This window comes from Poromitra crassiceps (genome assembly GCF_964638095.1).
Source record: "Poromitra crassiceps genome assembly, chromosome: 6".
Taxonomy (NCBI): domain Eukaryota; kingdom Metazoa; phylum Chordata; class Actinopteri; order Beryciformes; family Melamphaidae; genus Poromitra; species Poromitra crassiceps.
Genome location: NC_139627.1, coordinates 53,733,953 through 53,806,041, shown reverse-complemented (window position 1 = coordinate 53,806,041; position 72,089 = coordinate 53,733,953). Strand labels below are relative to the sequence as shown.

The 72,089-nt window shown below is 44.0% G+C and overlaps 1 protein-coding gene across 3 annotated transcripts; it reads right to left on the bottom strand.

Annotated features, from left to right (window-relative positions):
* Positions 1–13,907: 13,907 nt before the first annotated feature.
* LOC310778422 (poly(rC)-binding protein 3) lies at positions 13,908–46,172 on the bottom strand (the record flags this gene model as incomplete). 3 transcript variants are annotated; one of them, XM_083638844.1, is made up of 12 exons in its annotated part: positions 13,908–13,944; positions 18,297–18,466; positions 19,250–19,302; positions 24,237–24,312; positions 27,754–27,795; positions 31,514–31,660; positions 40,049–40,177; positions 43,141–43,272; positions 43,703–43,819; positions 44,868–44,900; positions 45,011–45,034; positions 46,098–46,172. In XM_083638844.1, the coding sequence occupies 12 exons, from the start codon at positions 46,170–46,172 to the stop codon at positions 13,908–13,910; spliced, it is 1,035 nt and encodes a 344-aa protein (XP_083494970.1). The 3 variants fall into 3 exon arrangements, with proteins under 3 accessions (XP_083494970.1, XP_083494971.1, XP_083494972.1); XM_083638845.1 differs by having other exon boundaries at positions 24,237–24,315; positions 31,586–31,660; XM_083638846.1 differs by having other exon boundaries at positions 31,586–31,660.
* Positions 46,173–72,089: the final 25,917 nt, after the last annotated feature.

Here is a 72,089-nt window from a genome sequence, read left to right as displayed (position 1 = left end):
ACGTGCTGTGTCAGAAGTGGCCGCGAGGTCATCGGAGGCGCAGTCCCGGAGGCGTGAGGGAGCTGACGGGCGCCACTACGTTGAATGTAAGTCGCCCGAAAGTAAGCTGAAGCGCAGGGGTCACGACCCAGGATTGAGGCATAAGGAGAGCATGGTGGCAAGGATTGTCCCTTTGGTCAATGCCCATTTTCTCCCCATATTGTACTTGGCCAATTTCCCCCTGCTGTCCCGGTTGCTGCTCCACCCTCTGCCAATCTGCGGAGAGCCGTAGACTAGCACCATGCTTCCTCCGACACATGCGCAGTTGCCAGCCGCTTCTTTTCACCTGACAGCGGGGAGATTCACCGGCAGGACGGATCAAGCTATTCCCACCAGTTCCCTTCCTAATCCTCCCCAAACAGGCGCCCTGACCAACCAGAGGAGGCGCTAGTGCAGCGACCAGGACACATACCCCTAATCTGGCTTCCCACCCGCAGACACAGCCAATCGTGCCTGTATGCCCGACCAAGCCGGAAGCAACGCGGGGGCGCGAACCTGCGACCCTCGTGTTGGTAGGCAGGGAATCTACCGCTACACTACCCTTTGGTCAACTGGTTAATGTGTTCCTCCGTGAAATGATAGACCAGGTTTGTTACAATGTGTTTCTGCACATAATTACCAAGAAGACAATTTCCTTTACATTAGTTGTGCTTGACTCGCAATTATGACTGTGATTATCCTGACATTTTGGTCATTGCATTCAGAAGTGAAGTGGAGAAAGATAGACAGGCAGCTTGTCTTCTGACTGCAACAATCCTAAAATTACCTAGGCAGGCAGGTGGTGCCTGTCTGTCTGTCAGTCACGTTCATGACGTCGGCCGGGCCAAAGGCCGATACCACACCACCCCCAGAGATACCCCCCCCACATTAACCCCCGAGGCACCAGCTCATACGACATTAACCCCCGAGGCACCAGCTCATACGACATTAACCCCCGAGGCACCAGCTCATACGACATTAACCCCCGAGGCACCAGCTCATACGACATTAACCCCCGAGGCACCAGCTCATACGACATTAACCCCCGAGGCACCAGCTCATACCACATTAACCCCCGAGGCACCAGCTGATATGACATTAACCCCCGAGGCACCAGCTTATACGACATTAACCCCCGAGGCACCAGCTTATGCGACATTAACCCCCGAGGCACCAGCTTATACGACATTAACCCCCGAGGCACCAGCTTAACTTTTAAAACACTTCTTAAAACCCACTTATTTATACAGACATTTTATTAATCCCACTTATTTGATGTACCTTTGTTTGCTGGATTGCCTGCACTTTATGGCCGATGCGCCTCATGCCTTCTTATTACTTTATTTTAATTTGTGCTTGTTGATGCTGTCTCTTGCATTGTGTTTATTTGCCTATTTGTTTATTGTAATTTGTTTGATCCTGCTGCCTGTTTTTATTGTGAAGCACTTTGTGATCTCTGGATTTGAAAGGTGCTATATAAATAAAGCATTACTTACTTACTTTGACGACATTAACCCCCGAGGCACCAGCTTATGCAACATTAACCCCCGAGGCACCAGCTTATACGACATTAACCCCCGAGGCACCAGCTTATGCGACATTAACCCCCGAGGCACCAGCTCATACGACATTAACCCCCGAGGCACCAGCTTATGCAACATTAACCCCCGAGGCACCAGCTTATGCAACATTAACCCCCGAGGCACCAGCTTATGCAACATTAACCCCCGAGGCACCAGCTTATACGACATTAACCCCCGAGGCACCAGCTTATACGACATTAACCCCCGAGGCACCAGCTTATACGACATTAACCCCCGAGGCACCAGCTTATAAGACATTAACCCCCGAGGCACCAGCTTATGCAACATTAACCCCCGAGGCGCCAGCTCAAACGACATTAATCCAAAATGCAGAGAAAATTTATTTTTTTAAGGTAAATAGATAGCCGGAACTACTTTCTAAACATGGCCGTGTACAGTGAAAGCTCTGTGTACAGGCAGACAAGGAAGTAATTCGGTTGGGGATTTACTACAAAAGTGACGTTTCACCTAACTATATTTCATCTCGTGGTGAGTACCCGAGTACATGTACATAGAGCTTTTTGGCACTGTTAGAAATGTGTGTTTTTGGTGACTTTGAACTGGCTGTACGGTTTCGTCCAATACTAACTAACTGGAGGAGTGTAGCTCGCTGTATACTGTATGGAGAATGACGGTAAAGGTATTGTGTATCTTGATTATGTGTGGGCGATATGGCAAATGGGCTAAACTCCCAAGAAGTTGGCGTATCCCTTGAAGTACTTGCATTCCTTACCCAAACTCTCTATCTGAACCCAAGGGTGGATTCACTTATACAGTACCCAGCATGCCTTGCTCTCTCGTCTACTCTGAGGGCTGTGTGCATTTGGAGGGACAGCAGGCCTATAATAGCCAGAAGCAAGAACATGTTTCAAGTAATTCTCCCTTCATGAAAGATGAAATTGTGTCGGGTGGACCACGGGATCTATCAAATTGACTGGCTAATCTCTCCTTATCTGTGTCGACTCTAGCTGTCATCTTATTGACACTGCCGCCACCATCAGCGGCTTGAAGGCCTCTTAAGGAGAGCCCGGGGACATTGATTGACTTTAAATTATAAACGGGTCGAAAGCGTTCCTCAAAAGATGTCTGCCCGTCATGGATTTGCAGGATTGGACCCAAATGCAGACACGGGCAAGACAGGATGCCAGGAACAACAAAAGTCTTCACTGAAGTGTCTCAATCAAAACGTAGACCAGGTCCATATACAAGCAGGAACAAACGACAGGTAACCGCTGACACAATAATAGCCTACCATAGACAATGACGCGACAAGGGGCTACGAGCAGACGGAGACAATGTCGGCACAGGTAAACTAATGAGACATGAGGGACAGCTGTGAGACAGGGACAGAGGGGAGAAACGGGGGAGACGTGATTGGTCAGGGGATCATCATGACTAACGAGGGATCATATTAGAGGGCAGGTGTGGGAGGAAAAGGCACAGCAGGAAAGACAACACTGAGCTAGAGTTCATGTCAAATGTCAAGGTGAAGATTGGTTGCCATGTTCAAATGAGAGCAGCATCACTGCTTATATCACATGTAGGTCTCCATAGGTTGTTGCTTTTGGAAAGCTATTTACTTTTTTCCTCCTTTGAAGGCCGTCTGATATTGATAGCGTTACATTAATAGTGATTAAATGATACAAAAGAAAGCTAAGGAAGTTCTGAAATGGAGGGAGTCTAAGAAACCTTAGTAAACTGCCAAGGAATCCTTTAAAGAGAAGGTCCACGGTGAAGAACCATTATCTTCTGTTAAGGAAGGGGGGTGTTTTAAAATGATTGATGTTAGCTCACCAGCTGTGCAAACACAATTTCACCCCATCTTTAGCATCAGAGGCCTTTTTTTTTAGCTTGTTCTTTTTCCAGGTCTGACTGAGTGCTGACGAACTGAATAAGGTAGTGGGGAGGACAGGCGATCACTATCAGGCCAGATAATGAACTGAATAAGGTAGTGGGGAGGACAGGCAATCACCATGAGGCCAGATAATGAACTGAATAAGGTAGTGGGGAGAACAGGCGATCACTATCAGGCCAGATAATGAACTGAATAAGGTAGTGGGGAGAACAGGCGATCACTATCAGGCCAGATAATGAACTGAATAAGGTAGTGGGGAGAACAGGCGATCACTATCAGGCCAGATAATGAACTGAATAAGGTAGTGGGGAGGACAGGCGATCACTATCAGGCCAGATAATGAACTGAATAAGGTAGTGGGGAGGACAGGCGATCACCATGAGGCCAGATAATGAACTGAATAAGGTAGTGGGGAGGACAGGCGATCACCATGAGGCCAGATAATGAACTGAATAAGGTAGTGGGGAGGACAGGCGATCACCATGAGGCCAGATAATGAACTGAATAAGGTAGTGGGGAGGACAGGCGATCACTATCAGGCCAGATAATGAACTGAATAAGGTAGTGGGGAGGACAGGCGATCACTATCAGGCCAGATAATGAACTGAATAAGGTAGTGGGGAGGACAGGCGATCACCATGAGGCCAGATAATGAACTGAATAAGGTAGTGGGGAGGACAGGCGATCACTATCAGGCCAGATAATGAACTGAATAAGGTAGTGGGGAGGACAGGCGATCACCATGAGGCCAGATAATGAACTGAATAAGGTAGTGGGGAGGACAGGCGATCACCATGAGGCCAGATAATGAACTGAATAAGGTAGTGGGGAGGACAGGCGATCACCATGAGGCCAGATAATGAACTGAATAAGGTAGTGGGGAGGACAGGCGATCACTATCAGGCCAGATAATGAACTGAATAAGGTAGTGGGGAGGACAGGCGATCACCATGAGGCCAGATAATGAACTGAATAAGGTAGTGGGGAGGACAGGCGATCACTATCAGGCCAGATAATGAACTGAATAAGGTAGTGGGGAGGACAGGCGATCACTATCAGGCCAGATAATGAACTGAATAAGGTAGTGGGGAGGACAGGCGATCACTATCAGGCCAGATAATGAACTGAATAAGGTAGTGGGGAGGACAGGCGATCACCATGAGGCCAGATAATGAACTGAATAAGGTAGTGGGGAGGACAGGCGATCACCATGAGGCCAGATAATGAACTGAATAAGGTAGTGGGGAGGACAGGCGATCACTATCAGGCCAGATAATGAACTGAATAAGGTAGTGGGGAGAACAGGCGATCACTATCAGGCCAGATAATGAACTGAATAAGGTAGTGGGGAGGACAGGCGATCACTATCAGGCCAGATAATGAACTGAATAAGGTAGTGGGGAGGACAGGCGATCACTATCAGGCCAGATAATGAACTGAATAAGGTAGTGGGGAGGACAGGCGATCACCATGAGGCCAGATAATGAACTGAATAAGGTAGTGGGGAGGACAGGTGATCACCATGAGGCCAGATAATGAACTGAATAAGGTAGTGGGGAGGACAGGCGATCACCATGAGGCCAGATAATGAACTGAATAAGGTAGTGGGGAGGACAGGCGATCACCATGAGGCCAGATAATGAACTGAATAAGGTAGTGGGGAGGACAGGCGATCACTATCAGGCCAGATAATGAACTGAATAAGGTAGTGGGGAGGACAGGCGATCACTATCAGGCCAGATAATGAACTGAATAAGGTAGTGGGGAGGACAGGCGATCACCATGAGGCCAGATAATGAACTGAATAAGGTAGTGGGGAGGACAGGCGATCACCATGAGGCCAGATAATGAACTGAATAAGGTAGTGGGGAGGACAGGCGATCACTATCAGGCCAGATAATGAACTGATAAGGTAGTGGGGAGAACAGGCGATCACTATCAGGCCAGATAATGAACTGAATAAGGTAGTGGGGAGGACAGGCGATCACTATCAGGCCAGATAATGAACTGAATAAGGTAGTGGGGAGGACAGGCGATCACTATCAGGCCAGATAATGAACTGAATAAGGTAGTGGGGAGGACAGGCGATCACCATGAGGCCAGATAATGAACTGAATAAGGTAGTGGGGAGGACAGGTGATCACCATGAGGCCAGATAATGAACTGAATAAGGTAGTGGGGAGGACAGGCGATCACCATGAGGCCAGATAATGAACTGAATAAGGTAGTGGGGAGGACAGGCGATCACCATGAGGCCAGATAATGAACTGAATAAGGTAGTGGGGAGGACAGGCGATCACCATGAGGCCAGATAATGAACTGAATAAGGTAGTGGGGAGGACAGGCGATCACTATCAGGCCAGATAATGAACTGAATAAGGTAGTGGGGAGGACAGGCGATCACTATCAGGCCAGATAATGGACTGAATAAGGTAGTGGGGAGGACAGGCGATCACTATCAGGCCAGATAATGAACTGAATAAGGTAGTGGGGAGGACAGGCGATCACCATGAGGCCAGATAATGAACTGAATAAGGTAGTGGGGAGGACAGGCGATCACCATGAGGCCAGATAATGAACTGAATAAGGTAGTGGGGAGGACAGGCGATCACTATCAGGCCAGATAATGAACTGAATAAGGTAGTGGGGAGGACAGGCGATCACTATCAGGCCAGATAATGAACTGAATAAGGTAGTGTGGAGGACAGGCGATCACCATGAGGCCAGATAATGAACTGAATAAGGTAGTGGGGAGGACAGGCGATCACCATGAGGCCAGATAATGAACTGAATAAGGTAGTGGGGAGGACAGGCGATCACTATCAGGCCAGATAATGAACTGAATAAGGTAGTGGGGAGGACAGGCGATCACCATGAGGCCAGATAATGAACTGAATAAGGTAGTGGGGAGGACAGGCGATCACCATGAGGCCAGATAATGAACTGAATAAGGTAGTGGGGAGGACAGGCGATCACCATGAGGCCAGATAATGAACTGAATAAGGTAGTGGGGAGGACAGGCGATCACTATCAGGCCAGATAATGAACTGAATAAGGTAGTGGGGAGGACAGGCGATCACCATGAGGCCAGATAATGAACTGAATAAGGTAGTGGGGAGGACAGGCGATCACCATGAGGCCAGATAATGAACTGAATAAGGTAGTGAGGAGGACAGGCGATCACTATCAGGCCAGATAATGAACTGAATAAGGTAGTGGGGAGGACAGGCGATCACTATCAGGCCAGATAATGGACTGAATAAGGTAGTGGGGAGGACAGGCGATCACCATGAGGCCAGATAATGGAGACGAGAATAAAGGGAACCAGTGGATCCAGAAATCCCACTGGCATAATGAGGCTTGACACTATATCGCCACCGCCAGATGAAAACCTTCAAAAAGTAATTGTTTCAAGAATTTATTCAGATTGACGTGTGTTTTTGAAAATTCTGTCATATAATAGTTTAGGGTAGGCTTCATGTAGCCTGCTAAAGCATCCGGTCACTTGAACTCACATTTGTGTTTCTTTCTGCGAGACAGTCTGGCCTCCGGCGTTTTCAGAATCCAGAATGTGGTAGGCCCAATCATGGACCTGCCTCGTAGTTGACATCGTAACCAAAACAGTAATGGCTGCCTCCATGGCTCTCCGCCTCGAGCAGTAACGTCAACGTTTGTCGAATTTACAGAGGTAATAAGTGCAGTTATTGCAGAAATAGACTATTAAACAAGAACAGGAGTATGCATCGGCAGAGTTTCTCGGCAAAAAATACATTTTCGCCGTTCTTCCAAGTGGATTTGGATTTGATTGGCACTGATTGGCTAAAGGACTGGCTACTTCCACCCACTGAAATGATTGTGTGTCAGGTGAAAAGAAGCGGCTGGCGACTGCACATTTGTCGGAGGAAACATGTGCTAGTCTACAGCTCTCCCCAGACCAGGAGTGGGGGTGGAGCAACAACTGGGACAGCATAGGGGGGACTCGCCAAGTAGGGAGACAAACCAGGGGGGGGTGGGGGGACTACTTGATCAATAAATAATAACGGTAACACTATGAAGCCCATGTCTCTAATGCATTATAAGTATACTTATAATTCCTTGTGTTTATAATGCTGTATAACTATAGACGGTTTTCACGGAATTGTGTTGCTATGGGAACAGTTTGAACCCTAGCTTATTTCCTGTCAGCTATTGTATTAGCAAACATTGCAACAGGAAGTAAGCTAGGGGCAATTTTGAATGTGTATGTTGTCAAATTAAAAGCGTCTATAGTTATAAGCACTCATAATGTTTTATTATTTTACATTATAAGGCATTATAACTATGCTTATAATGCGTTATAGACATGGGCTTCATAGAAAGTGTTACCATAATAACAATAATATAATTAGTATGATTGTATTATCATTGTTATTGTTGTTGTTGTATTTGTTGTATGTGATTTACAGCTTACCTGAAATGTCTTGATGCAATGAACTCAAGAGAGGACACTGCAAGCATCTCTGACCATTGTATGGATTTAACGCCAAATTCATGTATGTAATTTGGAGCTAGCTGTTTTCCTGACGAGGTTGCCAGCTGTCTCGCACAAGGATTATAATTATGTCTCCGTAGTTAGACTCTGCCTCTAATTGCATTCGGGGACTTTGGGAGAGCGATCAGGAGCAGCTTTAAATTGGGTACATTTCCAGGCGTGAAAGACATCGTGAGGACTGATGGGAGAGCTGTATACAAGGTGACCTCGTGTTGTCGCCCCACACGGGTGTGAGGTACGTTAATTGACTTGGCCCCTTGTGCGCACAATCCACTCCAATGTCAGATTACAATATAGTCATTTCCAATTAACGGCCGTGACTCTTTCAGATGGAATTAAGAGTGCTATAGACGCTGTATAAGTCCCCCTTTTTATGCTGCAGTAGTATGGTGGCGAATTAATTAATACAAACTAAAAATGCAATTATTGTAACACAAAAGCTATAATGTCTCTCCACCAGAACTATCCACCCCTGGGCAAGCCCTTAACAACTACCATCAGCACAACGCCGTTCTAATGGTGCCGTGACCTGGATGCCCAGTGGGTGTGGAGTGACTTTAGGGGGGTGAGTGTAACCCAATGAATGTTGAGTCCTCGTGCGTCCCGAGTGGTAGCGAGTAGGTTGGTTAAACTCACTCCCCCAGTATGAAGGCCCATTAATCCGCCCCGCCAGGGCAGCTAGCTCTCTTGGTGTAGTGGTTAGCGTGTGCGCTTTGGAAGCCGGAGGTCGGCGGTTCGAATCCAGTGGGTGTGTGTGTGTGTGTGTGTGTATATACATACATATACGTGTGTGTGTGTGTGTGTGTGTGTGTGTGTGTGTGTGTGTGTGTGTGTGTGTGTGTGACTGTGTGTAGAGATTTCCAACAACAAAGATGACATGGTCAAGGGGGGGAAACAAACTTTATTCTCTCCCGTTTACAAAACATTTCAGAGTCAACCTCAATAAAGTAAAACTAATACAGAGCTGCGAGCAGCAAGTGATCAACGTCAACATGATCCAGACTTATTTTCTCAAACAGCGTCATACATCACCTCAACACCAACCTCTTTTTTTTTCCTTTTTTTTTGCTGCTGATGCTCTAGCACAATAACAAAAACAAAAAAGTGTTCATGTATGGACACAAGGACAAATGCAACGCCAAACGTCTGTCGTGCTCAAAAACCAGAGGTGATTCTGAGTCCCGCAGCACTGTGTGACTGGGATGATCATCATGCAGCACTGTGTGACTGGGATGATCATGAGCGATGCTGTGAATTTGAAGAACAGCGATATGAAACGGAATCAAAAAGACAACCGAGATGGTTCCGAGTCGGTTGTACTTTGAAGTACTAAATAACAGGACTGCAGCATCTCTGTTGGTCTGCCACCAGCGGTGAGCCACCCGGCGGACGCTTTGAACCTACAAACACGACCATTAAGGAGCTCCGTGTGGGCAGGAGGAACCACACCGCTGAAGGTCATTAGCATGCTTTCCATAATACTGTACCGCAGTCTATTGTTGGTTTTGCACGTTGAAAGACATTCTAGTATTGGTAAGAATGATACTAATGATGATCATACTGAGTAAGTTTATAAACCATGAGGCCATCATGATTTCTGTCAGTCAATGTGCCTCAGCAGAAAGGCTCGTCTCTCAGCGGGGGGGCTTCTTAGCATTACATTTCAAACACATACTGTACCCACCTGAAATAACACACACCACTTGTTTGTGTTAAAGGTTAAGTTCACCCAAAAATGAAAATCCTGTCATTATCTACTCACCCCCATGCGGTGGACGGTCGGGTGATGTTTTTTTTTTAGTCCACAAAACATTTGTGGATTTTTCCAGGAAAACGGAGTTAGGCTACAGCATTCTCATAAACAATTGACGTGAATGAACCATCAAATGCCTCTGGCATAATCCAAGTCTCCCAAAGCCCCCAGAGATGCCAAGTTGACTTGAAAAGGCGTCATTTAGTTGAAGGTTCCGTTTTCACTTGAACTTGTAGCTCACGGCTACAATAAAGATCTCAGCTAAAAACAGAGCGTATGAGTGTGGAGCAGGCAGTATGTTTTTAACATTTGAATGTCTCTCACCATTCACTTCAGTTGTTTAGGAGAATGCTGTAGCTTAACTCTGTTTCCCTGTAAAAGTCTGCGAATGTTTTGTGGACTAAAAACACCGGTCCTTCCATCGGCATGGGGGCGAGGAGAGAGGGACGAACCTATCCTTTAACAGCACTGTATGCATACAGAGCCTAAGTCACGTCCACTTCCTGCTTCAGCGTACGAACCAGCGTCTGAAAAAATGAGTGGTGGTGAACGGCGAAAGACAATCATTTTTTGATTCCGTTTGAATTGTGCCATAGGCTACACATGTATGATGTTTGTCAATTTAAAAGATAATTTGCAACCCAAGGAACTCGCAGTTTGTCATAAAACCGAAATGTACAGTTTAGTTTTGTATGAAACCGCTCAATCAACTACATCTCGCACAATATACGTCACACCAACACCACCAAACATGGCTGGTCGGGGGAGAAAGTTACGCCCTCACTTACGCGACTGCTTGTGTGTAGTTTTACGACAAACTGCGACTTTCTTGACTTGCAAAGTTATCTTTTAAGTTGACAAACCTTATTATGTGTACTTCATTACACAATTCAAACAGGATCAAAAAAGTATTGTCTCTCACCGTTCTCCATTACTCGTACTTTTCGCGATGCTGATTCGTATAGGGCCCTACCGGAAAGGGGCGTGGCTTTGGCTCTCTATCGAGTCCCAAGAAGAGATCCTCTGAACCGCTGACACACACAATGCCAGTTCACTAAAGCCCTAAATCAACCCCTGACATACACAACGCCAGTTCACTAAAGCCCTAAATCACTACAAGGATGCACATCAGATTCTGTACACAATGCCAAGTGCATGAATTACACCCGAAGAAAGGTGTGCTCAATCAGCTATTATTAGAAGAGAATATTCACATTTGTACAAATGTAAATTTGATATAAAGCAGCATTGTTTACCAAAAAACGATTACTTTATTGACAATTACATAATAACCTAGAATCAATTCTAGTGAAAATTAACTAAGTACCTGAGCCTATAAGCTGCAAAATAAGATTCCCCCAAAGTCCAAATATACAAAACAAATGTACACTGTGTAACTGTAATTAGATTTAGGTCGTCTGAAGAAGTAACTGTTATCAGTTCAAACACAGCCATCGGAGTAAAGATGCATGAAGGGAAGATACTTGTTGGGTTACTCAGCCGTGTTTGATTACTGGAAGATTGATTTGACTGTGTGACATCAGCTCATAGATATAATGTAAATGGATAAACTAGATCATTTGACACCTCTTGAAATAATGGTTGATGATACTAATAAGTAGTCTATTGTTACTTTTAAAGTTACAGAAAAGCATTGATTTGTTTATCAGTTTTGGTAGGAAAGAAATCCAAAAGTAATGGAAAGCAATCAAATGACATAACAGAGTTTGAGGAATCTACTGCAAATATACTACTGAAGGTTACTGTAACCTACCCTTCCACGTACACTTAAAATCTTCCAATAAGTAATCAAGTTCCAACAATAATCTTCTGTACTCATTCACAGGCATAATTTATGTTGGCAGTAAAAAGAAATGTGGACGTACATCCAGCTTTAGTTTCAGTGTCAGGGCCAGGAGAGACGAGCTAACAGCTCAACCTAGTGGGAGCAGGGAGAAGTCAGGTGGCGGGGGCGGGGCTACTGCAGTGCAGATGGTTATTTCTAGGTCCATAAAATCAGGCAAATATGATGAGACTTGTTAATAGATCAGTTGACCTTGCCAGTGAACCCAACCGTTGGTTCAATAAGGATACTGATCTAAAGAGGAACCCAACATCTTACGTAATGGTGAGGCTGACACTGGAAACGTACTGCATGTGGTGGATTTGGAATGGTCTGCGATCAGTCTCTAACAGACGATCAGTCTCTAACAGACTAATAGGCTTCTGCGGGGGGTTCGCTGAAAATTCACGAATGTTCCGCAAACAATTTGGCTCCTCAGGAGCTTTTCAGCCCTTTGCTGCACTCCTGAAAACTTCAATACGCATTCTCAGAATAGTACTCAACAAGTCGAGCGATAACCTGTCACAGATTAATAGGTATTATATGTATATGTATGTTATTTTATGGACTGCATTCAAACCTCCCCGTTTACACGCCTACATGCGAGCGCAAATGTACACGTTTCATTTGTCAAAGGCTCACTATGTGGTCTGTGCCGCTCAAAGGCAGATGCTAATGGTGATAGCATAAAGAACACAGTGATGTTTGCAGTAGGTGAACACTGTAGCATGGGATTGATTCATAGCATGCATTTGGGTTTCCCTCTTAGATGCAGCCATTTTCACGACTTATTTTCATTTCTCCAAGGAACCTATGTGACGGCTCTCAAATGAAACTAGGAAAGACAGATATTCTTTGCACGGGAGGGGATGTTTACTGGCCTAGTACCGTTGGTGCTGTTTCAGATTAGACCCAAGGCGACGCAGCCACGTCATCAATACAATGTTCACTGTTTCATTCTGCTCGTTTTGGCTATTCCATCGGAGTTTGACCCTTTAAACTGGAAAATGAGTTTGAAATGCAGTGGTGACTGCTAGGGGTGCTCCAAAAAATCGATTCTGAAAGGATCGCGATTCTTAATGCCACGATTCCTGGATCGATTCCAAACTCCCAAGAATCGATTATTCTTTGTATTGTTAATTTTTTTTTTTTTTTTTTTTTTTACAGTGCACCTGAAGGTAACATGCAAGATACCGGCTGAATAAGTGTCCAAATGTTCATGTCATTTGTGTAGTGTACTGCCACGGTGCCACCACCTCTTGCACTTAAGAACGCTGGTTAATGTATTCCCCCCAAAATCTATAAATCCTTCTCAAAGTCTACAGATCCCCCCCAGCCTATAAATCCATCTTATCCGAAGAACATAAGGGGAATTCCCCCCTAGTTTGCAAAATGAATTTAGGCCCTGATTGTAATACTTCAGAAGTTGAATTTGAAGTTCAGCATTAATACATTTGTCATTTTTTGTCTTAGATTTACCTTTGTGTGTTATTTGCAATATAAAACTACATCATTTAGAATCGATTCTAGATTCTGGAATCGAGAATCGTTGGAATCGAGAATCGTTGGAATCGAGAATCGATTCTGGAATCGGATCGTGACCCCAGGAATCGGAATCGGATCGGATCGTGGCTTAGCTGGATCGGAGCACCCCTAGTGACTGCCGAGTGCTGTGCGTCATGCAGGACGAACTATACTGTACATACATACAGTGCATTCAAAAAGGCAGGCAAATGTAATGTGTACCAAAGCAAAACACTTATTTTATGCATCATGAAATGAGTGTGAAATAGACCAGAATAAAAATATCTGGTTGAACGGATCTGGTTGAACTTTTTCATTTAGTATTCCATTGACACACAAGTGATAGACTATTATGGAATGTATCATGTATCATGTGAGAGAAAAAATATTATTTATTTACGCTATGTTGGGTGAATGAGGTTGCAACCTACAGGTAGTTAAAATTGTCTAAAACCACTTTCAGGTGAGAATAAAAAATAAAAGTAGAAAATAGAAAAATCCAGTAATGCATTAAAAGGTAAAACAAAGTCATCGTTGGGGTGCATGCGATGCCATGACAGGTAGGCTACTAGACGTGTCGAAAAAGTAAAGTGTCCTTTCAAAACCGAAACAGCAGGGTTTCCGATAGGTGAGGGAGAATCCTAGTGTAGCGCAGGTGTGCATGGTTACAGTATCAGAACTGATCAAAGCTGAAGTCACTTCAAGTCAGGACAGTCAAACACAGAAAGAAATAAACTATAGGTGCAATGCCATTAATGCCCAAGGGTCATGTGATGCAGTGAGGGAAGGTGGGGGAGGAGTTAGAGTGTGCCCATTCCCGTGACTTCAGACGTCAGCCTACAACAGGTTGGGGAAGAGGGGGGGGGGGGGGGGCAGGGAGGGAGGAGACAGAGAAAATAAAACCACTGTGAAATAGAAACGTTCACATGAAAGTGAAGGATACGCAGCAATGGCTGCTCTTTGCGCTGGAGTGTTGTGCTGGTGCCTGTCTATCTCACAGGGTGGCCTTTCACTGTACCTCTACATGGAAAAGACCTACCGCCTTCCTTATAGAGAGCCAAAGTGAAACGTCACTTCCTGCTTCAGCACTGTACCAGAGATTTTCATCCGCCATTTATTTCCCCATAGATGCTTATAAGAATCGTTTTAATTTGGTCAAACCAAACGGTTCAGATATAATATATCTGAACCGTTTGGTTTGACCAAATTAAAACGATTCTAAATATTATTTAGAAACAGGCGAGACCGCATAACATTTCACTCGGACCAAAACGTTTAAAAAAACGGCGGATTTATAGAAAATATGTTTTCAATGTTTTTTTTTAGTTTTGGTCCGAGTGAAATGTTCTATGGTCTCTCCCGATTCGAAATATATCTGAACCATTTGGTTTGACCAAGTAAAACTATAAGCATTTTTTTTAACGAAATGTCTATGGGGAAATAGAGGAAAATCTCTGGTACAGTGCTGAAGCAGGAAGTGACGTTCACTTTGCCTCTCTATAGCCATGCTGTGGACAGAATGGAAAAGAGTGATGGTGTGGTGAAAGACGTGACGCTGTGGACTGACAGGACAGCGCCATCACACCACTCCTCCCCTCTAACATAGACGTGACGCTGTGGACTGACAGGACAGCACCATCACACCACTCCTCCCCTCTAACAGCATTTGCTCAGTGGCAGTCAGGTGGCCGGGGGGTTTTTCTTTGCCCTTTTTGTTTCTTTTCACAATTTTCCACTTTTTATATATTTCTTCTTTCCGGACACAACAGGACTAAATAGGCTAATTCATCTAAGCTAGCAGTGAGCAAAAGAAGTACAACCACATCCTTGGAATTAAGCATGCTTTAAATAATTAAAGGAACACTCCGCCCATTTTCAACCAGCTTTGTATCATTAGAACATCAGTAGTATATCAGAAAACTGTAAACTGTTTTGAAGTCTGTCATTTAATTTGACAGTTATTGAGTGTTAAAGTGTGGACCAGTGACATCACTGGTCCACACTAACTCAAATTAATAACTCATTAACTCAAATCAACTCTCAAACTGTAAAGGGTTTTGAAGTCATTCATCTATAGTTTGACAGTTATTGAGAGTTGATTTGAGTTAACGAGTTATTAATTTGAGTTAGTGTGGACCAGTGACGTCACTGGTCCACACTTTAACACTCAATAACTGTCCAATTAAATGACAGACTTCAAAACCGTTTACAGTTTTCTGATATACTACTGATGTTCTAATGATACAAAGCTGGTTGAAAATGGGCAGAGTGTTCCTTTAACTATACACCGGCTACTGTACATGATGAACCTAAAGCAAACTCTGCCTTTGTTAGCTTGATTTTAACTAATCGGTCTCCTTGGGTCTAAACGCTAAAGGCTTGCAGCGAGGCGCTACTGACATCCAGTGGGGGTCTAGGGGGGAAGTTCAGCAGGAGAGCACATAGGGGATCATTGTGAGGCGGTGGCTTTGATGTTAGCTTCTGACAACACAACCAGATTTGGGGGTGACTTCAGGACGTTGTCATGGATGAGGGGTCATTCCACATGGCGGCCACGTCCCTGAACCTGCCATTGGAATTGTGGGAAAGTAATTAGTATTCTCTCCAGCCTCCTTTGAAACCTCCTTTCAAAAGTCAAAAGACATGACAGAGTCCTCGATGCAAGTAGCCTATGTGGCTTCTCCTGGGATACCGCTGACAAACATTTGGCTTCGGCGTTCACGCAGCCTGTGGACATCCGAGGTTCCATTTTTAGATGATAACAAATTGTGTTTCTCTGTTGATAAGGAATTAGATGTTTCCATGGATAAGAGGGGGAATAAAGAAACAGACAAACAGGTGCAGCATAGCAGCAAAAGCATATTGGTATGTCTGGTATCTTACTACCATACCCAGGGCCCTGGTCATTCAGCCCTGGGGCTGCGGAGACATCAGCTTATCACCGCAGTCAGTTCCTCTCCGTTGAAAAAAACCTAAATGGTTCATGTGCCGAGACACTGAGGTTGGAGCTCAAGTAATACCTGCTATTAGAGCTGCTGATTCTATGCACTTTTCTGCATCATCTTCCAGATTCTAAGAGGCCATTTACACCTGGCATTAACATGCGTTTTCTGTCATCAGATTGCAATCAGATAGTGCTTGACCACATTAGCCTGATTTCATTTACACCTGGCGTTAGCATGTGTTTTTGGTGATCAGATGGCAATCTGATTGCAATTTGATCACCCAAAACGGGTGTCCTCTCAATCCGCATACAGTTGCTGCATGCAGATTGAGAGGACACATTGCATTTAAACTTGTGTTCAATGTGGTCACAATGCGTCCCTGACCACCTCCGGAGGGGGTTTGGCCGATCAGATTGCAATCCATCTTTAATCTGTTTTGGGGGCTTTTACACCTGTACTTTCAAGTGGTCAAGCACAATCTGATTGCAATCTGATGACAGAAAACGCATGTTAGTGCCAGGTGTATACGGCCTCTAAGATGTATGGTCTTGGACATTCCAAAATGAATGGTCTCAGGCAGATTGTATTTTGTATTTTGAGTGCAGTTGCTCCTGCATCGCTCAACTCAGAAGTTGACTTGTCCCATGGTTGTCATTGCGCCCATTTACCAATTATTTGCAAAGCTGTGTGTCCAGTGAAACATTTTGCAGGGATAATCAACTTGCGGCCCGGGGGCCAGATGCGGCCCCCGATAGGGTGCAGAGTGGCCCCCTGACCATTTTCTAATTCACAATGAAAACTAATGTTAAATCAAGTTTGACTGAGCTCCAGCTAAATTGTCAAGTATTGCGGCCTGCTTGCTACCGAGGTACTTATATGTTACTTAATTTATATGATATAAATTTATCCAAACAGGTCGACTTTGTGCACACAGGATAAGTAGGTAAATTTTCTTTTGGAGAGAGATCCTTTATTGATTTGTTTGGGAAGAGGGTTTAGCCTACTCTGAACAAATTTGAGAACTGAACTGTTGATGAAACTGAATTTCTACCTTTTGTTGTACAGTACCTCCTTGAGAATGCAAACCCAATATCCAGTGTATACTGGATATTGGGTTTGCATTCTCACTCTGATTATTGCTTGTTAACATTCTCCTTGGTGGTTCAAAAAGTGTCCCCTGGGCAAAGCAAGTAGAGTATCCCTGCTTTAATGTTTGTTCTTGGGTGGAAATAAGAAATGAGGAAAAAAAATGGAGAAGGAGCACAACATGAAGCAGCCAGCCCATAATACCAATAAAGGCCAAGATTAGCCACCCTCAATGACTCATCTGAATTCTGCTTGTCAGACATTCAAATCCGATTATCTGTCCCTTGTCCAAATGTGACAGTGATATGAGTCCCATGGTGACTCAAAGTGTCAGTGTCACGAGTGACAAAACTAACCTAGCAAAGATCTCTTTATTTTTTAAGACGGCGCTTTTCTCGGAAGCTCACTGTGAACATGCTCATGCAAGCCTTTCTTTTCTCTTTCTCTGGGTTTGTGCTCAGGCCCAGTTAGCGCTAAAGGTTACCTGGCATTGAGATACTGTGCGAGACTGATGTTAGCAGGGGTCTGTTAGGACTAAAGGTTACCTGCCATTGAGATACTGTGTGAGGCTGATGTTAGCAGGGGTCTGTTAGGACTAAAGGTTACCTGCCATTGATGAGATGCTGTGTGAGGCTGATGTTAGCGTGGGGCTGTTAGGACTAAAGGTTACCTGCCATTGAGATACTGTGCGAGGCTGATGTTAGCGTGGGGCTGTTAGGACTAAAGGTTACCTGCCATTGAGATACTGTGTGAGGCTGATGTTAGCGGGGGTCTGTTAGGACTAAAGGTTACCTGGCATTGAGATACTGTGCGAGGCTGATGTTAGCAGGGGGCTGTTAGGACTAAAGGTTACCTGCCATTGAGATACTGTGCGAGGCTGATGTTAGCAGGGGTCTGTTAGGACTAAAGGTTACCTGCCATTGAGATACTGTGTGAGGCTGATGTTAGCAGGGGTCTGTTAGGACTAAAGGTTACCTGCCATTGAGATACTGTGCGAGGCTGATGTTAGCAGGGGTCTGTTAGGACTAAAGGTTACCTGGCATTGAGATACTGTGCGAGGCTGATGTTAGCGGGGGTCTGTTAGGACTAAAGGTTACCTGCCATTGAGATACTGTGTGAGGCTGATGTTAGCGGGGGTCTGTTAGGACTAAAGGTTACCTGGCATTGATGAGGTACTGTGCGAGGCTGATGTTAGCGGGGGTCCCTGTGATGGTGATCTGGCGCTCTGACGAGCCCTCCATGGCGTTGGCAATTTTGATCTGCGCCCCAGACATCTGTCGAATCTCGTTTATTTTCGTTCCCTGGCGTCCGATTATGCAGCCTATTAGCTGGGAAAAGAGAGCAGAGGTATACCGGTACCTCAACAGGAAGCAGCGGAATCTGTGGGTTGTGTTAATACATTTGAGCCGTGACTGTCTCATATATATATGTGTGTGTGTGTGTGTGTGTGTGTGTGTGTGTGTGTGGAGAGAGAGAAAGATGGGGGGGGGATGGGGTGGACTGGGTTATGAAATAGTCTGGGATATTCATTTGAATCCCATCATTTGGGTAAAGTAAGTATGATTAATAATGATAGCTTGGTCAGTTGCACCTTCTGCTGTGGGATGAGCAACACACTGAGAATTGACATGAAGTCTTTGGGTTATTGCTGGCTGTGTTGTCTATCCAATCGTTCGTCCATAAAACAAAAATAATTCTGAGGAAAAGATGATCTGGGTAACACTACAATAAGGGTCACTAAATTAATGCTTAATAACCATTAATAAGCATTAACTAGACACATTCGTTAACTGTCTGTTATATAAGGGTTTGTTCATGCCAATGCTTATTAAGCATGACCTAACCCTTAATTTAGTGACCCTTGTTGTAAAGTGTTACCATCATCTCAATGTACCATTTGTCATTTCTCTGTTGTTGTTTTTACAATATGATGAATTAAACATTCAATTTGCCAGACATATTTGTCAGTCGAATAGTTACAGTCTAACACACACTTTTGACACACAATTTGAAGATTAGAAAAATGTGATGCTAATAGGCTCAATTAACAATCCATAACATCAAGAAAAGCTTTCAAGAAATCTTGACTTTGTCTTTCTGACTTTACTCACATCATTGGGAATGGTGAGCTCATGGGTGCTGGCTGGGGGACTGGCATCCAAACCTGAAGATGCACATAGATGCACAAATGATAGATGATACAGTAAGAGATCTTACCTATTCTGAAACAAATTACTTGTTTAAACTTTACAAAAAAGACCCAAAGAAGAGGAAATCTTGGGACATTCTCCCAGGAACGTACATTATCTGTCCTGGAATTGTTTGGTGAATAAAACTTGTATAATGCCCTACAAAAAATTCAAAATGACTAGATGGTTGATTTTCTGTGAGTTGTTCTGTAAAGGAATATGCCATTCATTAGGTTCTCAGGTTCTCAGATGTTAGTTTTTTCTTTATTACAAATCCTGAAAAATGGCGTCCTCAGGCAAATCCGGCCTACATTTTGTTATGCTAAGAATGGTTATTAAAAATACACACCATTAATAACAAGTTTAAGTTGTTATCGTTCACATCAATTGATTGAAAACACAAAATTATCTGTAAATTCTACCAACAAAAATCTGTCATTGGAATTTTTTGCATGTTTTTTAGTAGAGCCCGACCGATATTTTGGTCGGCCGATATTATCGGCCGATATGTCCGATATTTTATTTATTTATTTATTTATTTATCTATTTTACTGTAAGTTATAGACAGCATGTTAACTTTATATATTTGTTCTATTTGTGTTTTTGTATTTCTAGTTATTTATAATTATTAAATTCCCAGTGAAGTTTACAGTTTCAGAGCACTGATATCATTTTGGACAATAAAGTGTATTGTTAAACTGTAATATCGTAATATCGTGCCTACATTACATATCTCAAGTCACGTCAAGTCATATCTTTGTCAAGTGTTTGATATTTGAGGGATCATTGCAAAAATGGTGTAATATAATGTGTGTATATAAAATATAAAAATATCGGCCGCTATATCGATATCGTTATTTTCTTACTCCCTTATATCGGTATCGGCCCCAAAAATCCAGTATCGGTCGGGGCTCTATTTTTTAGTAGGACGTGGGGTAGACCCTGTCATGCTAAAATATCCCAGAAAAGTACAACCAAAACTAAAAAGATTACTATATAATCTCTGTCATGGTTGTGACTTTTGCCTGCGTTCAGTGTCTGGGTTTTGTATTTCTTTGTGTTGTGGTTCTCTGTCTAGTCCTTGTAGTTCTGTGTGCCATGTTCTCTGTTTGGCCCCAGCTGTGTATCAGGCCTGTACATGTCCTCAGTCATTTGGCTCATTGGAGAGGACTTCTGGCTTGCCTGGAAAGCAGCCGAGCTTGTTCAGGCGAGGCATGAACAAGCCGAACACCACCGACTGCACACTCACTGCTCATTTTCTTCTTCTACACTTTTGTTTAAAGGTCCCAATTCGTGCAGCTGTAACCTCTTAAAAACGTGTGTCTCTGGTCCATAAAACATGTTTCTGGATTAATTTGTCGAAAATATAGCAACCCCGTTTGTTGTGACGGAGTTCTCACTTCCTCATCTCGTCGCTTCCCAAGAACGGTCTGTTTCTATAATATATTCAAAACTAACAGTTCCCATTGGCCGCTGAGGGAGAGCCCGCCCCAGGCTCCCAGCGACCAATCAGATTAGCGTCTGTGGACCAGCACGCTAGGTTGCGAGTTATCGTTAACTTAATGGTTACTACGCTAAAGAGGACATCTCAAAATGCCTAGACTTACCGAATGCACCTCTGCAGTTGCTGGATCACGTACAGTTGGCGTCGCTCCAGCTAGAAGTGTTAATTTTGTGGCTATAGACAAAATGGTGCAGGTAGCTTGTGTGAGAGAGACCCGCGCAGTATGCGTGAGGAAGCTTGTGACGTCCCAAATCCCCTCTGGGCAAACAAGCGTTTGGGGTGTGGCTTGGAGGAGACTGCAGGGGGAAGCTGGATAAGGACAAATCCAACTGTGGCAGTTCTGAGCTTGTGACAACTCATTACAGGGAGGAATGACAGCAGTATATATGCATTTACAAGTAAAAACAGCTTTTGCACGGAATGGGACCTTTAACAGCGAGTAGGCTAAACAGGTGTGTGGTCGCTACACCTGTGTTGAGCCGACGAGCGCTCGGCTCGAGGCGTTTCCCATCATCCTGGGAGGTGCAGGCGGGCGCAGGCGGTGGAGAGAGAGAACGCAGCGCGTCCCGTGGCTCATGCAGGCGGGGGCAAGTCGGGCAACTTTTCTAACCATCATGCAACGGGCCAAGCAGGTCGCTGGACGAAACGGCGCAGGACTTGCTCGTCTCAAACAAGCCTATAGTCTTGTCGGCTCATTGCTCCTGTCATGTGTGTTCCTGGTGCATGTCAAGAGCTCATCGTTAAAGGAACACTCCGCCCATTTTCAACCAGCTTTGTATCATTAGAACATCAGTAGTATCTCAGAAAACTGTAAACGGTTTTGAAGTCTGTCATTTCATTTGACAGTTATTGAGTGTTAAAGTGTGGACCAGTGACATCACTGGTCCACACTAACTCAAATTAATAACTCATTAACTCAAATCAACTCTCAGTAACTGTCAAACTAGATGAATGACTTCAAAACCGTTTACAGTTTGAGAGTTGATTTGAGTTAATGAGTTATTAATTTGAGTTAGTGTGGACCAGTGATGTCACTGGTCCACACTTTAACACTCAATAACTGTCAAATTAAATGACAGACTTCAAAACCGTTTACAGTTTTCTGATATACTACTGATGTTCTAATGATACAAAGCTGGTTGAAAATGGGCGGAGTGTTCCTTTAATGCAAAATAGGTATTGAATAAATAACCAGTCTTGGGGTTTGTTCACAAGCTGCCTTGCTGTCCTGCTTTTGGGTCCTCACCACACCTTCCTTGCATGATAACAGTTTTGATGCTATAGCGTGCAGACCAGTTGAGCAACGGCAGTTCAAACAATGGCCGACCGTCAAGCCCTGTCACAGCCCTGTGTGATGAAAGAGCCTGACAGCTCTGTGCCATGGGCCTTACAAATGCATGTATTTACATGCCATAGTAAAACATGATTTGAATAAATACACATTACACTGCTATTGTGCATATCAGTCCCTCCAGGAAATTATGATTTTGAGATCGCAATAATCAATGCGAATTCAACCACTCTCCACAATATTTGCAGGAGCTTGCGATTTTTGAAAATTCCCACAATTTCTCTGCAAAAACGGCAAAACAGGTTCCTCAACTTGCAATTTTTTGCCAGTTCCCACAATTTTACCGCAAAAAATCACATAGTGTAAAAGCTCGCAGAGTGCCTCACAATTTTTGAGAAAATCCGCGGCAAAATCAAGCATTTTGATCGCAACAATTCTGGAGGGACTGACTACTAAACTGGGTGCCGTGCATCACCCTATCACACATCACCCTATCACACATCACCCAGGTGGGTGCTACACATTCCCTCCCCCTCCCTCCCCTGATATGCGAAGCGCTTTGAGTGTCTTGAAAGGCACGATATAAATCCAATCAATTATTATTATTATTATTGTGCTCACCTGGTAGCACGCACACCACGGAGGCTCAGTACTTTGCGCGGCCAACGCCGGTTCGAATCCGACCCGAGGTTCTTTGCCGCATGCCATCCCCTCTCTCTCTCTCTCTCCCAACCTTTCCTGTCTGCCTACTGTCCTGTCCAATCTAATAAAGGCTAAAAGTGGAAAAAAAAGAACATTACTACTACTATCTCTCTGCATACTTGCACTTTGTATTGTGTTTACATTTTAAATATGTTTTTGTTGCACTATGTATACTTTTTACCCCTCAGGACTCTAAGCCTGTATCATCTGGCAGGGGGACTAACAATGGAAATCAGTCTTGTGACTGCAATTGTCGTGCATTTACATTTTTTTAAATGTCCATTAATGTACACCTGTCCCCTATCGAACAAATAAAATGAATTGAATTGAATTGAATTGAACTACTACTACTAAAATATGGGGTGAAATGCATATAAAAATGTCTTCCCTGAGATGGCACAATATGTTGTTCTCATACACTAGTTAACATGCCCTGCATATGACTCAATATTCCGATTCAAGAATAATATATATTTTCCCCCAAGAATTTTAGAAGTGGAGTGGAAATGTTTCTGGTAGAATGTCCCTTTTCCTGATTTTGTTTTGTTTGTTTTTCTGCTGGTAAGCTAACGGTTTTCGTTTTGAACTCTGAATCCATCCAAACTGTGCTTTTGTCTTCATTGAATCACGTGTTTGTGCTTTGAAGGATCTTTGGGGGGGAGAGCAAGGCTGAAACATGTCAAAGACGACACATTTGCCGAAGGACCCACTTATACCTGCTTGTTGATTTAATAAATCACTCCCGGCACGTTTAAAATGGTAATCGTCGCATGGCCGTGGGTGAATGAGGAACCCAGCATAACTGTCTTTATTCATGAGACCTTCGCTGGGTCTTTCACAAAATGCACATGCGGCACATAATCCAGGCAGAATAACTAGGCTGTCACACGGAGAGGTCCAAAGCAAACAGTCCAATTCAGATGCTGCTGCGTAGTGCTAGCCCGGGTAAACCCAGCCTTCAACGTGACGTCACAGGCTATGCCTGTAGTGTAAGCTTCGTGACTGATAGCACAGAGAGGTCACGTGGAGGCTGGGTTTACCCAGGCTAGCGTAGTGCATGTTGCCGTCACATTTCACCGCTGCTTTTCATCTTTCATGGAAAGTCAAAGAACGTAAAAATGGGTTGGAGCAAGGATGCATCATGTTCATGAATCGCAATATAATTTGGAATAGGCTGTTTTAAAATGAAGTCCGATGTTTGTTTATGCCTTCCACTGGCACAATATCATACAGAGCTGGGAGGAAAGATGTATACAACATAAGAAAAGCAAGGTTTTCAGAGGAGCGATAGCAGGACCATGTCATGCTGCGGCAAAACCAAGATAAGGTGCAGGGGGGGGGGGGGGGGGGGGGGCGGAGGTTCCACGCATGCAAAGATAAGGAATTGTCTAAAGGCCATGGTGGGTACGTACCAGGGAAAGCAGGGGTGGTCTGTCCAAGAGGGGGAAAGGGTGTTTGCTGCATAGCCAACTGGTGGAGCTTGGTCAACTGCTGAAGGGGTTAGGAGGGAGAGTAGAGCTAAGAGGTTATTGTTATCTACTGAAGGTCACACCAAGAAAGAAAGCCAACCAAAACTAGTGGTGAAGAAACGGTGAGGAGAAGGCGGCCATGAACACAAAGGAACAGAAAGGAGAAACTAAGAGAGAAAGAAAAAGGGAGATTGTCCAATAGAAAGAAATTGCCAGATGATATGATTCCCCCTCCCCCTTTTTGTTGTTGTTGCGGGTTGCTCTTGATTTGCAGCTCGTTCATGTGCTTTTTCTTCTGGATTTTATAGTCAAGCTGCACAAAATGAGAAAACAAATGAAAACTGGCTTCGTGGCTAGTTTCTGTTTTGTCTGCCAAGCTGACGTGTATGACAAATAGTGTTGGGCAAGTTACTTTCAAAATGTAATATACCACATATTACTAGTTACTTTCATTGTAAAGTAATAAGTTACTTTACAATATTACTGTCTGTGTAGAGTAAATCATTACTTATTACACTACTTTTGCATTACTTTCACCAAAATAACTGCAGTAGCAGAATGACACCGGCGCCCCGGAACCATCCCGAAAAAGAATTTAAACCGTCTTGAAGTCAGTGCAAGCCATCCAAAATTCTAAATGTTATCCTTTTCCTTTGTTATTGTCATCTATAGTGGTTATTTGCATAAAAACACAGTTTGATTAGGAAATGATTTAAATATGTGTTTTGATTAAAAAAACAAAGTAACTGGTATAATATTACTGAAATCCTATAAGTAATGTTATATTACTGAGTTACTGCTAAAAGTAATATATTACATGTAATATGTTACTTTTGTAATTAGTTACCCCCAACACTGATGACAAATATGTCTTAACGCAGTGATCCTCACTATTGTTTCCATGAGAGCCGCACTGGCAGGACAAGGTCAGGAGGAGAGACACTTTTACCGCAAAACACCTGAATTCTGTGTTTTACTGTTTGCGTTATTTTTTAATAATCAGAGTGTCTAATGATGTGATGAATGAACAAATAAATAAACAATAAGATCTAACAGTATATTTATAATAGTGCAACACAACATTGCACTATTTTTTTTATCAAATGCTTCAGTCAAAACAAATACATGAAAAACAATACAGCCACAAATTCCCGAATAAATTCTTCAGGTCTTGAAACGGTTGATGAACTGCACTAATGGTCGTGTAGCCTCAGCTATTGTCATTTAATTTATTGAGTTGCCTCCCATCTGAAGGCTCGGAGTACAGAGAAGTGAACGCTTTTATTTTGAAGGTAGGAAAGGGAAATGGTACGTGTGAAGTGACAGCTGTTTGACGCGCTCAGACCTCTGGATTACAAAACAGCCATCAGCCATACCGTTTTATACCAATGTAAACCCAAATGCTTTGGGATTCAACGGTCAGAAAGTCGCCAGATAACTTTTGAGAAATAAAGTCGCTAGGAGGGCAATACTCATTTATAGGCACAGAGCCTACTTTCAATACTCATTTATAGGCACAGAGCCTACTTTAAATACTCATTTATAGGCACAGAGCCTACTTTAAATACTCATTTATAGGCACAGAGCCTACTTTCAATACTCATTTATAGGCACAGAGCCTACTTTCAATACTCATTTATAGGCACAGAGCCTACTTTCAATACTCATTTATAGGCACAGAGCCTACTTTCAATACTCATTTATAGGCACAGAGCCTACTTTCAATACTCATTTATAGGCACAGAGCCTACTTTCAATACTCATTTATAGGCACAGGGCCTACTTTCAATACTCATTTATAGGCACAGAGCCTACTTTAAATACTCATTTATAGGCACAGAGCCTACTATAAATACTAATTTATAGGCACAGAGCCTACTTTCAATACTAATTTATAGGCACAGAGCCTACTTTCAATACTCATTTATAGGCACAGAGTCTATTTTAAATACTCATTTATAGGCACAGAGCCTACTTTCAATACTCATTTATAGGCACAGAGCCTACTTTCAATACTCATTTATAGGCACAGAGCCTACTTTCAATACTCATTTATAGGCACAGAGCCTACTTTCAATACTCATTTATAGGCACAGGGCCTACTTTAAATACTCATTTATAGGCACAGGGCCTACTTTAAATACTCATTTATAGGCACAGAGCCTACTTTCAATACTCATTTATAGGCACAGAGTCTATTTTAAATACTCATTTATAGGCACAGAGCCTACTTTAAATACTCATTTATAGGCACAGAGCCTACTTTACATACTCATTTATAGGCACAGGGCCGACATGGCTGATAACACACTATGCAGGCAGCTCTGTGTTAAAGGCAAACCCATCATTCGCTCACTGATTCACAATCAGAAAAGAGACATTTTGGCGCATTCAGTAAAGAGATTATTTACGTACGAGATTTATTTATGTCAAAATAGCATCTTTCCAATTTTCACACATGCAAGCGGCTCCAAATAAAGCAGCAGAAAAAGAACAACCCATGGAAACACCGACGCTGAATAATGGCTGTGTCGACACGTCTAAAAGCCAGATGAAAAACCTGTCTGGACATGAGCCTTTATGCAAAACACAAAGTTGTGTGAGCGAGATAAGTGATTCAAGAGTTGCGCGTCGACTCGGCTATGCGTTAAATTATAGATCGCAAATGAGCAAGGACATAAACGATCACTTCTCGCCTCCAACACCCGTACAAAGAGCTGAGAACAGCCGGCAAAGATCCAGTCAATACTGTCAATATGAGTCAAGTAGCTGGAGCCGCTGCGTCATACAGTATTATCATCAAAGGCAAGAAGACAATCATCATTGATAACCGCTCCCAAATGACCAGGTTGCCCTCTGCTTGGCAGGGAGGATGGATAGAAGGTGGTCAGAGGATGTCTCTCCCCTGCTGTCTATCAGCTCCATCAGCATCGGGGCCCCCTCTTTTAAGAGGGGTTTTAATGACGAGGGCAGGAGAGGATGTTGAGCCTCAACGTGAGTGATTAGACCGTCAGCCGCCGCCTGCGTTGGCATCGATCACCGACTCACTTTGAACGAATGGATCCGACATACGTACGACGAGCTCCGGGGACGCTCTTACGACAAGGACAGATGAATCCAAGCTATTCAGGGAGAAGAGATGGTCCTCTAGGATTTAGGAACACGCATCAAGATTGGCATTAATGGCTTTGCCTTTATCATCAGCACCGGCGGCAATCATTGTGCTGCGCCCAACCAGATCTGCTGATAGAGACATGTTATATGGCTTGGACTGCTGTCCAGCTCAAACCGCAAGGACAATGATCAAGTTCAGGTTTTGTTAGTTTTGATTTATGACTTGACTTTTGAAATACCTCGGCGTGGCCATGTGACCAGTTGTCTGCAATTAACCACTGAATTAGAGTAATGATTTTTGTATTCAATTTTCTTTATTATCTTTAGGAACAGACTGGGAACTCACATCTGGGTGTGGTATGGCATACTGTCCCTGAATTGTGTAGGCCTGCAAGGATGAAAAGATCCAACAATTAGCAGATTTGACCGTTTCACATTATATTGCACATAATGAGAAAACAATGTCATAAAGTAATCAACTGTAACAAACTGCAAAATATGATTTTCAAAATAATTTTCAAAATGAGTAAGTGGTACTGCAAACGCAGTAAATATGATGTTATTTAAGTTAAGAGGAATGTGGAGTGCAGTGAGACCTTACATGCAAGTCGTAGTGATCATGTTTGAATATAACATCAATGTCATATAGACACTGCATGAAATAGGCCAAGCCCATCACGGGGGAAAGCTCTCCATTCACTTCCACACATCAGCATCATTTTTCTTGAATTAAACATAGCTAAAAGCTGTTGTGTGGTGGGCTGCGCAGACAACAAATGTAAAAAATCAACAATTTTTTTGTACTCCCGAGCAAAACAAGGACGCCATTGAGAATTGGCGAGAAGAAAAATGTGGATCTAGCTGTCAAGGAAGTAAGTTGGAGTGTTCATCTTCCGTATATGATCTTTGTGTCCAACACGCGACCCCCACACGACATAGAACGCCAGGATTGGCGGGGGGGGGAGTTTTTGTTTCCCCCGTTTTGGGGCGTGGTTTCTGAATGATGCTCTGCAGTGTCTCTATGCAAAGACGGCAGCTTCTATGATTGTGAAGCAAGATAATGCCTTTGACCAGCAACATGATATCAATACATTGGACGTGAGCATAATTTGGGAACGTCTGCAAAAATCTGCACCCTAAAACAAAATTCTAATTTCAATTCGAAATTCTAATTTCATCTCTATGAACAGGCACAAATGTTTCTCAATGTTTCCAAAGTTGTTTTGTTATTGTCATTGTCAAAAGAAGCAGCTACTGGACGGGGAACTTTCACTTTGTGTTGATTGTTGCAGCGCCTGTGGACAAAACCGGTACTGTTCTCCCACAACGGAAACTGCATTTCCTGAACACCGAGGCTCCTCCCACTGTCTCCACCGGGCTGTCTGAGCCGCAGTAAGTCAGGCAGGGTGAGCCTCTCCCCGCTGATTTTTACTGCATATGTTTGACGTCACTGCTTCATCCGCCAGCTGCAACAAAAGTTACAACCCATTTCACACAGACGTAACACGTGACGGACGCTATGCTATACCCTCACCAGAGGCATTTAGATACACTATACACCAGATCCTCACCAGAGGCATTTAGATACACTATACACCAGATCCTCACCAGAGGCATTTAGATACACTATACACCAGATCCTCACCAGAGGCATTTAGATACACTATACACCAGATCCTCACCAGAGGCATTTAGATACACTATACACCAGATCCTCACCAGAGGCATTTAGATACACTATACACCAGATCCTCACCAGAGGCATTTAGATACACTATACACCAGATCCTCACCAGAGGCATTTAGATACACTATACACCAGATCCTCACCAGAGGCATTTAGATACACTATACACCAGATCCTCACCAGAGGCATTTAGATACACTATACACCAGATCCTCACCAGAGGCATTTAGAGGCCATTTACACCTGGCATTAACATGCGTTTTCTGCCATCAGATTGCAATCCGATTGTATTTTATCACTTGAAAGTACAGGTGTAAACACCCCCAAAACGCATTGAAGAAGGATTGCAATCTGATCGGCCAAACCACCTCCGGAGGTGGTCAGGGACGCATTATGACAACATTTAACACAAGTGTAAATGCAATGCGTCCTCTCAAAACGCATTCAGCAACTACCATACGGAAATACATAATCTTCGGAAGTCGGTGACGGCGCGCACACGTGAACGCAATTCCCCGGCAGCACCGCACCGGTGTGTGCCCTCATCTCGCCGCTGTGCCAGATGCGCACACACACAGGCAGCCTGTCACCATGGACCGGCTAAAAATTATCTATCTCTCCCCCGCTCCGCTTTTGCACAACAATCGTAGCGTTGCTTCAAAGTTTTGCTGCGGAGGTTTTGCCACGGCTGTAACCACCTGTGTTGCATTCAGGTAACATCCTAAATTACAATGTTATACAATTGAGAGCATAATTTCTCTTTTATATCAACACTTCTCCTTTGGAAAAGGAGCGGAAAATGAAAGGAAAATGAGGGAGAAAGGGTTCGAACCCTTTCCCCCTCATTTTCCTTTCATATAAATGAGAAATTATGCTCTCAATTGTATAACAATGTAATTTAGGATGTTACCTGAACGCAACACAGGTGGTTACAGCTAATGACATGCACGGAAAACGTATGTATGTGTGTGTGTGTCTCGGACCCAGTGTCATTGTCAATAAACAGATAAAGAAATAGATGCAGTGCTGCGTGATCGGCCATCGTTTTGTCCAGGTGAAGGGGACGTTCACTGTGCATTTGAGCTTAACAATAACCTCTATTTCCCTGTGCATGTATGAAACATGCATGCACGTTCAGGGGGCGCGCGCGTGATGACGTTCGAGCTGGAGAGCAATCGGATTGCAATCTGTTCACCCAAAACGCATGTTAGTGCCAGGTGTAAATGGAATCAGGCTGAAGTGATAAAATACAATATGATTGCAATCTGATGGCAGAAAACGCATGTTAATGCCAGGTGTAAATGGCCTCTTAGATACACTATACACCAGATCCTCACCAGACGCATTTACAGTAGATACACTATATAGAAATCGTTGATCGACTTGCTGTCTGATGGTCTGATTTGCTGATGTAGGTCAGATGTCAGGTATCAATATTACATTTAGAATGTTTCATAACCATTTAAAAGGTCCCCGTAGCTGCTTTAAGATGACAAAGAACCATCATCTTCAGATGATTGACGTTTCCACATCTCATTGTCTATAGACAGTTTCTGTATGCGCACATCCACAGAGACTCAGAGCCTTAACGAGCCTTAATGACTCATACCAGGTGGCCGGGGCAGAGTTTCTGCAGGCAGACAAATGGATATTTCTCCATGTGGAAAACATATAGGGAAGGTAAGCACTGTCCATCTGCTTACCAAGATTATAATGAACGCCTCCATTTAAATTGTGTTTTAGGGTGGATTTTACTCTGGATTTTACTCTGTTTCCAGGCACTAGAACAGCCTTGAAACTGGAATCATTACTTGCAACATAAGCACCTATAGTGAAGTCTTTCTCATATTTTGTTGGACACATTTTCAAAACTAGGGGTGGAGACTCTGGAGATGATGCGCCACTTGTCCTCTTCTCCCTACTTATACTCCCACCACTACTCTGGAGATTCGTCTTCTTCTTCTGTGGTGTTTTATGGCAGTTGGCATCCTTTATGTTGCATTACCACCTCCTTCTGGATTTATCCATCCACTGTTTGCCTACCCCCTACTCTGGAGATGAGTCCTCTTAATATTCTAATATACCACTTATAAAGTGACATCACTGATGACATCATCACTGATGACATCACAATGGCTGCACACCAAGCCCACAGATACCACCCACTTAGCCAATTTTAAGTGGGACAGGTCTGCAAATTATTATCCATAATTAACTAGCATGAGGTGTGTTAGTATTTTGCTTTGCACTCTTGCAACATTGTCATTGCTGCTGAGTAAACCACCCGCCACTCCCACACCCCACCTCCCACCTCCGACCCCACCTCCCCTCCCACCCCACCCCCCAGAGGCCTGTACTTGTGGAGGGTTGGGACGACATGCAAGTGAAAGTGAAAGTAAGGAAACCTGGCTGCACTAACAGGCAGTGGCTGATGCTGCAGTGAAAGGCTGGGGGGGTTGGCTGCGGGCGCTGCCAGCGGCTCAGCTCTTACCTGGCCACCTGAGAAAATGACGGGAGTGGAGGCAGGCTTTGGGCGGTAAGGAATGGTGGCACCTTTTGGTGGGGACTATGGAGAAGGGGGAGAAGAGAGGAAGGCAGAGGACACTGTTAGTCCGAGGCAGGACATGTGGTTACTTCAGAAAGACAGACAGAGGACACTGTTAGTCCGAGGCAGGACATGTGGTTACTTCAGAAAGACAGACAGAGGACACTGTTAGTCCGAGGCAGGACATGTGGTTACTTCAGAAAGACAGACAGAGGACACTGTTAGTCCGAGGCAGGACATGTGGTTACTTCAGAAAGACAGACAGACATGTTTAAAATAGCATGCCTGTGCGCTTCCCTATGTGGGGAATAGTCTGAATATGAAGCAGCCATTGGTGAAAAGGAGCATGTTTGCTCAAATCCTTCTCAGGCTGAATAAAGTTAAAGAAAAGCAAAATCATTGATTAAACTGGAGCTGGTGGAACAACCACCTCCTCCTAAATGTGTCCAAAACGAGGGAGATGGTTGGGGACTTTGGGAGGACCCAGGACTCAGCCGAACCCTGTTTCCATCGGTTGGTGAGGAGATGGAGAGCGTGGACAGATACAAATACCTGGGCGTTCACCTGGACAAAAAACTGGACTGGAAACGCAACACCGAGGCTGTATACAAGAAGCAGCTGAGCAGACTCTCTGCATTGCTTTTTGAGGAAGCTCAGTGTGTGCAGCAAGATGTTGCTTTACCAGTCTGTTGTGGCAAGTGCAATCCTCTTTGCAGCCACCAGTTGGGGCAGCAGCATCAGCGAGCCGGTGACTCTAAGAAACTGAACAAACTGATAAAGAGAGCTGGCTCGGTGCTGGGAACCACTCTGGAGCCCCTGGAGGTGGTTGTGGAGAGAAGGATGTTGCACAAGCTGCTCAAAGTAATGGACGACATGAACCCTCTACCCCCCCCCCCCCCCCTCTCTCTTACACAACCTACTGGCTGAACAACAGAGTGTTTTCAGTCAGAGGCTCCATCAGCTCCCCTGCAGTAAAGACCATTACAGGAGCTATTTTGTGCCCACCACAATAACCATAATATAATAACTCCCATACATGCAGAGACCTCTCTCCTATAATGACACTATTAAACTGACATTGATAATGCACACTGTATAGACTTTTGTCCACATTGCACATTTTGTACTTACAGTGTAGTCATCGTAATAGTATATTATATTATAAAACGGCACTCTCAAATCAGGCAATCTGATTGGCTCACAGCTGTGGTATAATGAGCATATAATACCACCACGGCCTGTCATGATCCATTGATTGATTGATTGAATTGATTGATTGATTGATTGATTGATTTGATTGATTGATTGATTGAAGTGTTTATTTCGAATATGAAAGCAAAATAATAAATAAAAGCCATTTCAGAAACAAAGAAAAATAGAATATATACATATTCGAAAAGGAGTGGGAAGAAGTAAAACTTATTAACTCCCACCCCTTCTCCATAAATAATAAATAATAACAAGCTTCCTGGTCTAACCCTGTCTATATACTACTGTGTAATATTTACTAGTAATTCTGTTTCAGATTATATAATAATATGAAAATATAAATATAATATATACACATCATACAATAACATGTATACATATATACATATTAATATACACACACATTCATATATTTATCTAAATATATGACTACAATACTCATTATATACGCATATTTACACACTCACACACATGGAAAAGCAACAAGAAAATAACCCCCAAAAAATAAAAATAAAATAACCAGTACCCTTATAACACCTAGTGATACCCAACACCTCCCTCATCCCTATAACTTGTGAAGATTGTGTCTTTATACCTACTTTTAAACTGTTTTATGTTTGGACATTGTTTTAATTCCACAGTGCACCTGTTCCATAGTCTCACCCCGCTGACTGAAACACAAAAACTTTTCCTGGTTGTTCTAATAAGTTGAAAATTAAAATTAAATTTCCCTCTCAAATTATAAACCCCCTCGTGCATGCTGAATAATGATTGTATATTTACTGGTAATAGATTATTTTTAGCTTTGAACATGATTAGAGCTGTTTGGTGTTTGACAATGTCTGTAAATTTCAGTAGTTTTGACAGTAGAAATAATGCGTTTGTGTGTTCCTGGTAGCCAACGCTGTGAATGGTTCGTATTGCTCTTTTTTGTAAGATGATTAGTGGCTGTAGTGAAGTTGTGAAGTTGTTGCCCCAAACCTCAGCACAGTACTGTAAATAAGGTAAAACTAGTGCACAGTATAGCATGTGGAGTGATTTGTAATCCAAAACCTTCTTTGCTCTGTATAATATTGCAATGCTTCTTGAGACTTTAGTTTGTACATGTTTGATATGTGGTTTCCAGCTGATTCTGTCATCTATCTTTACCCCCAGAAATTGTATTTCATCAACTCTTTCTATTTCAATTCCATCTATTTTGATATTTACCTGTGTTTTCCTTTTACAATTACCAAAAACCATTAACTTTGTCTTGCTCAGATTTAATGAAAGCCTGTTTCTGTCAAACCACATTTTCAGTTTGTTCATCTCTGCAGTGATGTCCTCCTGTAATTGTTGCAAGTTATCCCCAGAGCAAAAGATATTCGTGTCATCAGCAAACAGCACCAAATGCAGTAACTTTGAAACTTTACATATATCATTAATGTACAGAATGAAGAACTTAGGGCCCAATACTGACCCCTGGGGGACACCACATGCAACATCCAAGCATGACGAAACACAGTCACCCAATTTCACAAACTGCTGTCTCCCCCTTAAATAACTTTTGACCCAATCCAGGACTATTCCCCTGATACCATATCTTTCAAGCCTTTTTATCAATATGTCATGGTCAATGGTGTCAAAAGCTTTTTTTAAATCAATAAATAATTGCTTAATTATATAATGTGCTGTACAGTGGTTGTGTAAATATGTATATATTTTTAAATGTATACGTTTTCACAGACACCTATTATACCTCTTTGTATGTTTTTGATATAAGTTATGTTGTTGTTGCTGTCATTGATGTTACTGCTGCTGTAACGCCAGAATTTCCCTCCGGGGGTAAATCAAGTACTGTATCTATCTATCCATTCATCTATCATCTATCCATCCATCTACATGTATCTATCCATCTATCTATCTATCTATCTTATACACTTTTAGATCATTACACTTCTCAAGGCATTTTACCGCATCGAGTCAGAACCCACCACCAGAAACGGTACAGACATGAGGCAGTACGGCAACGTGATGTTCTGTACCAATCTGCTTTGCTGTGCGGAATGTTTTCAGTCGCTCACACCTTCTGAAACGCTTGCCCCGTTTAGAAATGTATAAGGGGTCATGGAGCTCAACCGTCGATCCATGGAGACGAGATATAAAGACCTCGTATGTCTGAGACCTGATGAGCACTGATGATGACATGCATCTGCAAGCATGTGGAAAATATATGGGAGCAGAGAGCCACATTGACAAACAGTCTCTTCTAAGGCAGCAGGGAGGAAAACTCATGATAGTGGCACAAAGTTATTGATTCACACTGCGCCTCGCTTTGTAAAACTCACTATAGTGGCACAAAGTTATTGATTCACACTGTGCTGCAGCAACAAGCCTGCTAAACACAGTGGAGAAAGCTTCATCACATGTCAAGTCAAGTTTATTTATATAGCCCTAATTCACAAGCGAAGCATGTCCCAGAGGGCTTCACAGAGAATATGTCTAGCTAATTCTAGCTGACATAACAGTAGCAAATTACACAATAAAGATAACACATTGAACAATTGATAGAGAAATATAGAAATATAGGATAGAGCAGAGGAGAGAGCAGGAGAAGGCAGAGCAGGGGGAATGTGAGAGAGTGATGGGGTGGGGAGGGAATGGAGAAATGTTGGAGAGTATAGGAGGTGGGGAAGGAGCAGGGGAAGGGGGAAAGAGGAGAGAGGGGAGGGAGAGCGGGGGGGTGTGTGTGTGGGGGAGAAGAGAGCAGGGAGAGGGAGGAGGTGGGGAGAGAATGGGAAATGTGGGGCAGGAGAGGAAGGAAGGAATAAGGAGAGGTGGGGAAAGTAGCAGGGGAAGGGGGAAAGAAAGAGAATGCTTTAAAGTGGAATGGATGCCATGCTTTAGAAAAGTGGAGGGGGGGGGGAGTTCGGAAACGGGAGGAGGTGGGGAGGGAGAGCAGGGGGAGTATGAGAGACTATATGGAGAGAATACTGTAGACTGAGGAGTGTCCACTTAGGAACATGCTCCCAATACAAGATGTGGGCTGGTGTTGTTATGGTGAAGGTGTCCCGGCATCTACTGGGTTGGCTAATGCCTACCATACACTAGAAAACTTTGAAAAGACTCAGACAATACTTTGAAAAGACTAAAGTGTGACACACTCTCATATCAGCTCACATCTAAAGACAATGGGCCCTATCTTCGCAAAAGCGGTAATTTAGCGTTTGCGCTCGTTTAACGCCGTGCGCAATGAAAATTGGGGGCGGGCACAAGCGCATGCCTCTTATAATTGTACTGGGCATAGGCTGCCACATGCCAAAGCAGGCGTTTCAGCGCTAAAATGTGGGGATAGATGGCATTATCCTATCGTCAGCAGCGTGCAATTACTTTGCGCTAAGAGCTTTGAAAAGCACCTCTTACGCGCTAAATACCTCGCTGCGCTGGGAGCGCATCATAATCTCTGTGCTGCGCAGAGCAGTGCAAAGTAAAATTCCTTTTGGATGTCATTACACACAGCCTTGCCACTCCAGCACATCAAATTACGCTGCAAAAATTGGGTATTAGCAGATAATTCAGTGAGGCAATCAACTATAACTCACTCAGAAACGTTTATCACATCGCAAAGAAGGAAATGAATAGAGAAACTTGTTGGATAATGGACATAGGCTATTCACCTTCATAACCCGGAGGGTCGTTGGCACCACAGACGATCTGTCAATAAGCTCTCTCTGTCCTCGGCACGAGTGAGTCCACTATTATGCATGGAGAGAATTACAGCATATTGCATGCCTCGTGATTGCGAGACGGGAATCCGGTTTTTACAGCCACACCTGTGAATAATTCTGGTGCTTAAGACCGCTGAAATCCCGTTTGCGCAGGCATTTTGTGGGCGCAGATGATTTGGCACGGCTCTAATTTGCGCCGGCGACACGTGCCGTGAACGTTTCTGCATCCTCGCCGAGAATTGTATCCCCAAAATATTTTGATGCTGTTTTAACTTAGAAATCAGGGAGGTCACGTCTACCCAGACAATTCTATCACTTTTAAACAGTTACATTTCTTATAAATCATTACAATATGCTCCCGTGAGGTGGGGATGCGTTTAGCTGCTGCCGGGCGGGGGTGCAAAACACCTGAACAAATGCGCAAGGCAGACCGTTATCTTCCCTGCCTTAAGGCACGCGCAAACATGTGCGCAAGCGCAAATAGGGGATATCGCCTGTACCAAGATAGGGCCCACTGAGTCATAAGTCAAAGAGTTTTTAGTCACAAACTGTAAGATTTTGGAAAGACTGCCTACCACACTAGGAGATTTTGGAAAGACTGCCTACCACACTAGGATATTTTGGAAAGACAAATGTCCGACACCCTCTCATTAAAGTCACAGACGCCAAATGAACCACACTGTAAAAAAGAGAGACTTGCAGAGCTCAACAAGGATAACTGCATTTATTGATGTCCTGTTTTTGTACTGGAGAAAGAGCAACTACTGGTTGTTGGCAACGGAAAGTTCATGCCATTGAACTACAGCAGGGCTGCCAAGTTTCAGCCACAGTTAGGAGTGAGATTTGCCAGCCAGCGAAGCTGGCTGGCAAATGCTTTTTTAGGGTAGATTTAGAGGGATATCTCAATTTAAATTAACATTAGGATTACTGTTGTGATGTAATTATTCAGTCTTCACCCCCATGCCAGCTGCTCTCCCTGCACTGTCAGCCTCCTCGTGCTCTCTCTCTGTCTTTACTCTCTTCTACTCCCTCATCTCCTGTCTCCCCTGCAGTCTCATTCTCTGTCTCTTCCACTATTTCATCCTCTGTGTCTTCTGGAGTCTCATTTTCCTCCGCTCTGTCATTTTCTGTCAGATCCTCCACTGTTTCCTCTGACCTGGCAAGTTTGGCAGGGGGTGGTTGACCCTTCACTGCCCAGAATGACAGCAGATCTCTCTGCTGCTTCTTCTTCCCTGACATCTTTCAAACAGACAAAAATCCAAGTGTGCAGTTAATGTAAATCCCCTTAGCTCATAGTAAGTATCAATTAGCTCACACATGCGTGATGATTTTAATGAACACTGCCTGTCACGGTTGTTTGATGTTAAACCCACAGCAGCAATGTGCCACGCTGTTCACTTACCCCGTAGCCGGGCGCTTCTCGCTCATACTGAGCACATTAGCGCCCGGCGAACGTCACGCATTTCCCATCAAACACTCTGCCATTTTCACGGATATAACGCCAGCTCCTACCTGAGCCTTCACGTGAAGTGAAGACGTCGCTATCCGATACGCAACATCCTCGATACGGCTCTGGTTAGATGTAGGCAGGGGGGACTGATGATTGGTTAAAGTTAGGGTAAGAATATCGGTCAGCCAATCAGAGGCAGAATAGGGCGGGCTCACCCTGTGACAGACTCGAACTACGGCAAGCCGCAAGCAGCGAGTTATGGAAATATAAGAAGTGAGAGGGAAACATTTATGAGCGTGTGAAATAACAAGTGTGGCGTGTGCGCGTGTGAAGAGGTTAAATTGCGTGACTCTCACTCTCAATGGGTGAGACTTGGCAGCTCTGCTACAGTGTAGTTTGAATAATATAACATTAGTGTAGTTTGAATAATATAACATTACAAAATAAGAAATGGAGTGAAAGCGTTGCAATTAGTGCCTCCTGAGCAGATTTATTTTAACGTTTCATTTATTTTCATGATTTATTCTTAACAAAGACATTTCCCCTTTGGGATTAATAAAAGTACCTACCTACCTACCTAAATTTTCCCATTTTTACCCTTTCTCTCAAGTAGCCCCTGTAGTACCTCCACGTACCCCTAGGGGTACGCATACCCCAGTTTGGGAACCACTGAACTATTTGCATTAGCCAAGGCTAATACACGTTTAATTTTGTTGGAACGTCAAAACAAGAAGAAATTTCAAATATATGATCGTTTTGATTTGTTTAACACTTTTGTGTGTGTCAATGCATGACGTGTTATTGTCTTTATTATTCTAAAAATAACGAAAAATGGTGGTGTCTCCAAACTTTTGACTGGTAGTGTACATAATGTATAATTTTATGAGAAAGAGAGAGACAGACAGACAGACAGACAGACAGACAGACAGGGAAACACAGCATATTAGTATATCTGTCAACAACAAAGGAGGTACAGTTAGAGCAAATGTATTCCCCAAATTCAAAAGTTGAATCCCAAAAGCAAAAACAATTTAGCAGAAATAGGCTGTCACAGCAGTGCGGTTGAGTGACTTGCGGGAGGAAAACGTGCTGGAATCCCAACACGACCATAGTCGTGTTTCCATTACCATCAGAAATGCGCAAAATCTAAATATCGCAATAGAAAGTGGGTAATGGAAACACGTAAATTTCGAAAAACCTCCCAAATATCGCAAAAAGTTTTTGCGCTCTCATGAGGTGGTTTTTCAGACGTGTCGATATAGCAGTTTATCGCAAAACTGTAATGGAAACACACTTTTCCGCATTTGCACGTCATGTGACCCATTCTCCTTTGGAAAAGGAGCGAAAATGAAAGGAAAATGAGGGAGAAAGGGTTTGATAAGCCGTGGCAAAACCTCCGCAGCATCCTAGCAGAAAGACGAGTGTTGTGCAAAAGCGGAGCTGGGGAAAAAAAAACATGTTTAATGACAGAAATCGGTCCATGGTGACAGGCTGCCTGTCTGTGTGCGCGCAGTTGTAGGGTACCTTTTTTCCTCTGCCTCTCGCTCACTGCATTCACTGCAGCCCGCAACATGTTCTTTTGAATTGATAATCAGGCTCGTTTATATGCGTTGTAACTTCATGTTGTGATTTGCATTGACCATTGGTTGGATTTGAGCATGCAGGGGACGGGATATGGGGCAGATCCGCGTGCGTAATCACTGTGGCAGCTGCTGGTAACGGGAATTGCGAAACTCAACTTCAATGGAAACGCCTACAAGTCGCAATTGTACATTGTCGAAGTTGTAGAAATATCGCAATTATTTTGCGAAAAACTGTAATGGAAACACAGCTCATGACAGCCTCATACAGTACAGTACTAGACAGCAGGTGTAAGAAGTACTGGGTATGTGTCCGCTCTTGCATCATGCAGCTTATATAAAGAATGAATAATAATAATGGTATTATTTCCTGTTATTTCTCTAGTTGGAAGAATGTAAGAATCGTTCAGTTTGGGTATTCTATTCTACTAGAAGCAGTTTCTGAAATGCCGACATACTCTACCTCCAGCATGACCACACAGATCTGTTTGACACACTGGATGATGGCTTCTGGGGTCCCGGAGATGGTCACTGCACGCTCTGTGGAGTTGGCCAGCATGTCCCCTGCCACCTGCACCTGGGCCCCTGTGGACTGGAGTGGAGTAAGGGACTTTGAGGGTTGACAGGATTGAGTTAGTTGAAAGTGCACAGAAAGTTGCAGGTAGGCTACAGTATCACATTGTGAAATGCCTACATGTTGCATAAACAAATGAAAATAAACACAATATTTATATTAGGGCCTGTGTCCATCTAGCGTCTTTTCATCAGCTCCGGCGTCTTTTTTCAGTTGTTTCCAATGAGGAGTGAGCGTATGCGGGCGCACACGGACCTCTAGAGAAAGCGCGCTGCGTCCAGCGTCTATTTTCACAGCGCTCCGGCGTTTTTGTGCGCCCAACTCCCAGCGCTCCCAGCTGAAGATATTTTAACTTTTCAGAAAGACGCTGGTGTCGGGTGCTCCTTTTCTGGCAACTAATCATATGGAAAAACTATCGCAACAGAGACAGAAAGGCTCAATTGTGGGAGCAGATTGGCTAGACACTTAATATTTCTGGTGAGTGTTGAGCTAAATCACTGTATGTGTCTTGTTAGCTAATGTTAGCTGTCAGCTATCAAGCTAGCAACCGCACTGAACTAACGTTAGTTTCAGACTGCTTCCAGCTCAAATCAGGATTGCATCACTCACTGCTCTACTAACTGGACTGAATCTTGAAAAGGAAAACAAGAAAAATGCCTGACTTATTTGGTAACAGTGATTTTGTGTTATAGGCTATATAACAATGGTAGTATCTGGGTGCTGTGGCTTTGGCCCTTCTATGCTTACTTTTGGTTGCTTGAAATTTTGCAGTCCAGGAATATATGATTCATTCTTTCATGCTTTATAAGATGCTTTCATATACAACTAAAATGCAGACGTCTGACTTCAGAAACTATCTGAGTTGTTTCAGTCCATGGACTCGATTTAGACACGCATAGCGCACGTGCGTTTCGGGGTCGTGTCCAAGTCCACTTTTGCCAATTACACGACGCACAATCCGGGTGCAATTAGGCGCAAAGGGGTTGTATTAAGTTCCTTAATTATCCATAGGTGTGTTTTGGGCGTAACATGAACTCACCCATTCAGCCAAGTGTGCTTGCCTTGCACCTTGGTGCTTTGCTATTTAAAGGCCGGCTTTTCCGTGGGGGATATGAATATATATTAAATCTCACGCCCCTAAGGTTTTCGAATCCGTTGAAATTTTTGAAATTGGAGGTTTACTCACAGAGATATCAACCGAAATCCACTCTGTGTGTGGGGGGGGTGGGGGGACTCGAAATACTACATTTCCCACAATGCACTGGGCTCGCGTGGCCTTCGTTTTCATGCCCACCCCTCAGGCATTTGGCTGATATCAAACTCCAGTAGGTGGCGGTAATGCACATATATGTTTGCCAACCGCCATAAAACTCAAAGAAGAAGAAGAAGGCTTCGACAATAAAACATACAAAGAACAAGAAATACATCGAAAATAAAATTGCCTCCAAATTGCACCAAATTTAAACTGTAGTATATATGTCGGGAGATGTCTTCATAAAAAAAAATGCTGCCACTCCGAAAAAAAATTTCATGCATTTTAAGGCATTTTCGTAGGAGTTACGCGCATCTGATGTAACTATTTTCTGTAAAAATGTGTAAAAACGGGTACATTGCTCAGCGTTGATTTCGTTACTTCAACCCACCTACTACTAGATGTAAAATTTGACGGGCTTTCCAATGCCGCCAGTCCCGTGTCTATTAGTGCTTCCTTTCCCGAGATATGGTCTCTTTGCAAGGAACTATGGGAAGCTAATATTAGCTACAGCAGGCTAGGCGGTTGAAAAAGATGGCTGCCTTTTCGTTTTTGTTGAAGACCTCTGAAGGGGCGTGGAGGACCTCTAGAGGCGGGACCATGGCCAACAACAGTTGTAGTTCATAGGTGCACGACTTCCACAAGGCGGGGAATGTCGCTCTGACGCGTTTTGCGTCAGAGCGACATGGAAATAATGTGATAGATGCTTGATAGGCATCGCAGGGAATAACCTATTTCAAAAATTTCAACGGATTCGAAAACCTTAGGGGCGTGAGATTTAATATATATTCATATTCCCCACGGAAAACCCATCCTTTAAATGGCGAATTGGGAAAGTTGGAGAAACGGCTTTCTGCTCAGGAAACGGATCGGCTGGTTGCAATGGCGATGTGTGTATGTGTCAGGTTCAGATAAAATGCCTTTATTTTCATGACTGTTTGTTGGAGGTTGCGTATATTTTCAATGTGTGGTGATGCCCCTTGCTTATTTGGCACTGCATAATAGTGAGGGGGGAATTTAAATTTGAAATCTCAAAGCCAGCCTGTTACTGTAAAAAAATAAACCTAAATACTGATATTACAATGGTTAACAAGCCTATGCAGTGGATTTTACATGACACACAGTGTCAATGAGTTGCAGTGTTTGAAATTAAACCAGTCACTGTTCTGGCTACAGAGAAAATAGACCATAGTTTACATGTTGCCTGTGCATACTCTGTTTGGCAGGTGATAATTTAATTTGTGAACTAGTTCCTAGTTCCTACTTCCTAGTCCACTGTATGAGTGAACATGAGTGTGCCTTGCCTGTGCGTAAAGGCATATGGCCTCATCCCTGTTCCCAACCCTAGCACCATTTAAATAGCAGGGAAATTATACTGCACCAGACTTTTTAGGGGGTCATCCCTATGTTCCCCGGGTCCTATGTTCCCCGTTTTTAACACTCCCCGTAACATTTGGGGTGTCTATCCGCTATGCCGACCACCCGCAATGCCGACCTTAGGTTTAGGCGTGAGGGGTGGGAGAGGTTAGGTTTTGGGTTAGGGTCTGGGGGAGGTTAGGAAGGGTTTTATCTTCCCCGGTCCCACAAAAACGGGGAACATAGGACCCGGGGAATATAGGACCCGGGGAACATAGGTACGCTCCCAAAACCGGGCGCACAGATGAGCGCAAGTGCATTTGCTATTTAAACAACGTGGGTGCTGGGCGTGAAATTGACAACTGCGTCATACCTCTCTCATTTCTTTGATCTTGGAGCCTCCTTTTCCTATGAGAGAGCCACACTGGCTGGCTGGCACTACCAGCCTGAGGGTGACAGGGGGGTGGCTAGTTGCTGGGCTGTTGCTCATGGAATTGATGATGTCCTAGAAAATAAGAACATCATTTTCATTCATTCATCTGATGTGCGACCCAAATAATTCATGTCCATGAGTTTACAAAGTGAAAAGAGTAACTAAATGCCAAACCCAAATCTGTCTAAAGTCTAAATTCTGTATGTAGGAGACCCTCTGGACCATTATGTGACAGGGACTGGTGTTTTGGGTAGGCCAAGGTCATTTTCCGTTTTTTACAGATTATGAAAGTGGAGATTGTAAGCTTTCAAATGATGTGTCGTACATTGAAATCTGAAAATAGTTCAGTGCATTTTCTTCAACATCTAAATTTTGTGCAAGTTCAGTTGTCTACTATGTCTTTCACCAGGCCGTGTCACATCAGATATGATAATGATATGATAATGGTAATATTGAACATCATTTACACTATTCTGACCATCATATCACAATCCTACAGTACCTCCTCAAACTTGTAGGCAATCATGGCAAAAGCCTTGAAGATGGCGTCTGTGGGGCCGGTGATGGTAACAATCCTTTCTGGGCAGTTGCCCTCGGAAATATTGATCCGTGCTCCACTCTGGAAAAACAACGACGTCGAGGGAGTCATTACAGTAATGATGTCATCACATCACATCACATCGAGGGAGTCATTACAGTCGATGTCATCACATCACATCACATCACATCGAGGGAGTCATTACAGTCGATGTCATCACATCACATCACATCACATCGAGGGAGTCATTACAGTAATGATGTCATCACATCACATCGAGGGAGTCATTACAGTAATGATGTCATCACATCACATCACATCGAGGGAGTCATTACAGTAATGATGTCATCACAGCACATCGAGGGAGTCATTACAGTCGATGTCATCACATCACATCGAGGGAGTCATTACAGTCGATGTCAGACCTCTCGTATGAAGAAAAATATCTGCTGTTGTAGCTTAAGCCCTAGCCCTCGGAAAAACGGTCTAAAATAACAGCCAAAATCAATCATGAATAGCTCCTCAACCATAAGGACTACTGTAATCACCCAATATGCTCCAACACAGGGGTCAGCCAGTTACTTCCTATTGTGTTTACACTTCCTGTGACAGTACAGTACTAGTGAGCAGGTAAAACAGACACTGTTTTGAACAGGAAGTCCTAACACAACTGGGTCAAGTGGGCGGGGCTACATAAGGTGAATATGCATATCTCCGGTCTCATTTGATAGGTAAGCAGCTAAGGAATATGAATACAAGTAAATATATTTCTATTACCAGAACTTGATCAGAACTTTCTCTTACTGTATACAAAGTTGATATTTGTACTTATTTGTAACTTATTCTTAAAATACTTTGGACAAGTTTGGACAACATACAATTGTTTTACCAATTCTGAAAGCTGAACACCCCATGATTTCAAAACAGTATAACATTCATATATTCTATAAATAGACCATCTTCCATCGCAATTTTTCGTAACTACGCCACAGGGGTGGTCACGGTACTGCCCGTGCCCATCAGGTTTAACAGTTCAATTGATGTCGTAATTTGTTTTTCTGGAGCTTGCGAGGCCTAGTATATATACATGTATTATCATTAAAAAAGTACATATGAGACTGGAACCTACCTCTTCACGCATCTTTTTAACTGTTTCTCCTTTCTGGGGGAGGGGGGGGGAGCAAAACTATAATGAAAATACTAATAATCATTCAACACATGGTTTGATTTTTCTTGACAGTAATTATTTGTAATCTAATAAAAATGGCATACCTTTCCAATTATACTTCCAACCTCCTGCAATAAAAACAAACAAAAAACAGTGTGCATTAAAAATATATATATATCGTAAAATTGTCTTGGAAAAATCTTCTGGATAAACGCACTGTTTTTCCACGGTTGTTGTTTTTCTTGGTCAAGGTGCAAATGAAGGAGATGCAGAGGGTTTTGGGCTGCCCAGAGTGTGGGAGGCCAAACTTTCCATATGGATGCATGGGTGAGGCTGCTGTGACTCTAGAGGAGCTGGGCAGCGCTGACTGTCTCCCTGACCTCTGCTCGGCGACAGGGAGGCTCGTGTCTACTCTGGCGTGTGAGCTGCAGGTCAGGTGAGCCACAGCGCTATAGGTGCTTCCAGGTGCTTGCTGTCAGGTGTCAGGTGTCAGAGGGCACGCTATCTCATGCCTTCTGGTTCTGCCCTTCACTGACGGGGTTCTGGACCAAAATATTTGACTGGTACTCTAAGGCCTACAAATTAACCCTGCAACCGGAGGCAGAACTCGTCATCTTCGGCTGCTCAGAGTCCTCTCTGAACTTCCCTACAGCTGTGCAACAATCTCTGTCACTCGGGACAACTGTTGCCAAAAAACGTATTCTGAAGGAATGGAAGTCCTCCTTTCCCCCCTCTTTTCAGGTGTGGCTGATGGACATGATCTCTGTTATACAGATGGAGAGACTCAGGTCCTTGAGAGCCAACTCGCTTAAAAGGTTCTCGACTATTTGGGACCCTTTTTTGGCTACTTTGATGAGATTAAGAATGAATAGTGTCTGAGGCTCTCCTGTCTGGTTTCTTGTGGACCTCACGTTTCTCGCGTGGGACCCCATGCACAGTATCTATTACAGATAAAAGCACCTTATGCGGCTGGTAGCAACATGTTGTAATGTTGAACATTGATGATGTATGTTTTCTTTTCTTTTCTTTTCTTTCCTGTGTCTGAGCCTGTCTATTTGTCTTGTTTGTGTATTATTGTTGTTCTATAAAGATTGAAAATAAAATATTGAAAAATATATATAAAGCGCCTTTTATGAAAAACAAAAACAAAACAAAACCATGTGCCTGCTTACTGTGTGTGTGCCTGCTTACTTTTCCATGCATGAGCAGGCGGATGGTGAGGGTGACATTGAGGCCACCCTCTGACTGGACTTTGGTGGGCTCCATGCGGGGGGGCGTGGCTGGAGATGAGACCAGAGCACGGGGGGGCGTGGCTGGAGATGAGATCAGAGCACGGTCCTGGAATGGGAAGTCTGCAGATGGAGAAGGAATGGGATGGTATTCCAGCCAGCCAGTCACCTGCCAAGATCACACACACACACACACACACACACACACACACACACACACACACACACACACACACACACACACAATGGTTAGCTTATAAAGATTTCAACTCTTCGTTACTTTTTTCCACTTCATATAGAAAATACACCTCATACCAATTACAATAAGTGATTATTCTGAAGATTTTCCGAAATTCATGCATCGAGGACAACCTTAGAGTCCAACTGAACCCGTTCGTCGCGTGCATCGGAGTCCGTTTCAGACTTAAAACATAATTTGTCTGAGATGACAGGTTGAGAGGTGGGTCATAGTATCATGTCGATGGTTTTATTTGACAATTCTGGGGACTGGATTGTCTTATGTCAGGGTGCCCTAAAGCGACACCCTGATCAGTGTCTTATGTCAGGGTGCCCTGAAGCGACACCCTGATCAGTGTCTTATGTCAGGGTGCCCTGAAGCCACACCCTGATCAGTGTCTTATGTCAGGGTGCCCTGAAGCCACACCCTGATCAGTGTCTTATGTCAGGGTGCCCTGAAGCAACACCCTGATCAGTGTCTTATATCAGGCTGCCCTGAAGCCACACCCTGATCAGTGTCTTATATCAGGGTGCCCTGAAGCCACACCCTGATCAGTGTCTTATGTCAGGCTGCCCTGAAGCAACACCCTGATCAGTGTCTTATGTCAGGCTGCCCTGAAGCCACACCCTGATCAGTGTCTTATGTCAGGGTGCCCTGAAGCCACACCCTGATCAGTGTCTTATGTCAGGGTGCCCTGAAGCAACACCCTGATCAGTGTCTTATATCAGGCTGCCCTGAAGCCACACCCTGATCAGTGTCTTATGTCAGGGTGCCCTGAAGCAACACCCTGATCAGTGTCTTATGTCAGGGTGCCCTAAAGCGACACCCTGATCAGTGTCTTATGTCAGGGTGCCCTGAAGCGACACCCTGATCAGTGTCTTATGTCAGGGTGCCCTGAAGCGACACCCTGATCAGTGTCTTATGTCAGGGTGCCCTGAAGCCACACCCTGATCAGTGTCTTATGTCAGGGTGCCCTGAAGCCACACCCTGATCAGTGTCTTATGTCAGGGTGCCCTGAAGCCACACCCTGATCAGTGTCTTATGTCAGGGTGCCCTGAAGCAACACCCTGATCAGTGTCTTATATCAGGGTGCCCTGAAGCAACACTCTGATCAGTGTCTTATATCAGGGTGCCCTGAAGCGACGTCAGGGTGCCCTGAAGCGACACCCTGATCAGTGTCTTATATCAGGCTGCCCTGAAGATACACCCTGATCAGTGTCTTATGTCAGGGTGCCCTGAAGCCACACCCTGATCAGTGTCTTATATCAGGGTGCCCTGAAGCAACACCCTGATCAGTGGCCCACAGATGGAAGCTCCCACGGGTGAGTCTGTGTGAGTGTATGAATGTAATGGCCACTGCTGAAAAAGAGCATGGTAAAGTAGCCTATGGGTTTTTGAATGAAAGCAAATTAAACTTCCATCATCTCTTTCTTTTTCCCCATGTTAGTGAAGGCCAAAGCAATACCCAACAGATTGTGTTGGATGAAGCCTTTTGTTTATGTAGGATGTATAAACAGAGGCACCCCTATACATTTAATTTAGAAAGGATATTCATTCCTGGAATCATTTTTCATTTTAAGTTTCATTCTGTTCAGTTGTTTATTGTTCAGTAGCTCTGTTTATCTAGAAATGTGGTATAGAACAGTTGTGTGTGGAGACCAGCAGGTGGCAGTATAATCACCGTTTCTGGCCTTAATTCGCTTGGTCAGATGAGGCAGTGGGGACGTCCGCTTCCTGTTTTATACTGAATCACCGTGTCACAGTAAAAGTGTATAAACCATATTTTCCAGGTGAGCTACTTCGGGAAACAGGGTAAAACTGGGTACATAACTAAGTTAGGAGTGTGCACGGACTATTTGGTGCAAGTAGTGAGTAGTTTCCAAATGTTTATTGAGGATCAGAAAAACGTTAGCATACGAGCTAATTAACGTTAGCATACGGGCTAATTAGCATTTCAGCACTCTGAGAGAAGCCATGTTGTGTTGTTAGCTATGCTAGTTAGCATCATGAGTACTAACCAGTGGGTGAATGTTCTAGCTAACATAGTAAGCTGGTTGGGAATGGTACAGAGGTACAGTGAAAACTATATACCAGGTGTGTTAAATGCTATAAAAGGTTAATGTAACTAAATGCTTTGTGTTGAATGCTATTGATGCTATAATGTATTGATCTATACGACTGATATTTGGAGACTATTTTATTTGGTTGTTTATTATTTAATTGACATGTTTATGTTGTGAATTACTGTTTTTATACTGAATCACCGTGACCGAGACACAGCTCGTTGAAAGCACACGGTAAAAGTGTATAAACCATATTTTCCAGATGTTGTGTCTTCATTGACCTTCAGACGGGCAACATTTACAATGTATTTATTTAGGGAAGGGAACAAACCATTAGGTAGTGTCAGGTTATAAGACGACAGACGCACACGCACCAATACGGGTCAAAGCGTCTTGAGCTCCCCTTCCTCCTCCAAACTAAATGAGCCTGCCCACAAAGCCCATTCAAGTTTGTCAACACTACTTCCTGCAGGGAATTCCATTTCTCAGATAAGGAAGTCAAAGCTGTTTCCTCCTGTTCTTAGATCTGGAAGCCTTGCTGACATGTTTTCCTCCTGTTCTTAGATCTGGAAGCCTTGCTGACTTGCGGCGGCTTCCATGCTACGCATGTGCGGCTGAAGTGGGAGGAGCCTCGGCCAAGCCAAACCTGGACATGAAAGAACGTTTTGAACACATCGCTGCTCGTGCGGTGGATCACAGGTATGAGGCTTAACAAGAAGTGACAGTGTTTAACCCATTGATGATGCAGCATTTGCATGTATATCCCTCATTTGTGTGTGTATCCCTTTAAGACCGGTCTTAAAGGGATACACGCACAAATGCTGCATCAGGTATCAATGGGTTAATACAGTCACACTGGCTAACATAAGATGTCAGAGCAAGTTTGTGTGTTAGGCCACGCCAATATTTGGCGTTTGCGGCGCCTCCTTTTGGTGGAATCGCACCAAATTCGTCGGGCCTCCTCATTGATGATATCTGAATAGGTTCCCAAAGTTTTGTGATGATTGGACAATCGGCCATGAAGTTACAAGTTTAAAAATTCATATTACAAAAAAGTTTGCGCCAGAGGCCACTTACTGGTGTTTGGTGGTCCACACAAACAGCACTAAGTGGCATCTGGCACACGTCCCCCCCCCCCCCCCCCCTCTTTGTAATACAAACGTTTAAATATTTGACACACTGAGCAGGCCAGCTCACCCCCCCCCCCCCCCACACACACACAGTGATGATACATAACTGATATGCACTGCTGCTACCTTGACAACTTTGTCTCTAGATTTAGCAATTTTTCAGACCCCTGGTGATGTTAAACAACGAGCGACACATCTATTTATTTTGCTATTTTTTTGTGACCAGAACAATGTTAATATGCTGACTTCAGAAGCATTCAGTGACAGAACAATGTTAATATGCTGACTTCAGAAGCATTCAGTGACAGAACAATGTTAATATGCTGACTTCAGAAGCATTCAGTGACAGAACAATGTTAACTCATTGAATGCCAATGACGACAGCTGTCGTCAATTCAAATACTGACGTAGAGTGCCAATGACGACGGTTGTCGTCAATTGCGTTTTTTGACGGTGGGACGTGGATCAATCCCTGATACATCTCTGGTACAACTATTGTAGCTATTGGAGGTCTATAACCTATTTTACAGAACCCTTAGGTGGCGACAGTGCTCTCCACATAACAGAAAGGCAAGGAAAAAACAAAGAAGAAGTCGTTATGGAAACGGAAATCGCATCGCATCCGTATGCATCGATATGCTGAAGCACGTTACTGCAGCTGTGCCTGCAGCAGCCAATCTGCTCCCACAATTGAGCCGCTCCGTGTCGGTTGCGACAGCAAATCCGCACATCCACACCGTGGAGTTGTTATTATTATTCTCAACTGGAAGCATCGTTGCCGGTGACAAACACACGCGGAACGCTGTAAAAAAGCCTGGCTGTTCCGCACCCTTCACTGTGCGCACAGCAAACTCAGCAGAGAGCCACCACAGACAGGAGGAGGAGTGTGCAGTTGAGGCGAGGCGAGGCGAGGCGAGGCGGGGCGGGGGGGGGGGGGGGGGGGGGCACGCAGAGCAGCACGCAACACCCAGACAGACCCAGGCAGCAGGACAGGATTGACAAACGCAAGCCAGAATATCCGATACCCACCAGCAGCAAATCAAAACCAGCAAGAAGCTGCAACCAGCAGCGCACGCAGGGGCCAGCGCTGCTGGTTGTAGCTAAAAATATTATTCTGCCAAACAAAATTCCCTGGCCTAAACTGTTTTATTGAAGGAAATTATTTTTGAGGTGTGACTACATTAGAAAAGATTAGCTTCAGAGTCAGTGATGTGCTTGAAATGATTAATTTCACAAAAGGCCAATTATCTCAGCTTCTAGAAAAAAATTGCTATTTTTGGATGAATCAAGCTATCTTCTCCGGCTCATAACTAAAGAACGGAAAATGGGATCAATAAACTTTTTTTTGCAGATGATAGAATAGAGTCTCATCGTTCTTTGTGCGTGTTCAGTGTTTACATAGTAATATCACACAATATTCTGTGGGCCTCGAGAAATCACTGAAAACGCTCTGAAACTCTGGCACTGGGAGCGTCCGTTCTCCAAAAGTGGCTGGCACTCAATGAGTTAATATGCTGACTTCAGAAGCATTCAGTGACAGAACAATGTTAATATGCTGACTTCAGAAGCATTCAGTGACAGAACAATGTTAATATGCTGACTTCAGAAGCATTCAGTGACAGAACAATGTTAATATGCTGACTTCAGAAGCATTCAGTGACAAATTGATACTATTTTCTCGTCTAATCTAAAGCGGTCTGATGATCACCCTCTCGTCCGCTAAAAGTCACAGAGGATCAGTGTACTGTATAGTAGTAGTAGTAGTAAACGGTTTTTATTGAGGACTAAAAACAGATGTACAAATGGCAATCATAGATTGAATTGTGAGTACATCATTACAAGTATAAAAAGGGAAAACAACAAACATACAACAGTTTAATTAGTTGTTTAAAAGTCTGATCATGTAGGCGATGTCACTTTTTTTGTACCGCTCTGTGTTGCAGTAGGCCAGGTCAAGGTTATTTGAGGAGCGGGTTAAGCGATGGCTTATTACGCCTCGCTCAGGTGGAAGCCAGCTCCTGAATTGGTCAGACCGTCGGAGCGAGGTGGCAAACGCCCTGGTGAGGTCTTCGCACCAGGAGCTGAGGGAGGGGAGCCCTAGGCGGCTACAGGCATCCCTGTAAATGTAAAGTCCCGGCCCAGGATGATCCGCACCGCCCTGCGTTGGACTCTCTCGATGGCCTTTGATTGGACACCAGTAAGGCCTGAGTGCCAGACTGGAGCAGCGTATTCCAGGGTTGGTCGGATGTAGATTGTGAAGATGGAGGTGAGATCGTCAGGTGGGATGGCGGAGTTTTTGAGGCGTCTGAGGAGGACGCCATTATTGTATAGCAAACAGTGTTGGGACTAACGCGTTATTAAGTAACGCGTTACAGTAACTAAGTTACTTTTTGCGGTAACGAGTACTGTAACGAATTACTTCATCCGTAACGTACTTAGAATTATTGCGGTTTAAACAGGCTCGTTACTCGTTACTTCACTTTTTTTTTTTAAGTCGACCTGCAGTCGCGTGAGCCCCTTAATCACTGAGTATTTCCAGGTAAAACGATTCTGTGCGGGACCTACAGCAGCGAGGGTAGAGAGGAAAATGCCTGGAGTCTGACGAGGAAGTAATCGTGCGGCACTTCTATACTTTCTAATGTTACTGGACCAAATTCTGATAGTGAAACGGGTCATTTTGCGCGAGCTGTGTTGTGTACGGTAGCGGTGTTCACTTCACACCGCTCTGACAGCTCGGCGAATCAGCAGCATGGAGCCCTCTCCTCCTCGCTCCTCGCTTCTCTCCCAGGCTGTCTGTCACCAGTGCCCCAGTGCCCTGCTGCACCAGGCAAGCACTCGTCTCTCACTCACAGATTCCCCTCGCGTTGGAGGGTGTTCACGATGTGTTTCGCGTTGTTTGGTCATGAAATGGGAAAAAAAATGCCTGCAAGTCTGCTGCCTTTTGGAGATGAACTGCTATTAAAGGCATGCCACGACGAGCGGCTGCTTTGGGGCTCTGCTCTGTCCCTATCAATAGTCCCTATCTGCAGCGCTGGGCTCTGCTGCTCACTGTCACTCTGCTGTTACAAAGGGTAACCTTTTGTAACAGTGGAGTGACTGATACAGTTGTTAATTATACACTGCCAAAAGTGTACTGGCTACTTTTTGAAGGCTTGTTTTGAAGGCAACAATAAATATGCCTCAATGCCTAAATGTTGTGTTTTCTTGTTCCACTACTTTTCGTCGTAGTGATAATGGGTACAATGGTCAAATTTGACAGTTGTCTTGTCCCACACTGTAATACAATACACAATACACACAATAATGTGTGCATTAAGAGAATTGAGAGTAAAACAAAAATTACTCAAAAGTTACTTTCCTAGTAACTATTTACCTGGAAAGTAACGAGTAACTTAAAGTAACTACGTTACTTTTCAGAGCAGTAACTGTAACTAAGTTACTAATTTAAAGTAACTTGCCCAACACTGATAGCAAATCAATGCAAATTAGTGTAAGATGTCATTTGACAACTTCTAGCAACTTTGTGAGCAGCGAATAGCTATGTTGACCAGGCAGAGGCTCTGTAACACTATCCTCTTTGATGGAACTGGTGCATATTGAGGCAAATTCTACTCCAATGTTATTTAAAGCAGCTACGAGCAAGATTTTCGATTGTTATTAAACAGTATAATTACAATATTGATGCATCACATCTTACCTATAATAGTAGCTGAGACCAAAGCCGTGTGAATCGGAGATTGCTCTCTTGGTCTATGTCTGTCTAAACTCGCGTCAACAGGGGGCTCTCTCTCTCTCTCTCCTTACCGCCGGACCGGATAAACCCGGAAGTGAAACCCGGAAGTGAAACGCAGCTGCCTGCCTTCCCCCGTTCGCGCTGCCTAGCAACATACCATAAACAAGGAGAACGCCATGCATACTCTCGCGAACATCTCTCGTCATATTTTAACAGGTTTTTTGGAAGTTATTTTGTGGTTATGCCCGAAGTGGCTGCTGCAAACCGTTTCATTTCACTTCCTGATCTGCCCTGGCCACAGAGAGACTAACACTGGCCGATTCACTCGGGGTTCAAGCGAGACTACTCTGCGTTGGTCTCGTCTACTATTAGAGGTAAGATGTGATGCATCGATATTAAATTTTAAACTGTTTAATAACAATCGAAAATCTTGCTCGTAGCTGCTTTAAGACCTTTCTTTTCTACTGAATCCATTGATGCAAAATATAGCCCACTGCTGCCTGAGCATGATCAGCAGGTAATTTTAGCTGCATTAAGCCATTGATACCTGATGCAGCATTTGTGTGCGTAACCCTTTAAGACCGCAAACCGCGTTAACACGGTCGCGGTCTTAAAGGGATACACACACAAATGCTGCATCAGGTATCAATGGGTTAAGCCATCCTGCGTGTCAAATAGATGTATGTAGTGAACATTCACAGAACATCCAAGAACAAGCACATTCCATTTAGCATTGAGCATCACTCTTTTTTCTTCTAATTTCCATTCCAATTCCAGATCACAATGAATGCATAGCTGTGAATTTCTGCAATCTTTAACTAAGATTGATTTGATGTTAATTAAAATATCCTAGCTTTTACATGACTAGTGCAGTGCCCGTTCGTGCCGCTGCTGCACTGAGTGCTGTTTCGCTTGTTCAGTCAAAGTGTATTTGTAACTGCCTCACATCGCCAGTTTAAATTTGTAGTTGGCATTCTGCTAATCATATTTTTGTTCGGGTCCTACATTTAATCTCGTCTTTAGGCGGAACTAATGTGCCGCGCCGGTGTTTATCGGACACAAAGAACGTAACACCCTTTTGAAACCACATTGCCACAAAGCAACACAGAGCTGTGAATTACGAGCTCAATAAAGAAATTAATAAAGGATTAAGGAACCACATGCAGCCATAGATTGAGGCGATGTCTCGTCATAGACGCTGGGTTAGCTGGCTCAGCCTGGCTGGGGGCGTGGTCAGGGTGGGGTAAATCCCCCGTTCTATCCATTCAGCAAAGTTAGAATTTAGCCGATAGCCCAGCCCAGGCAGACACGATCAGGGATTTAACCACGCAGTAAACGCACATCTGAGCAGACGTCTTGTGTTCTGCTCTAGAATCCCCAAACCTGTAGTTCAGAGCCGCAGCACCGTCCTTTGGTGAGTCAGCACATTGAGATATATCGGCGCCGGCGGTTCTACCCCACTCGCGCGCCAGCCGTTTAACATTTTGTGGGCGTTCCCACACATGCCGACTGTCTCTATGCAGCCTAGAAGGAAGGAGGAGCCACTTCGAGACGTTTAGCCCCCTATTAGGCTACGTTCACACAGCCATCCTTAGTGCTTGAATCTAATCTTTTCCCCCCTAAGTGACTCAGATCAGTCTTTTTCATGACGGTGTGAACAGTACAAGTCACATTGAAAGTGACTTTTTTAAAGACGACCTGGGCTACTTTCAAATGTGGTAAAACATCAGATTCGAATCTGATGTTTTTGAAAGTGACTCCGGTGTGAACAGACATCTGGCCCATATCTGACTTAATGCTTCAATGTGACTTCTTCTTCTTCTTCTGTTGAGTTTTATGGCAGTTGGCATCCTTAAATGGTGCATTACCGCCACCTACTGAATTGCTAAAACTATAGTGCAAAATACAATATCAATAAAAAAGTGTCCACCCAAAATGCGCCCATTCACCCCAATATCCATACTGTGGCCCAGACCAGTCGTCTAGGCCGACGCGAATGCTTCATTCAGCGTTTTCACAAGTCATCTCCCGAAATGTCTTCAATATCCAAAGATTTCCTGGCAGCGTCCACCACTTCAATGTGACTTTTACGTCATTCCAGAGGGACATTCGTCACTATTCTGCGCTGGCGGGAGGAGGGAGGGGGAGGACCAACACGCGGGCATTGAAATTAAACCGTGAACAACAGATGAAACAACATCATCAGCTACCGCCATGTTTACTGCTCTCTTCTTCCAGGTTTACGTAGAACAGCAGTGTGCTGCGTGTGACGTTATTGTTGTTGTTCTGTGCATGCGGGTCACTTCATGTCCGTGATCTGTTCACACTGGAGTCGGATATGGGCCACTTTTAAAAAGTCTGTGTGAACAGCCACACATAAAAATCACATGTGAGCATCAAGTCAGATTCAAGCACTAAGGATGGCTGTGTGAACGTAGCCTTAGTGACAAGCAGCCTACGAGGTATGTTTAGTTTAAGTTTGTTTCTGTCTATACATTATGCTGTGTTGTGCTAATGTGCTAGATAACATGCTAACGTTGTTTAGCTGCAGAAACGTAAATGAAGACACATTATGCATTTCCTTGTTGCAATAAAAAAAAAAAAAAATCTCTTTCTATTTCAACCCAGTTTTCACGGGTTCGACTGTACAACAGTAAACTCAGTATTTTCATCAAGACCTTGTCACGTCTGTGACTTGGGGAGCTACAGTATTAATAGTATATATCCAATTACACCAAAGCTGACACTGCCCTTCTCGGGATATGTGAATGACACACAGACATATAGAGATTCATTGCTTTATAGTATGTTAAGCTACAGGAGTCTATGCTGATAATGGATATATAGCTATATCAAATATGTTTAATTTCGCATTCTTGGTGTCTCCAACTAATGCTTTAGGGAAGCAATTATGACAGTGCATGAAGCGACAACAGCGGCAGCAGTGATGTGACAGACAGGTATGGAGAAAAGGAACACAGCGTTGTTCAATTGACTTGCATGTTGAAATAAATTAGAATGTCATGCCACTGCGGTGCATATGCCTGTTGTATAGAAATCTGATCAAATTGTATTGCTCTTTTTGCTGAGCAGCAGTTTTGGTTCAGCAGTTGCCAAAAGCAGTTGGATTGCTTGAACAATCAGAACAGGCATGTCATTCCATGCATAACCTTTGACATAAATGCCATTTGATATGCATCTAATGTAATTCACTTACCAAATGGACGAGTCACTCTTTATGGTATTAGAAGCTACATGGACACAATCTTCTGTTGAATTTGGATTCTGTGTGAGTTGCTATCACAGAGAAGAGACTTGGGAGTGGCAGAGGCTTTGACAGCTCGGACCACAACACCTTTAGGTAATGTTCAGGGATACCTCAACAACACGGCTAATCGTTTTCAACATGGAAAATGGTCCGAGCTACCCCTACCATAAACCCACCCACATCCCCCAGCCACTACCCCTACCTACCCCTTGAAACCCAACTCTGACTTTCCTATCCCTAGCTATGACCTCTGTCCCCTAGCCCCACCCCTTCCCTCACCACTCCCCCTACCCACCCACCCCTCGGGCCCCAACTCTCTACGACGGTCCTATCCCTAGTGACGGCCCCTTTCAACTAGCCCCGCCGCTTACTGACAACGCCCCCCCTCCCACCACCCACACCCCCCTAGCTACTCCCCCTACCCACCCCTCCAACCCCGACTCGCTATGACCTTCCTATCCCTAGCTCTAGAGGAGTGCAGGGAGGATGTATCTTTGTAGGCTTACACTGAAGTCCCTGCACTGAAAGGCACTGAGTTTTAGAGCTGCTTTTGGTTGATCAAAACACAAACGCTGAAGCCTCTAGATCGCAGTGCGCCAACAATCCACCTGACAGCATGCACGAGGCGCCCCCGGTGGCTCACCGGGAGCAACCTGTCAATCACCCCCTTTATTTTTGCTCAAAACAGGCCAGTTATATAAAAAATGACCCCCCTCCAGTTGTTGTGAAAAGGTGAAATGAGCTACTGTATATAGACCAAAACCGTGTTTTGTTCCATACTGGAAACATGTTTAATCCTGTTACAAAGTCTGGCATTTTAACATGGGCCGAGTGCCTATACTGCACCCAGCCCCAAGTGGCCATTCGAGGGTCTACAGCTTTCAGGTGGGAAGATCCAAGCTTGCACACTGGTGATCATCCCCTTTCTCTCTCCCTGCCTTTGCTGTCTGCTTACTTCCCCCCGTCCAAGAAAGGCAAATGCTTTAAAAAAAGAAGACGCCCACCATGCACACGGGCGCACCGAGGAGAGAGCGAGAGCAGGGTGGCAATTTTGTCATTTTAGGGGCGTGGCCATCTGGCCCTTCGGCATCACACGTTTTTTTTAGGGCACAAGGCCACATGTCAGGGCACAAACACCATTGATCTATTGAGATCGTGAAGAGCGATTCTTCTGAAATGTGTGTTAAAATGAGCCAATCACACATCCTTTGCATAGAGCAGCCTGCATTAAACTGAGCTCACTGACGCTTTTAAAGCAACTGACAGTAGCAGGCTGGTACCAGGGGATCTCAGGGCAACACAGGCCATGGCCTGGTGGCCTCTGTGTAATTCCTACCCTGAGCGAGAGCATTGCCATTTAAACAACATGAGTGCTGCATGGCCGTTAACTGGAAGCTAGCAGTTACACGTTGCACTCTGTGGTGCTTCTCTTTGGCGTCTGGTGGGAAACAGAGCCCATTGTGGGGGACACCTGCTAAGAACACCTGCTTGAGATGAACCTTGGAGCAGAGTGCATCATGCTTTGTCTGCTTAAAGAACACCTGCTTGAGATGCACCTTGAAACTCTTTCAGATTCAAGGTTCAATCAATGTATTGCCATGTCAACATAGTTAAGGTCCTTACACACCGAGCACGTTTTTTTCGTGCGATTAATTCGCACGTCAATAATATTTTCCGAACCTATATCAGTCAATGCAACCGTGCATACCAACGGCGAAGTTTCACCCAGCGTTATTGCGGTGTTTATTTTTTCGATCCACGGTCGATTTTTCAGAAATTCGCTTCCGACGTGTACACATCTGTGGCTGTGATTGACAGGTGGGTCAAAACTCGCATCGCAATTTTGTGCCGTATATTCGCATCGCTCTTGATGTGTAAGGACCTTTACTCTCAAACAAAGAGAAAAAAGACCATATACAAACAATAACCGTTAAACACAAGGAGAAAAAAAACATTCAGGAACAGTATCCAGCAGAGGTGCATACAGTTTAAAGTGCTATTCACCTTTTTCCTGGACTTACGTTTCCCATGATTCTCAGCTGTAGCCGGTTGTCAACTTCCTGTTTAAATTTGTTTCACTAGCAAGGACGTGCGCGCCGCTGTCAAAGAGTGGGAACGTTTGGCTTATTTGATCCGAAATGGCTAAAAATAGTAACGTTGTGTGGTTGCATAGCGGCGATATTTTACAAAAACGAGGTGAATGTCAATTCACTCGTACTGTACGGGCTTATTTTAGCCGAAATTGCTAAAAATAGCATGTGGTTGCATAGCGGCCGCTTTTCTTTTGAAGGCTAAACGTCCAAACCGGAACTCTAATTATTTGGTCATGAATGGAGCTTTAGCGGTCTCTCTCTTTCAAGATTCAAGATATGGTCACTCCGTTGTACAATTATGCACGTGTGAAATTATTATGCTGGGGCTCCATTACAAGACATAGGTAGGTACAAAGTCACAACAATTATTATGATTATTTTCAGTCTCTTTCGCTATGAGCGGTCCTGGGCAGAAACAGGCAACCGGCAGCTGGAAACGGGGAGGGAGGGTCTCATGGAAGCGCCCACTGTCTGACCATGAAACTCGTGAATAGGTCAATAAGGTAATTTAATTAAAAGATGAAACAGTCTACAACACCTCTGAGCACAAGGTAACAGTCTACAACACCTCTGAGCACAAGGTAACAGTCTACAACACCTCTGAGCACAAGGTAACAGTCTACAACACCTCTGAGCACAAGGTAACAGTCTACAACACCTCTGAGCACAAGGTAACAGTCTACAGTATCATGCAATCTCCAAACCTCAAAGCGAGGAGGCTGTGATGGAACGTTCTCCGCTGACAGGTTAAATGAGTGCATCTACTCACCAGAGTTGCTCTGGCTGGTGTCTTCTCAGGGCATATAGGACACCAGAGTGAGGTGGGGTATCCTCTCACAGGATCTCAGTGCATCAGCCTTTGGACTTCTCTTCAGGTTGATAGCCGGCCCATTCTGAGGCCAGAGGAAGAAGAGCAGAAAGAGCTTCAATACAGTAAGTCACTTAGTAGGATGATCAGATAGGAAGCATTGCATCGCTTTGTGCTTTTGCGCATGTAACGTACGGGTGTAAAGTACAGGTATACACTGTCTATTTTATTTTTGTGATCTCTCTTTTCTGGTTGTTTTAATCATTAAATTTCTTATCTGCGTTGTCAAGTACTACATTCGCTTGCAGGAAATGTGCTGTACAAATGAAGGCCAATTCAGACACGACTGAGTGATGTATCATACGTCTGTGTGTCATAATGTGTGGGTCAGTCTGTATATTGATGTCTCATAAGTCTGTGTGTCGTCATAATGTGTGGGTCAGTCTGTATTGGCCAGGCGTGATCAAAAGTTTGAAATGATTTTCACTGTGCCTCCACGCTGCGGGCAACATCGTCAACAAGTCACCAGGGGCCAGTTGCACCAAGTGGTCTTACGACTGGTCTTAAGCTACGCCGGTCGTAACTTTACGACCTAACAGCTACGCCGGTTGCACCAAGAGGGCTTAACCTTCTTTTCACTACGACCAGGCGTAACTCTTACGCCTGGTCAGGAGGAGGCGTAGTGCCTGCCTGTAACAGAGATCTCTGTGTCTTATCAGCGGAGACCTTTTTGAGTCCTTACCGTCACCGTCATAACGTCGCCATCGAAGCATGATGTTAGATTATAACGAACTAGTTGTGTGGCTTAGCCTTCCCAAACGTTGCCGTTAGTTTTTTAGAATTTAATACATAGAATTGGGAACGTTACATTCAATTTCATTCAGACTGTCTGGCACTCAATCGTCGCCATTTTCCCCCCGGAGCGAGGGAGGGTGGGATGAGGGAGGGTGTAGTGATGCACATACAGTAGTGGCTGATAGAGTGTAGTGGCACAGTGACGCTCCAAGCAGGTCGCGAGGCACATTTTTGCAACATCATCCAATCAGGGTGCATTCCCTGGCAATTCACATGGACGCGCATTGCTACGACCGGCCTAGTTAAGACCAGACGTAAGCCCTGTTGGTGCAACAGGCGTAAATCCACTCTAAAGACTGGTCTTAACTAAGACCGACGTAGGAGTTACGACCAGGCATAGTTAAGACCACTTGGTGCAACCGGCCCCAGAAGTCCTTTGTTTCCTTTAGAGCTGAGCAACCAGGGAAACTCAGCCAATAGGAAGAGAGTCACCAAGTTTGTCAGAGCAGAGCAGTTCTTGTTTCCCATGTCATCGTGAGGATTGACAGTAAGTAACTCTGTAGTCATTTTTTGTGTGCTTGCTAGTTTCCTATGTGAACTACCTATGTGAATCTCTGACAATATATTGAAATGTATATTTATAAATGCACAAGTTATTTTTCTGGGTCAAAATGTTGTAGCTGCAGAAGCCCACTACATAGAAGCAATAAGAGTGTCTTGCACCATAGAGACACTGCGGAGCGCGTCATCATTCAGAAACCACGCCCAAAACGGGGAAAAACACAAACTCCTGTCCAATCCTGGCGTTCTCCTATGCCGCGTGCATGGTCGGGTTTTGCACAAAAAGATCGTATATACAGAAGATGAACACTCCAACTTACTTCATTGACAGCAACATCCACATATTTCTTCTCGCCAATTCTCAATGGCTTCTTTGTTTTCCTCGGGAGTATAAAAAAACTTTAACTGGCGATTTTTTTTACATGTGTTGTCTGCGCAGCCCCACCACACAACAGCTTTTAGCTGTTTAATTCAAGGCACATGACGCTGGTGTGTGGAAATGAACGGAGCTTTTCCCCCGTGATGGGCGTGGCCTATTTCATGCAGTGTCTCTATACAAACATCATTCAAGTAGTAGTAGTGTGCACGCTGTTAAGGAAAGTGTGTCTGACCGAAGACGGATCCTAAAAGTCTCCTAGGCTTCCTCTTCCAGGTCATGTGACCTGCGGCTGGCAGCCTTCCAACAGACTGGGGAGACTTCTGGGTTTCTGGCCAATTACACCGCCTGCGCACACAGATCACACACGCAGGGTTAAGACACACGCTACATTTCATTAGTGGTTTCAGCGTGCCCTCGCTGGCCCCTCGCCACTTCCCCTCGGGGAAATCCCCTCCTCCATCTTAACACGTTCACTGCCAATGGCGAGTTGACTCGTCAAAAACAATCCAACGGTTGACTGCCAATGACGAGTTGAGACGTCAAAAAAAAAAAAAAAAATTTTGACGGTGCTACGTGGATCAATGCCCCCCACGTCTCCTATAAAAAATATTGGAGCTACCGAACGTGTACAACCCATTCCACCGACCCACTAAGTGGCGACAGTGCTCTCCATTCTAGAGGAAGGCAAGCAAAAAGCAGTGTGAGGAAGCCATTCTCATGAAAATGGATTGGCGAAAACGCTTTCGCGCTTGGGAGCTGGCCGTGGGGTTTTGCAAATTTGCATAATAGATTACGGGTGGAACACACTTTGAAACACGCAGCATAAATAAGACCAGAATCGCAAAAGCTTCATCAAAGCTCTCAGAACCCCGCTTGTGACACGCCCGCTGCAGCCAAGAAGAACACACACGGAGGGAGGAGTTTGAAGGAGAGGGGTGTTTCCTGCTGTTATGGAGGAAATTACTGTTCAAAACTATTGTTTAGATGTCTGACGTCTTACTGATGCCAAAAATGAATGGTTAAAGTGACTGTTCTATCGAATTTCACAAAAAGCCGTTTATCTCAGAATAAATTTCCAGACGCTGAAACCATGCTGTATTCAACTGCTAATGCTTACATAACTACTAACTCTACAAACTAACTCTTTTAGACAGAGAAAGCACACATTCTATTAGTTCTTTTGAGATATTGTGTGTTCACAAAATCCTAACAGAAACGAATCCTCGGCTCTTGAAAGATGAGCCAGAATCCTCAAAAAAACCCTCTGGCAGAAGCTAACTACAGTATTGAAAAACGGCTGGCAGTGAATGTGTTAAGTGGCGTTCCATTACTCTGATAGGTCGAGTGAACTCCCTGAGTCGGACCCTTCAATGGCAGAGGGAGCGAGTCAACAACCAATGTCGACTTCACGTGCATATGTCCCAGGATGCATTGTGATCATCCATCAATTCCGGTGCACGAACACACGTGATAGATATTGTGCAATTAAAGGTACATTCAGCGATGTTTTTGTGTTAAAATAAGTGTTAAATGGCTCTATATATTCTGACAGCAATCACTGAAATAGAGTTTTTGGTCAGTGACTTGAAACCCCTTAACCCCCCACTGTCCTCTATCTCTCTCCTGTAGTCCTGCAGGCAGGGCGGATGTATCTCCGCAACCGTAACTCGTAGAGAGTTACACATGGCAGCATTACATATAGTCCTTTAGAGGCGTCGCGATCTGACCTTCTGTTTCCCAGAAAATGTCAACATTTCTCTGATTGGATCAAAATTGGTGTCAACCTCCCACTATCCAATCAGAGAAATGTTGACATTTTCTGGGAAAGGGAAGGTCAGATCAGATGCCTCCAAAGGGCTATGGGCTCTATCGTTGCAACGACCTAAAAACAGCGCTTAGTGCCAGGCGCAGCGCAGATTAGTGGGCGTGGACCAGCACACTCAATATTTTGGTGTCGGCGCTACACGCGGCCTTAAGCATTATAACCACGCCTTTTAAGAGTAAAATTATGCACAACCTGCTCATTGGAGAAGTGTAATCTTATAGGATAAGTGTATGTGTAATCTTATAGGATAAGTGTAAGTGTATAAGTGTAATCTTATAGGATAAGTGTAAGTGTATAAGTGTAGTCTTAGGGCCTGTGTCCACCTAGCGTCTTTTCCTCAGGTCCGGCGTCTTTTTTCAGTTGTTTCCAATGGGGGGAGAGCGTATACGAGCGCACACGGACGTCTATAGAAAGTGCGCTGCACCCAGCGTCTATTTTCAGAGCGCTCCAGCGTTTTTGTGCGCCGGCTCCCAGCGCTCCCAGCTGAGAATAATTTAACTTTTCAGAAAGACGCTGGTGTCGGGTGCTCCTTTTCTGGCAACTAATCATATGGAGAAACTATCGCAACAGAGACAGAAAGGCTCAATTGTGGGAGCAGATTGGCTAGACACTTAATATTTCTGGTGAGTGTTGTGCTTACTGCTTTTAATAGCGTAGCCTACCTGTGTTGTTAGCTTGCTAGCCGTCAGCTATCAAGCTGAACTAACGTTACTTTCAGACTGCTTCCTTGTATATTGTGCGCTAGGATCAGCGCTACCCAGCGCACTTCCAGCGTTTAACGTCGGAAAAAGACGCTAGGTGGACACAGGCCCTTATAGGATAAGTGTATAAGTGTAAGTGTATAAGTGTAATCTTATAGGATAAGTGTAAGTGTATAAGCGTAATCTTATAGGGTAAGTGTATAAGTGTAATATTATAGGATAAGTGTAAGTGTATAAGTGTAATCTTATAGGATAAGTGTAAGCGTATAAGTGTAATCTTATAGGATAAGTGTAAGTATTTAAGTGTAATCTTATAGGATAAGTGTAAGTGTATAAGTGTAATCTTATAGGATAAGTGTAAGTTTATAAGTGTAATCTTATAGGATACGTCTAAGTGTATAAGTGTACTCTTATATGATAAGTGTAAGTGTATAAGTGTAATCTTATAGGATAAGTGTAAGTGTATAAGTGTAATCTTATAGGATAAGTGTAAGTGTATAAGTGTAATCTTATAGGATAAGTGTAAGTGTATAAGTGTAATCTTATAGGATAAGTGTAAGTGTATAAGTGTAATCTTATAGGATAAGTGTAAGTGTATAAGTGTAATCTTATAGGATAAGTGTAAGTGTATAAGTGTAATCTTATAGGATACGTGTAAGTGTATAAGTGTAATCTTATAGGATAAGTGTAAGTGTATAAGTGTAATCTTATAGGATAAGTGTAAGTGTATAAGTGTAATCTTATAGGATAAGTAAGTGTATAAGTGTAATCGTATAGGATGATTATAATTGCATAAGTGTAATCTAGGATGATAGCTCGTGAAACTCATGGAGCATAATCAAAGTCAAGACTTTTTTTTTTTTTAATCTGAGGATGCCTGAGAATCATCTTAATGGGTTATGAATATCTTCTGCATAGATGATGACAAATGAATGACATACTCCTGAGAGAAGAATCATGATCATATTACATCGGATGCCATAATCCATTAAAGTGGAATGGGATTTTCAGATATTGATATGAGCACTAATTCTAGGTCGCTCTAATTAAGAACGTCTGCTAAATGCTTAATCATTAAAACAAAATGTGCATGATAATGTGCTTGTAATGACGTTATCTTGCATAACAACAATGCACTTAAAGAATCACTGGAAGTTCTAATTAGCCTACAGAAGCCTGTGGAGTGTATTTATCCTCGAGATCATGTGCCATGTGCCATGTAACACTTTGTGTCACTAAAGTGCTCTATCATTCAGAAGACTTGCATGTAAATTGAAATATCTGCATTAGAAGGGTAACCTTGGCAAGGCAACTAGATCCACATGAGATTATGTCTTTGGGCACATTTTCAACGAAAACACAGTATAATGAGATTATCTCTTTGGGGACATTTTCAATGAAAATACAGTATAAGCGTAAGAAAGCGTAAGAAATATTTAAATTGAAATATCTGCATTACAAGGGTAACCTTGCAAGGCAGCGCTGGATTGGCGTGAGATGACCTCTTTGGGTACATTTGCGATTGAAAATAGAAGTGATGTGTGAAGAGCTGAAAGGTGCAATAAACCTATAGGCTGAGGTCTAGTTTGTGCATAGAGACAGTCCGCATGTCTGGGAACGTCCACATCAAAATGTTAAACGGCTGGCGCGCAAGTGGGGTAAAACCGCCGATATATCTCATGGGCTGACTCACCAAAAGACGGTGCTGCGGCTCTAAACGACATGTTCGGGGGTTCTAGAGCAGAACACAAGACGTCTGCTCAGATGTGCGTTTACTGCGGTGGTTAAATCCCCGATCGTGTCTGCCTGGGCTGGGCTATCGGCTGAATTCTAACTTTGCTGAATGGATAGAACGGGGGAATTTGCCCCACCCTGACCACGCCCCCAGCAAGGCTGAGCCAGCTGACCCAGCGTCTATTGTGGGCGTTCCTAGAGCCTGTATGGGCGTTCCCAGACATGCCGACTGTCTCTATGGGCAAATCCAATTGACGAGGACTCCACTTACTTTGCTGTGGCTGTCCAGCAGTTTTGTGTTTACATCAAACAAACTGTGGAACTGGAATCTGTTAGAGAGAGAAAAACACACAACTAAACGCATTGTATTCTCAATGTGACAGCACTGACATCATACATCATTATTGTTTTTTATAATGAATGATTACATGACGTCTTACATGGATCCGTTTCAGCAGCTGCCTTGTTCCCAGACGGACAGACAGCACTCCGAGGCTGGAAGCGGATGAATTCCTGTGGATGAGAATAATAGATTACTTTGGGACCAGGTTTGGGTTTTATAGGATTACAGCTCCCTCTAGTGGCGCCTGCCCACACTGACACTTGATGGTGGGAGAGGAGCAGCACTCCTTGCTTGCTTGTAATGTTCTCATTCACACTCACTCGCATGCCCGCCCAACACACGTGCACGCACGAGGGAACACACACGTGCACGCACGAGGGAACACACACGTGCACGCACGAGGGAACACACACGTGCACGCACGAGGGAACACGTGCACGCACGAGGGAACACACACGTGCACGCACGAGGGAACACACACGTGCACGCACGAGGGAACACACACGTGCACGCACGAGGGAGCACACACGTGCACGCACGAGGGAACACACACGTGCACGCACGAGGGAACACACACGTGCACGCACGAGGGAACACGTGCACGCACGAGGGAACACACACGTGCACGCACGAGGGAACACACACGTGCACGCACGAGGGAACACACACGTGCACGCATGAGGGAACACACGTGCACGCATGAGGGAACACACGTGCACGCATGAGGGAACACACACGCGCACGAGGGAACACACATGTGCACGCACGAGGGAACACACGTGCACGCATGAGGGAACACACGTGCACGCATGAGGGAACACACGTGCACGCACGAGGGAACACACACGTGCACGCACGAGGGAGCACACACGTGCACACACGAGGGAACACACACGTGCACGCACGAGGGAACACACACGCGCACGCACGAGGGAACACACGTGCACGCACGAGGGAACACACACGTGCACGCACGAGGGAGCACACACGTGCACGCACGAGGGAGCACACACGTGCACGCACGAGGGAGCACACACGTGCACGCACGAGGGAACACACGTGCACGCACGAGGGAACACACACGTGCACGCACGAGGGAGCACACACGTGCACGCACGAGGGAGCACACACGTGCACGCACGAGGGAGCACACACGTGCACGCACGAGGGAGCACACACGTGCACGCACGAGGGAGCACACACGTGCACACACGAGGGAACACACACGTGCACGCACGAGGGAACACGTGCACGCACGAGGGAACACACACGTGCACACACGAGGGAACACACGCGCGCACGCACGAGGGAACACGTGCACGCACGAGGGAACACACACGTGCACACACGAGGGAACACACACGTGCACGCACGAGGGAACACACACGTGCACGCACGAGGGAACACACACGCGCACGCACGAGGGAACACGTGCACGCACGAGGGAACACACACGTGCACGCACGAGGGAACACACACGTGCACGCACGAGGGAACACACACGTGCACGCACGAGGGAACACACACGTGCACACACGAGGGAACACACACGTGCACGCACGAGGGAACACACACGCGCACGCACGAGGGAGCACACACGTGCACGCACGAGGGAACACACACGTGCACACATGAGGGAACACACACGTGCACGCACGAGGGAACACGTGCACGCACGAGGGAGCACACACGTGCACACACGAGGGAACACACACGCGCACGCACGAGGGAACACGTGCACGCACGAGGGAACACACACGTGCACGCATGAGGGAACACACACGTGCACGCACGAGGGAACACACACGTGCACGCACGAGGGAACACACACGTGCACACACGAGGGAACACACACGCGCACGCACGAGGGAGCACACACGTGCACACACGAGGGAACACACACGCGCACGCACGAGGGAGCACACACGTGCACGCACGAGGGAGCACACACGTGCACACACGAGGGAACACACACGTGCACGCACGAGGGAACACACACACACACATTTTCATTCCTCAGCTCTCCTGCCTGGCCACTGAGAATTCTTTGGAAGGAGATCACTGCCCTCTATTGGCTCTTCATGTGTCAAACACCATTCAGAGCCACTATTGGAAATGACTTACAGAGATGTCTAAAGAATATTGAATGGAAGAATAGGGACTATATAATATGGATAGGAAACATGAAATCTATCCTGTGCTCCAGATACTCTACATAGTGACTAATAAGTCACACACTGAGTCACCAATCCACTTAAATATGTTTGGGAGAATTGATTTACTAATATAATCCTAACGATGACGACAACAACAATAATATTACATTTGATTTGTATAGCGCTTTTCAAATACTTAAAGACACTTGACATAGTATTTGCATGAAACCAGAGTACAATTACAAGGTGAATTTAGGAAAACTATTGGCTACTGTAAAGCCAACTTGTAAAACTATAGAAAAAAACACTCAACATGGGATAGGTCAGTAAAGCAAGGTACAAAAATAGCATGTCAGCAGCAGTCAAAACACTGGCAGTGTAGTAGTAGTATAGTATTATATAGTATTATATAGTATTATATAGTATAGTATACCATAGTATAGTGTAGTATAGTATTATATAGTATAGTATAGCAGTAGCCTATAGGAGGAGTCAATAACAACGGTAGTGGTCAAATAAGGAAACAAAGGGGGTAATGGATAAATGTGCAAGTTGAAGAATGAGACCTATATGGGAAAGACGCTTCTGACACCTGTGAATTCCAGGTCATGTTTGGGTTTTGTTGAATCTTTAGATTAGATTTGTTTCAAACATGGTGAGAAAAAACCCCCATAAAGATAAAGAATCAAAGAAATATAGGCAAGAAAATGCCAAGCAAGCATAGTCAATTAGAATTCACAGCATACAGTATACACTATATATATATACTGTATATATATATATATATGTATATATATATATATGTGTATATATATATATATATATATATATATATATATATATATATATATATACAGTGGGGAGAACAAGTATGATACACTGCCGATTTTGCAGGTTTTCCCACTTACAAACCATGTACAGGTCTGTAATTTTTATCATAGGTACACTTCAACTGTGAGAGACGGAATCTAAAACAAAAATCCAGAAAATCACATTGTATGATTTTTAAGTAATTAATTTGCATTTTATTGCATGAAATAAGTATTTGATACATCAGAAAAACAGAACTTAATATTTGGTAAAGAAACCTTGGTTGTATCAAATACTTATTTCATGCAATAAAATGCAAATTAATTACTTAAAAATCATACAATGTGATTTTCTGGATTTTTGTTTTAGATTCCGTCTCTCACAGTTGAAGTGTACCTATGATAAAAATTACAGACCTCTACATGCTTTGTAAGTGGGAAAACCTGCAAAATCGGCAGTGTATCAAATACTTGTTCTCCCCACTATATATATATATATGTATATATATATATATATATATACAGCAAATTCACAATCCATTTACATTTGTTTATCATGTCCGAAAAGGAGTAGGAAGAAGTAAATACTTATCAAGTCCTGCCCCTTGTTTTATATCTGCTTAATATGAAAGTAGAATTATAATGTAACATGTTATACTACTGTACTATATACTATATATACTATACTAATACTATAGATGTGTGCATACTCACGTTCTTTCCATAATAATATCACATACTATTCACCTTATGTAGCCCCGCCCACTTGACCCAGTTGTGTTATGACTTCCTGTTCAAAACAGTGTGTTTGACCTGCTCACTAGTACCAAAGAACTTTTAATGGAAAGAAATGGCAGCTCCATATTGCCCCATTGCAACTTCAGCGCCCAGCAGCCTCCGGCATTTTTGTTTTTTGGAAACGTGACAGCGCCAAAAGAACCTCACAGTGGTCAGCTGCGGCAGCGCGGGCCCCTATAATCAGCCTCTCTAAACAGTAAACTCAACGAGAGAACACTCTAAACTTCGGGGATTCACATCTTCTCCGGGCGTATTGCAAATCTTGGTCTATTCTATTTACTTATACTATTTACTTATTTATTCAATGGCAGGATCAAAGCAGAAACATGTAAACGTTCATTCTGAATTTCATTTATTAAATAAATACAGCACTTTGAAATCATGGGTTCAGATTGACTAATTCAATTTACTGATTTATTTATTTCCAAAGAAAACAAATTTATTGATGAAAGATCAGCTCCATGTGTGCTTATACTGTATATAGATAAAGCTGCATTAATTTGTCCCAATTTCCCCCCAGGGATCATTAAAGTCTTTCTGATTCTGATTACATTTGCTGAAAAATTCACTGACTACAACAGTATATGCAGACATGGTCCACACTATAATCAGGGGGAAAAAATGTCAATGTAGAATTTGCAATCATGTATAAATCTATACCCATAACAAACATTCAAGTAAATGTATGTTAATGTAAAAATGTAGAGTGAATAGGCCTGGATAGACTGAACCTGGCTAGAAAAGTTAAGCTATTTGATTACTATTAGTTAAGCTAATTGATCCTGCCATTGAATAAATAAGTCAATAGTATAAGTAAATAGAATAGACCCAGATTTGCAATACGCCCAGAAAAGATGTTAATCCTGCAGTTTGTGTTGTCACTGTTGCGCAAATGCGGCTGTCGTCCACTCCGTCAGAAGTGCGTAAAAAACTTTTTTTTTTAAACGAAAAATTTTGCTTAGTTTCCACAATATGGTTGTTGTTTTACATCCCTGCACTACACCACTTCAATCAAGATTTGCAGTACGCCCGGAAAAGATGTGAATCCCCAAAGTTTAGAGTGTTCTCCCGTTGAGTTACTGTTTAGAGAGGCTGATTATAGGGGCCAGCGCTACCGCAGCTGACCACTGCGAGGCGCATTCGGTTTCCAAAAATGGCCGGAGTGTCGTCTCTTTCCTTCCACGCTCTTTGCTAGTACTGTACTGTCACAGGAAGTGTCAACACAACAGGAAGTAACTGGCTGACCCCTGTGTTGGAACATAAGGTGATTAGAGTTGTGCCTAATACATTTGTAGCATACTATATAAACATACTTACACACATGCGTGTGTACACACACACACATACCCACCCACACCCACACGCACTCCCCACATACACGTTTACTAACAACCACAGTTGAATGGAACATAGTTACATTATAAAATCCATTCTGTATCTATTTAAAGGACGGCTTTACCGTGGGGAATATGAATATATATCAATCTCACGCCCCTAAGGTTTTAGAATCCGTTGAAATTATTTGAAATTGGAGCTTCACTGCCTGACCTATCAGGCATCTCTCACATTTTTAGGGAAGCCGGGTGACGCGTTATGCGTCACCCGGCTTCCCTCCCCGCTTGCGGAACTCGAGGGCCTATGAACTACAAGTCTTGTGAGCCATGGTCCCGCCTCTAGAGGTCCTCCACGCCCCTTCAGAGCTCTCGACAAAAAGCAAAAGGCAGCCATCTTGTTCACCCGCCTAGCCTGCTGTAGCTAATATTAGCTTCCCATAGTTCCTTGCAAAGAGACGATTTTCTCGGGAACGGAAGCACCAAAAGACACGGGACTGGCGGCATTGGAAAGCTCGTCAAATTTTACATCTAGTAGTAGGTGAGTTGAAGTAACGAAATCAACGCTGAGCAATGTACCCATTTTTACCCATTTTTACAGAAAATAGTTACAACATCAGATGCGCGTAACTCCTACGAAAATGCCTTAAAATGCATGAGAATTTTTTTATGAAGACATCTCCCGACATATATACTACCGTTTACATTTGGTGCAATTTGGTGCAATTTTATTTTCGATTTATTTCTTCTTCTTTGTATCTTTTATTGTCGAAGCCTTCTTCTTCTTCTTCTTCTTTGAGTTTTATGGCGGTTGGCAAACATATATGTGCATTACCGCCACCTACTGGAGTTTGATATCAGCCAAATGCCTGAGGGGTGGGCATGAAAACGAAGGCCACGCGAGCCCAGTGCATTGTGGGAAATGTAGTATTTCGGGTCCCCGCACCCGCCCCTCCCCTCCACCACCCCCCCCCCCCTCCACACAGAGTGGATTTCTGGTGATATCTCTGGCGGGAAACAACCAATTTCAAAAATTTCAACGGATTCGAAAACCTTAGGGGCGTGAGATTTAATATATATTCATATTCCCCACGGTAAAGCCGGCCTTTAATATCAAGTCTTTAAACCTCCGTTTGAATTGATTAAGTGATCTACATGACATCGATTCCTCACTACAGTTGTTACACAG